The sequence below is a fragment of the Geotrypetes seraphini genome, chromosome 16 (assembly GCF_902459505.1).
Source record: "Geotrypetes seraphini chromosome 16, aGeoSer1.1, whole genome shotgun sequence".
NCBI classification, from domain to species: domain Eukaryota; kingdom Metazoa; phylum Chordata; class Amphibia; order Gymnophiona; family Dermophiidae; genus Geotrypetes; species Geotrypetes seraphini.
Window position 1 is genome coordinate 16,280,454 of NC_047099.1, and position 72,089 is coordinate 16,352,542.

At 40.1% G+C, this 72,089-nt stretch overlaps 1 protein-coding gene across 1 annotated transcript; it reads left to right on the forward strand.

Annotated features, from left to right (window-relative positions):
- Window positions 1-13,982: 13,982 nt before the first annotated feature.
- On the forward strand, window positions 13,983-46,526 carry LOC117349743 (vomeronasal type-2 receptor 26-like). The gene is made up of 6 exons (XM_033923335.1): window positions 13,983-14,014; window positions 14,937-15,228; window positions 21,424-22,230; window positions 25,020-25,247; window positions 40,797-40,923; window positions 45,610-46,526. Exons 1-6 carry the CDS (start codon window positions 13,983-13,985, stop codon window positions 46,524-46,526), a joined length of 2,403 nt encoding a protein of 800 aa, XP_033779226.1.
- Window positions 46,527-72,089: the final 25,563 nt, after the last annotated feature.

Below are 72,089 nucleotides of genomic sequence, written 5' to 3' on the forward strand. Positions count from 1 at the left end.
AACGACAAAAGGTAGAAAGATTTTTTTGTTGCTTTACTTAGAATCAAGTAGTATTGTAACTGTATTGATAAAAGTTTAGAAATAGGAAATGGAAATAAGGCAATTTTTTGGACTAAACCCCTTTCCTCAGGACAGGATACCATAACAGCAATATACTGTACTGTTCTGAAGAAAGATTTGGCCTCTGAAAGCTAATTGAAAAATGGATTAGTCCAATAAAATGGTATTTTCCTATTTCTCATTATTTGTTTTATTTTTATTTGTTAATTTGTAAAGTGGTGATTGTTATGTTTCAGTTTTTTCAAATTTACATCTACTATCTTTATATTTTGCACAGTATTAGGGTACATGTTTTTGTGGTGTTGTAGTGATGCATTGTATGCAGAATCTGGTTTCTTGGCGGTTCAGTTTAACTTTTCTCTACATATTTCTATTTTTAGTTTGTGATTATTCCATATTGGGCGAGGGTGTATCTCTGTTGTGTGTATGAAAAGGACATAGTTTTCAGTTGGCATTGACTACAGGATCAATTGACTGTGCGGGATCTGGCTTGTTTAGTTTTACAATGTATATGTTAGTGTTCTAGTGCTCACTGCAGTGTTTAAGATGCTGCCTTTTCCTAGGTATACTCTTGTTGTGCGATATGTGGATTGTTACTAAAAATCATATTTTTGATATAGATGGGGGGATATCAAAAAATGATGGGCCCCAGGTGTCACATATGCTAGGAACGCCACTGCCACTCCCTCCTGCCTTAGAACCCAGGCTCCCTCTGCCCCATACCTTATATAGTAGAAGACAGCAGGGAGGGGCCTTAGGCCCTCTCAATGCATCCTAGGATGCACCAGGAAGGGATGGCCTGACATTTTGGAGAGGCGGGCCTACTGGCAGGAGGGATTAGGCATTACTTCTGCTATCTTCTTCTACATCTACTGTAGGGGTATTCAATTTTCGAAAGAGCGACTATGATAAAATGAGGAAAATGGTTAAAAAGAAGCTAAAAGGATCAGTTGCAAAGGTTAGGACTGTAAACCAGGCGTGAATGTTATTTAAAAATACCATCGTGGAAGCCCAGACCAGATATATTCCACGTATCAGCAAAGGTGGAAAGAAGAGGAAATGAGAGCTGGCATGGTTAAAAGGTGAAGTGAAAGAGGCTATTATAGCAAAAAAAAAATAAAAACATAATTTAAAGAATGGAAAAAGGATCCGAATGAAGAAAATAAGAAGAAACACAAACACTGGCAAATTAGATGCAAAACATTGATAAAGACAGCTAAGAAAGAATATGAAGAGAAACTTACAAAAGACGCAAAAAACTTATAGCAATTTTTTTAGGTACATCAGAAGCAGGAAACATGTGAGGGAATATGTGGGACCATTGGATGACCAAGGAGCAAAAGGTGTGTGCAGGGAGTATAAGGCCATAGCGGAAATATTGAATGAATTCTTTGCTTCGGTCTTTATGGATAAAGATGTAAGAGATCTGCCTGAACTGGAAATGGTTTCAAGGGTGATGATGCAGAGGAACTTAAAGAAATCTCAGTGAATCTGAGCCAAATCAACAAGTTAAAAAGTGATAAATCATCAGGACCAGATGGTATACATCCCTGGGTACTAAAAGAACTCAAACATGAAATTGCTGACCTGCTGTTAGTGATCTGTAACCTGTCGCTAAAATTGTCTGTAGTACCAAAGATTGGAGGGTGGCCAATGTTACGCTGATTTAAAAAGGGCTTCAAGGGAGATCAGGGAAATTACAGACCGGTAAGTCTCACTTCTGTGCCGGGCAAAATGTTAGAAATGATTATAAAAAATAAAATTGTGGAACACGTAGACAAACATGATTTAATGAGACGGAGTCAGCATGGGTTCAGCCGAGGGAGATCTTGCCTCACAAATTTGCTTGACTTCTTTGAAGTTTCGAATAAACATGTAGATACATGTGAGCCGGTTGATACAGTATATCTAGAGTTTCAGAAAGCTTTTGATAAAGTTCCTCACGAGAGGTTCCTGAGAAAATTAAAGAGTCATGGGATAGGTAGCGAAGTTCAGTTGTGGATTAGGAAATGGTTATCGGATAGAAAACAGAGGGTAGGGTATTTTTCTCAATGGATGAGAGTAAAGAGTGGCGTGCCGCAGGGGTCTGTACTGGGACCGGTGCTATTTAACTTATTTATAAATGATCTGGAAATTGGAATGACGAGTGAGCTGATTAAATTTGCAGATGACACTATATTGTTTAAAGTCATTAAAACGCATGCGGATTGTGAAAAATTGCAGGCGGACCTTAGGAAAATGGAAGACTGGGCGTCCAAGTGGCAGATGAAATTTAATGTGGACAAATGCAAAGTGATGCACATTGGGAAGAATAGCCTGAATCACAGTTACTGGATGCTAGGGGGGAGATATGATTGAAGTCTACAAAATCCTGAGTGGAGTAGAATGGGTACAAAGTGGATCGAGTTTTCACTCCGTCAAAAATTACAAAGACTAGGGGACACTAGATGAAGTTAAAACCAATAGGAGGAAATTTTTTTTTTCACTCAATGAATAGTAAAGCTCTGGAATGCATTACCAGAGGATGTGGTAAGAGTGGATAGTGTAGCTGGTTTTAAGAAAGGTTTGGGCAAGTTCCTGGAGGAAAAGTCCATAGTCTGTTATTGAGAAAGACATGGGGGAAGCCACTGCTGTATTGGTAGCATGAAATATTGCTATACCTTGGGTTTTGGCCAGGTACTGGTGACCTGGATTGGTTACCATGAGAACAAGCTACTGGGCATGATGGACCATTGGTCTGACCTAGTAAGGCTGGGTTAACAATAAAATTATGCATCTTAATCAGTAGCCCATGTAAATGACCTTCCTACCTAAATGACTGTATATGAGAGGGAAGGAGATGTGAAGAATAGAAATATTAATCTATTTAAATTAGCCCTCTAAAATAACTCCATAATACAGCCCTGTATGATGTAGAATGATTTATGGTTCACTTAGCAGTATTATAAACACGTTACGTCTCTGTTAAGTGGTCTAGAGAAAACCATAACCTCTTATTCAAGTCCAAATATCATGGTCTAATTATACGACACAAAACCCAGGCTAATGAGAAATATCTTTATTATGAAAATAGAAAAATATAATTCACAAGCCAGCTGCAGAATCTAAGTATTGTTCAAAATATCTAATTACACAAATGAAACTCAGTACATGATTGTCACAATCTAATGGTTAGACAATTAAGTAAAACTTCTTGTTACACACACACACTATTCCTTATAATAATAATCCCTGATTAACAAATGATTATATTATCACCCAGGTAACTTTTCAACCCTTTACCTTTATTACAATTGATTCCTATCTAATTCCCAAGCTAATAAAAGTAATTTCCGTATGCTCACCCTTAATTAGCCTCTCTGGCACAATTAGGTGGAAGTGAAAATTTCTTGTCAGCTGGAAGACGTCAGGAATACCGTTGTAAAAGTTACACGTGTTGAAAATCCTTGATGAGGCTATAAATCATCAGCAATAAGTTCCGTTTATCTGTGCTAAGTTCAGAACAGTTTTTAAATGTCCGAATTTCTATCTCTTAGGCAGAGAATCACACGAGGTAACTTGCAGGTCTAATTATTGAAAGAAAAAGTTTACAATTAGAACATCTGTGAGCAGATCTGAGCTTCCCCGGACCTTATCACAGACTAACTAATTATTAATTAATTAGCACCTTTCTTTTCTTGTATCTCATCAGATGACTTCCTCGGACCAATCCAGAAACAGAACTTGATGAATAGCCTTTCTGTATCATATATGCTGGAAGACCCAGGGCCGTTAGACAGATAAGAACAGAATAATTTCTTCAAGATTCACACTGTTCCATTATTAAAGCACAGATGAATGCCCTTGAATAGCAACATTCGGGTACATCCCCATAATGCATCAGGCAGAAACAGCAAAGCTGTGTACTTCTTACTTCTTGCAAAATTCATGCTGGAAAGTTGCTTGCAGAGAGATTCTTGAAACAATGGTTCAGGCTTGGTGACATCATAGAGGCCTAACCTTCAGGTGTGAATACGGAAATATCCCTACAGTCCCCCCTTTTGGAGGAGAAATAACTTCAATGGAGTCTATTTCACCTTCAACCTAACTAAGTAGGAAAGGATCGACAAGACCCAAGGTGATATAAAAATGTATAAACATAAGCAATACCATATAAATCAGCGATAAATCAAAGATATCAATAATCAATGGATAATAATCATAAAGGCAAGGGCAAAATATATGAACCCAGCCAAATAGATGAATAAAATCACTGAATAATGGCAATATAATAAAATCAAAAATCATAACTACTTAGCAAGGCACAAAAGGTATGCCAAAGCAAAAGTTAAGACAGATAGATCATAATCAAAAATACGGCTAGCAAAATTACTCTTTCATAGCCGCAATGAAATCATGCATTCTTAAGTCTGTATGTGATGGTTTCTGTCGAATAAGACGTCTAATCCGGATGGTCTCATAGAGTGCAAAAACAGAGAACCCAAACAAGAGAACCCACAGGATGGCAAAAATTGGAATAACAACAGTGATAAAAAGATCAATACTGCGGGTATCAACAACTTCATGTACATTGGAGGAGCCAATATGAAAGTCCTCAATATGAAGCTTATCATTATCAACTTTCAGTTCAATGGTGTGGGAAGGCTTTGTCATCAAATATTGTTCCACTTCAAGGGTAAAGTTGATGGGATGTCCACGGAAAACATCCAGGATTTCCAATTCAGTTTCAGTAGGAGTAGAGTCCAAATGGAAAAGAGAAACATCGAAAGAAGATATGCTGGAGCAGGATCTGGAATGGGAAGAACAAGAAACCAGGAGAATCTTGAAGGACAACACGGGACTGTGGACCAGGATCGATTACTTTGGTACCAACGCCAATCAGCAGGACAACCAGGAACAGCATCGGCAGAACTCGTTTCGCCATCTAAAAAACAGAAAAGAGAGAGAACAGCCTAGGCTGTTGCTAGGTTAATGTCTTCATCACAATGGTTTCATCCTGGGCAAATTTACTGGGATGACATGGTCTCAGTTGATTAATGTGGACCCATTTAAGGACATCTGCACCTGGAGAATTTAATTTGATGCGAATTTGATAGGCCACAGGTGAAGCTTTTTCCACTATAGGGAATGGACCATGCCAACTTGGCAAAAATTTACTTTCTTTGGCCTTGGTTTTGCCAAAATTGTAATAAAATACCTTGTCGCCAATTTGGTATTCCTTTGTGGTAGTCCTATGATCATAATAGGCTTTTCTACCTTTAGCAGCAATTTCCAGATTTTTCTGGGCAAAGGAAAATGCACCCTGTAAATGGTTACGTAAATGGGTGACATATTCATGAGCAGTAGTAGCACTAGAAAGATTTACATCATTAGTTCTATACAACAAATGAATTGGTAATGTCATTTCTCTACCTGTCATCATTTCAAAAGGCGTCACCCCCGTAGAACGGTGAGGCGTGGCACGAATAGCCATCAGTACCAAAGGTAACTTCATGTCCCAATTCTTACCAGAGGTAGACACGTACTTCTTCAGGATCGTGATGATGGTACGATTCGCTCTTTCCACTTGTCCCGATGATTGAGGGTGGTAAGCTATGTGCAATTTACTTTTCACTCCGAGCATCTTCCACATGTGTCGCATCACATCTGCAGTGAAATGTGATCCTTGGTCTGAGTCCACTCTCATGGGCAAACCCCACCTACTGAACACATGATTCAGTAACAAGGTAGCGGTAGTCTCTGCCGTACAATTGGGTGCAGGCAAGCACTCAATCCACTTTGTAAACAAACAAGTGACAGTCAACATATACTTATTACCTCGGGAGGAACGGACCACTGGGCCAATCCAGTCAATCTGGATGTCGGAGCAGGGCATGACCAAACCCTTCTTTCTCAAGGGTGCTCGGTGAAGTGGTGTAGAGGGTTGAAATTGACAACAAGTCAAGCAACCTCTCGTATATAACTGCACATCTTGCCGCATATGAGGCCAATAGGCCACTTGCTTCAGTGTCTCATAGGTAACTTCTTCACCTCTATGTCCAGCACAAGGTTCATCATGTGCATGTTGCAACATGATTCCTCGATATGCACGGGGTACCACCCACTGCACAATACCATGCTTACTCGTCCGAGTGAGCAGGTTCTGATGAATCGAAAATTTCTCTCTGGAGGTGTAGAGTATCCTCAGTTCTTCATCCTTCTGATCGTCTTCAGACAATGGATGATCCTGTGGATTCTGTATGAAGTTATAGAACTTTCCCAGGATAAGATCGGTCTTCTGAGCGGTTACAAGATCAAAGGAAGGGACATCATTACCCCACTGCACTACAGGTGTTTCAGCTACCTGTTTCGCTTGGCGTCGAGTAATAGCATGTACCATCGAGAACAACTCTTCAGGGCATTGCCATAGTTCACCTGACAAAGCACCTTCTTTGGCCAATTGATCCGCAAGGTCATTTCCGATCTTGTCAGAACTATTAACCTTAGCATGACCTTTCACTTTCTTCCAGTAGATGGTCATGTCATTGTCTCGTACCAATTGATCTAAGGCTAGAATCAAGTCGACATGATGGACAGGCTTTCCTTTGGAATTTAACATGTCCTTCTTTTTCCACACGGGTAAGTGAGACACAAAGTTTTGGCGCACATAATCAGAATCTGTACAGATAATCAGTTCTGGGATCCCCTTCTGTACCGCAGACTGTACAGCGACCAGAGCTGCTACAATCTCTGCATATTGGTTGGTTTTAGCACCCAATCTATACTTCAAAGTTTCCATAGGTGTGTCGACATTCCACACTACACCTACTCCTGCGACCAAATTATGGGTCGAGGTCTGGTGGAAGGCACAGCCATCTACGTAGACTTGAGGTATATTGGCACATAGCTGTTCATCGTAAAGATGATGACGATGGGGTTCCTCCTCTTCTGGTGGAACATCAGGTTCCGGTATACCTGTAAGAGAATCTTGTTCTGTACAATCATGTAATTCTGCTATCCCTCGGGCTACTGTATTTCGATGTTTCAGGGCATACTTTACCTGTAAAGGCCATCCTTGGAGAGCCAAAGTCCATGAGACTATTCGGCTATTGGAGACACGACCAGTTTTGATCTTGTCACTGCCCAAGAAACTAATGGGTTGATGACAAGTCTCTACAATGAGTTTTTCTCCTTGGATATAACTCCGAAAATGTTGAAGAGCCCAAACAGTTGACAGTAGAGCTTTCTCACATTCAGAATACTTCTTCTCTACATCGGTGAAGCCTTTGCTTGCATAGGCCACCACACGCTTGTCAGAGTCGTATTTCTGGTACAGGACAGCACTCATAGAGTGTTTGGAGAATCCTAGGTCGATGAAGAATTCACGACCACTCTCAGGGTAGGCCAAGCAAGGAAAGCGACTAAGCTGCTCTTTCATCTCTTGCATAGCATCTTCCTGTTCAGGACCCCACGTCCAAGGTACATCCTTCTTTAGTAAGGCAACCAAGGGTCTAGAGATCTCTGCATACTGATCTATGAACTGTCGAGAATAATTGCATATCCCCAAAAATGAACGAAGTTCCGTCAAATTGGTAGGTTTCCTCAACTGTTGTAGGGCCTGTATCCTTTTCTTCTGTGGTCGAAGACCTTCAGAGGAAATGTCATACCCTAAATAATTCAGAGATGTTCGGCACCATTGACCTTTGGCAAGGGTCAATTTAGCTCCTGTATTTTGCAATTGTTGGAACACATGTTCTACCTCTTCCAGGTGTTTCTGAAAGGTGGGACTCTTGATCAGGATGTCATCCACATAGACTAGAGTTCCTCGAGCTTCCGCATCTGGAAGGGCTTTATGGAGAAATATGTTGAACTCAGCTGGAGAGTTCAGAAAACCAAAAGGTGTTCTATTCCACGTGTACTGTTTCTTCCCAAAGGTAAATGCTAGTTTGTATTGATCCGGTGGATGTACAGGAACTGTCCAAAATCCAGAAGCTAAATCCAAGCTGGTAAAATACTTAGCTCCTTTGATGGTAGTCAAGCTCTGGTCAAGATGGGCCATAGGCCACCTAGACAAGGGTACCCGCTTGTTTAGCTGTCGGTAGTCCAAGGCAATTCTCCAACTGTTATTCTTCTTCAGGATTGGCCACAAGGGTGAGTTGTATGTACTGTTGCAAAGCCTAATGATACCCCTAGTTTCCAGGGTATCAAGTATCTCTTGCACGGACTCATACGAGGCCAAAGGAATCTTATACTGACGTACGAAGACGGGCTTACTGTGGAGATCCGTAGGAATCTTGGTCACATGTAGATTGGTCAAACCAGTGTCATAAGAATCCACAGCAAAAAGGTCTCGATACTTGTACAACAACTGTGTGAACTGAGCCTTTTCTTCATCAGAAGAGCACGCATCAAAGTGTTGGTTAAGAGTGTTTTTTTCCAATCTCAAGGTCAAAGTGTACCTCATCACAGGGGAAGAGCAGTAAGGGCAAAAACATGTACAGAGTTGACATTGTCTCTCATGAATTTGCTGAAACAACATATTATTATGTGAATTAACAGCTTTATTTCCAGTTCACAAGAGACCTGTGAAATGTTTCATAAGTGATATTATTTTAATGTTCTTATCTGTAATTACAGTGCCAAGGAAGAAAGGATGAGACTACTTATAGCAGTTGCTTGAAATACACATCCATTTTGATTAGGAGAAGAATCCCTGGTTTCACAGCAGTCTGTGATTAAGAATTTTTTAAAAACATAAGAACATAAGAATTGCCGCTGCTTGGTCAGACCAGCGGTCCATCGTGCCCAGCAGTCCACTCATGCGGTGGACCCCAGGTCAAAGACCAGTGCCCCAACCGACACCAGCCCTAAAAAGATGTCCTCCATAGTTTTCTGCTCACTGTACCTGTGTATCATTCAAGACTATTAGATGATAAAACTGTGACTGCAGTCTTCTTAAAGTGTAATGGTTCTGTGTGTTGTGTTATTGGTTTTGAGTGAGGTCTTTATGTTGCTTTCTGCAGCAAATCCAGGCACTCAAATCGAGAAACTCAGGACTATTTGTTTTCCTGGATGGCATATACCTGAAATCTATCACAGGAGAGGAGACTTGCTCTTAGGTGGGATAATCCAGATGTCTGATAGGACCACCGTTAGTTCAACACCTTCTTTTACAAAGTTTTCTATATATCATATGTGTATAAAGTAAGTAGTTTTATGACTTGACTTGTTTCACTGGGTAACATTTTATGCTTTTTTTCATTAGGAGAATTTTAGGAAGCTTTTGTCTCAATGTGACCTGAGATAGTGAGTGAGAGGAATCCATAGATTGAAAATGACATTTAAACAAAAATCACTGTTTGCCATATTAAATTTCCCAAGATACTGCTTACGTATTTTGAAGGGGATATTATTTGGATAGGCATACTTAATACTGGTGGGAGATAGTTTCCTAAAATAGTTTCTAATACAGTAATTGCCTCGGTTTCTTCTTCAGGTGGGCTAGATAGATGTGGTTCCTCCTATTGGTTTCTGTAAAGTGTTTAAGTCAGTAAGAATAATAAAAAATTATGATAATAATCATAATAAATACTTTGTATAAATATACACTTTTATGAATACTCGTATAGAGCTGGTGTAAATGTCCAAACCTTAACTTTAGGCTAAATCTCAGTCACTTTTTCTAGATTTTTATGAAGATAGGCTGAACATAGGCTCCTTTTAACATGCTTTAACTTGGCATACTCTTACAATTAGAGCAATTCTATAAAGAAAAATAGGTATGTAATCTCATCTAAGGAATACTTGTATACCAGGAGTATATATGAGGGGCAGCTGAAAAGTTCTCAGCCAAATAACAAAATTGAAGCAGTCTCCATCAAGGACTATACACTTTGTTCAGTGATTTTCCATTTTTTTTGTTCCAAAGTTTTCCAACAGGAACCCATGCCTAAAGGGAAGCTACAGTGGTTCAGTGGTTAAAGGCATTTCTATATTCCATAGGTCATAGGTTCAAACCCCCCCCCCCCCCCCCCCCCAATTTCTTAACTGCTTCTTTTTGGAATCTTAAGAGAGTATGGGTTGTGGACTTCGCTATTTACATTTGCACTCTGGCCTTTCCAGGGTCCAGAGGGAAATTTATTTTTACCCTGAGATGGCTATCATCTCAGATGGTTCAGTGGTTAAAGGCACTGGTCTATCTTCTAAGGTCATGGGTTCAAATCCCTAGTATAGGCAGTTACCCCTTGCATATATTCCTATTTTTTTAGTGATAATTTGTCATCTATGTGCATATTGATGTTGTCACAATGATGTCAAGATTGTGCATCAAATATGTCTACTTGCTCTGAGCCATTGTGAGTAGGGTTTCTCTTCTTATTTTCTTAAACTGTGGGAATGAGATTTAGTATGCAATATATTTTATCATGTGCTTTGCTTGAGTAATGCATTATTAAACTTCATTTTCCATTAATATCAAAGAGGAGTCCTCTTTACACCAAAATATAGAAGGTTTAGTATACAATATAGATAGATAGATATATTTTCTTGTGCTTTGACTGAGGAACAAAGAGGCCAAAAGAGAAACTGAACAAGTGTTGAAGGTACAAGTTTGATATTTATCTTAGAGAAATGATTGCTTATTTATCAAGAGGATATAAGCTTGACTTTTGAATTAGCATGTGGTTTAATATCTGAGTGTGTGTGGTGCAGTGGTTAGTGCTACAGGCTAAGTTGAGGACGAGCAGGGGAGGGCTTCGATGGCTGGGATGGTTAAGATGGACTGACGTGAGCTTTGTTGGAGACTCCAGTAGGTAGAACCTAAGCACACTACCGGGCAGGGCTCTGGGTTTCTGGCCCAGAAATATCTAAGAAAGAGGCCAATTAAATTAATTTATGGAGCTTGTATGGTTGGGCAGACTGGATGGACCATTCAGGTCTTTATCTGCAGTCATGTACTATGTTAGTATGTTTTTACCCTGCAGTTGTGGGTTCAAATCCTTCACTGCTCTTTCTGACCTTAGGCCAGGAATAGGCAATTCCAGTTCTCGAGAGCCGGAGCCAAGTCATGTTTTCAGGATCTCTACCATGAATACACCTGGGCCTCCGTATGTGCGGATCGCCGGACTTGATGGTCCGAAGGTCTGATCCAGAGATGGCAGTTCTTATGTTCTTATAATATGTATGAAATGGATTTGTATGCACTGCTTCCTTGAGATGCAAATCTATTTCATACATATTTATTGTGGATATCCTGAAATCCTGACCTGGCTCTGGCTCTCAAGGACCAGAATTGCCTACCCCTGCCTTAGGCAAATCACTTAATCCCCTTGAGCCCACCAGGACAGAATGGAAATATGATAAAGTAGCAAATGTAAAAACCACTTAGCATATAAGTTGTATATAAATGATTAAAAGATAAATAAATAAAATATAACAGTGGTGCTTCTGTAAAATTGGGCTGCATTTTGCATACAATTTTAATGTAAAAAAACTGCATAAAATTACTGTTCTAATGATGTCATAACACTTAAATGCAATAATGTTATAGATGTGAAGACGTCTATGCGACGCCTAAAAGGCAATTCTATAAAGCACGCCTAACTATACAAACATACCTAAATTTGCTGAGCATGATTCTCTATTGTGCCTTTATGCTTAAGAGAATCACGCTGAGCATTGTTCTCCTGGACATCTAAACGACGCCTAACATTTAGACGTCCTTTACAGAATTTGCCCCTAAGTGAATAACCCTCAATGGAGACTGTCCCAAGTTTCAAGTTTATTCATGTATTTGATTAAACGCTTATCCTAAGATACTAAGCGTTGTACAATAATAATAAAAACTTTTATAGACAGACAAAAAAGTCAGACAATTTTTCTTACTTAACTATTAAGACCACGGTGGTACAGTAGGAGGGGGGGGGAAGAACTACAATATTTATTAAAAAAAGATACATAAAAGGGTACTTACATTAGGGTAAGGAAAAGTTAACAGATTTGCTGGACTAAATCAAATAGTCAATTAAAGGCATCTTGAAAAAGAAAACATTTTAAATTACTTTTAAACTTCTGTATATTTTGTTCGGATCTTATATATATAGGAAGAGAATTCCAAATCATAGGGGCAGTCACCGAGAAAATCATGGTACGGCGAGTACCTATTATCCTTAGGGATGGGACACTAAGAGTGTGTTGAGAAGTGGATCTAAGGGCTCTAGGTGGGTCATATGGAATTAAAAGTCTGTCAATGAATGCTGGGGAGTGTGTTTGTTTTGTTTTAAAAGTTAAAAGGGCAATTTTATATGTTATCCTATATATGACTGGTAACCAATGAGCTTTTCGTAATAATGGAGTGACATGATCATATTTTTTAGAACCAGATATGAGTTTAATAGCTATGTTTTGGATTAATTGTAAACGTTTTATTTCTTTTAAATTTATACCTTTAAGTAGAGAGTTACAATAATCCATTTTGGATATTACAAGGGAATGGATTAGTACTGTAAGGGATTTGGCATCAAGAAGAGGACGGAGTGATCTGATCATCCTTAATTTATATAAGCAATTTTTAACTAGAGTACGTATTTGTGGATGAAATGTAAGTTTATTGTTAATTAGTACCCCTAATATTTTAATAATAGTAGTTGGTTTAAGTGGAATATTATCAATTGAAATTGGAGCAGTTAAATGTAAGCCTTCTTTCCATGAAAATAACATGATATTAGTTTTAGAAATGCTTAATGAAAGCATATTATTATGAATCAATCATTACCAATCATTACCAATCATGAATGGTAGAAAGTTTTTGGTTGATAAGAGCAATATCATCTTGATTTGCAGGGTCTATATTATGCAGAAGTTGGAGGTCATCAGCATAGGCATAAGCCGTAAATCCGATTGATTGACAAAGAGTCAGGAGGGGAGCCAGGTAGATGTTAAATAATAAAGGAGATAGTATAGAACCCTGTGGAACACCGAAGTTAGTGTGATATGGCTTTGAAGTAGTCTTATTAAAGTGAACTTTAGAAGATCTATCAGAAAAGTAGGATCTGAACCATTCTAGGGCTTGATCTGTTATTCCAATGGAAGCGAGTCTTTGAAGTAGTAGAGAGTGGTCGATTGTGTCGAAAGCAGCCTCAAGATCTAAAGAAATTAGTAGTAAAGATTTGTGTTGATCGAGGTTGTAATGAATAGTTGTAGTGAGTTCTAATAGAGAGTGTTCTGTGGAGTGGTTTTTACGAAAACCAACTTAATTAGGATGTAACACCTGAGTTTTTTCGATGAAGTCTGATAGTTGTTGAAAAACAAGTTTTTCTGTTAATTTGGCTAAAAACGGAAGATTGGCTATTGGACGATAATTTGAACTGTCTATAAGAGAGTTTTTTGTGTCTTTAACCCTTGGGTAAATAACTGAATGTTTCCATTCTGATGGAGGACTTGCCGTAGAGAAGCTTTTATGAATAATTTGGAGAATATAAGTTCCAAAAATTGAAAAGTAACGTTTATAAAGAAAAGGAGGAAGAGATTCAGTATTGAAACCTTTAGTATTGATGGAATGTAAAGTATTTTCTATATCTTTTAATGAAAGAAGAGAAAGGTTGGAGCATGTAGCAATTAGTGTGGGAAACCCAATATCTTCAGAACTAACAAGAACTGAGGAAGTGGCGATTTTACTTGTGATATTGTTGGTTGAGCTGAGAACTTTCAGCAGTCCTTTGTAGGTGTATATGTTTGGTCATGAGCACTTATGAAAGCCATAGAGGAGGAGATATATATGTACAGGAGATATACTGTATTCTTAAGTTATGGTATTCTACAAGTTAACATTCCAATAAAAGGCAAGGGAGGCGTCTATTCAACCTATGGGATAATCTTTATTCATGAAAATAGTGCTTGTGCCTATCTATGGTCCCAACTAGGATCCAAATTTCGGCGTAGTGAAAATGTCTTCATCAGAGGACACATGCTGTGGCAGGTAACGCGCAACGCTTAGGGAGAGGTTTGCCAGTAGGAAAAAGGAGGTATTGATGCCTCTGTATAAGACTCTGGTGAGACTTCATTTAGAATATTGTGTACAATTCTGGAGGCTGCACCTTCAAAAAGATATGAAAAGGATGGAGTCGGTCCAGAGGAAGGCTACTAAAATGGTGTGTGGTCTTCGTAATAAGGCGTATGGGGACAGGCTTAAAGATCTCAATCTGTATACTTTGGAGGAAAGGCGGGAGAGGGGAGATATGATACAGTCATTTAAATACCTATGTAATATAAATGTGAATGTTTCAAGTCTCTTTCATTTGAAAGGAAACTTTGCAATGAGAGGTGATAGGCTCTGGAGTAATCTGAGGAAATACTTTTTTACAGAAAGGGTGGTAGATGCATGGAACAATCTCCCAGAAGAGGTGGTAGAAATAGAGACTGTGTCTGAATTCAAGAGGGACTGGGATCTCTCAGAGAGAAAAAGAGATAATGGTTACTGCACATGGGCAGACTAGATGGGCCATTTGGCCTTTATCTGCCGTCATGTTTCTATGTTTCTGTTTCTAGACAGGCAAGGACCTCATACACCCAGACACTAATACGTTTTTATGTCTTGATTCAACAAAATTTGCTTTAATCTTCACTTAAAAAATATTCTGCATATCAATCGAAACTTCAACAAAAAGAAAATACTTAGCTTATTCATTAAATCAACAGGTCAGATAGATCTCTTTGTTGGACTTATTAGTGTCTGAGTGTATGAAGTCCTTGCCTGTCTGTAATGAATATACAAAAAATATATATCATATGAGGTTTTTGCTCTCAATGTCAATTTTTGGTTAATTTGAGTAGAAACAAGTTTCTTCACTTGAATTTGTTGAATATGCAGTATATTAAACATATAATATCTTTGCTCATAGACATCATCTCCGATACTATCGACATCTCTTTGCTTTTTTTTATGCCGTTGAGGAGATCAACCAAAATCTGGAGATATTACCCAACATCACCCTGGGCTTCCATATAACTGACTCGTGCACATTGGGAATTATTTCTCTGTGTGGAGCTGTGATTATCTTATCAGGGAAAGAGGACCCTGTTGCTGGATACAGTTGTCACCAGCACGGTCAGCTGGCTGGTGTCATTGGAAGCTTCTCTTCAGAGACTTCAGATGCAATATCCAAACTTACAAGCATCTATAGATATCCACAGGTACATGAAGTACCCGTCTATGGTTTTTTCACCTTTGGGGTTTGCTGTATCTGTGTCTGCTTTGTGCTGTCTGTGTTTTTCAATCCTGCATTAATGCAGGTAATTTTTGTCCAGATAACTTGCAGAAACTGTGATAGTTGCACAGATTTACCATCATGGCTTAGGATGATTTAAAATCCCCCTAGAGCTCTTACAGGACACATTTTGTGGTGAATACTAAATTGAAGTTTGCTAAGAATGAAACAAAGAACATGACAGTAGAAAAAGACTATCTAGTCTGTTCATCCAAGTAGTATCAAAAGAATATGGAATGGATTTGCTGATCATTTTCCCCGTAAACACAGTATCTGACTCCTTTAATTTCAGGGTAGGCAGAGTTGGTCCTTTTACCCCAGTGTATATATGGAGAAATAGCTGCAGTATTCTCTAGGAAATTAATTGATGCTTAATTGAGTCATCTTTGAAGTCATACTTCTTGTGGCATAGTAAGGAGGATTGGGGATAGAGCTAATGTCAATGCAGGAGGGCCACAACCCTGCGACTGATCCATGTACTTTCCCACTGCCTAGAGGAGGGGGATGCTCTGGCCAGAGGAGGGGGTGCTCTCCTCCAGTGTTCCTGCCCCACCAGGTATGTCACTGAACACTTGTACTAGGAGTGTAGTCAGTCTTTTGAGGGTGCCCAGGGATGGACTGGGGGGGGCAATATATTCCTCCTCTCCCCTAAACTTCCACTTGTACATAGGCGCTAAAGATATTTTTGCTGGTGGGGGTGCTGAAAGCCTTGCCAGCCAATTCTTGAACTGCTCCCCTCCTCCTGAGCTGCTTTTTAATGCAGAAATTGGTGGCATTTCTCTATCTACTGTCAGGATTTCTTGTGCATGCTCAGTGGTACTGTGGTTCTGGAGGAGGTTCAGGTCCAAAATTTTTATATATTCAGTTTTATAGCCCATTCTCCCAAAGGAGCCCAGAATGTGTTACAAGGTAACATACACAGTAAATGATAGCAGAAGGATAATACAAATACACATTTATCACATACAGAATAAGCATCACCAACTAGATAGGATAAATGTTGATATTTCACACCAATCAATCATTAGAGTTAATTTACATGGGAAAAAATATCATTCATAGTCCAGATTGAGTCCAAGGTAATTATATGGCCTATCAGAATGTAAAAAGGTAAGTTTTTACAGCTTTTCTAAAGTGCACGAGTCTGTCCAGTGATCTAATGGAAGATAGGATTTGATTCCAAAATTTGGGTAAGAAGTGTGTAAATACTCGTCTGTGGGAACTCTCTAAAAGAAGGGATTGACCTGGGGATATGTACAACCGTCTCTCTTCTTCTGACCTTAAGGGTCTGGTTGGGGCATAGATTGGTAGTTTATTGAATATGTAGTCCGGAATCATATTTTGGAAGGTTTTAAAGGCCAGTATCAGGCCCTTAAAGCATTTCCATATAGGCAGCCGATAAGCAGCAGTTAATGCTAGGGAAGCAGAGACGCAGTATTCAAGATTTTTCAATAGGTAGTTGAGAAAAGTTGTTTGCAGAGTGGAGGAGTAGCCTAATGGTTAGAGCAGACATGGGCAAACTATCTGGCCCGCTTAGCTTTTTAACCCAGCCCGCGGCATCAGAGGCGGCTGTAGTTTGCCCTTGTCTGCAGCCACTCACCCACTATATTTACTTACAGTCCGGCTGGTGCTGCAATGAAAGGATGAGAAGGGGCAAGCGCGTACCCACAAGCCTTCTCCTGCCGTCAATTCTGATGTTGGAGAGATGGTCCGGGATTGGCTGGCTCCGACCTTCTCTCCTACGTCAAAATTGATATTGGGAGAAGGCTTGTGGGTACGCGCCTGCCCCTTCCCATCCCTTCATTGCGGCACAAGCAGGGTTGTAAGTAAATATGTGAGCGAGTGGCGGTGGTGAGCAGATGGACAGATGGGGGGAGCAAGCGGATGGCAGATGGCCGGGTGCTGGACCAGGAGGGCGGAGGAATCGGCGGCGGTCGGCTTGGGGGTAGGCAGTCTTCAGTGCGGCTTCAGGGGATGGTGGGAAGTAATTAAATGAAGCTGGTGTAGGTCGGCTTGGGGGAAGGGAGGAAGGGGACACTAAGGACATAGGAAGGAGGCACTGGGGCACCATGGACATAGGAAGGGGCACTAAGGACATAGGAATGAGACACTGGGAGCAATAAGGACATAAGAAGGAGGTACTGAGGGCATAGGAAGGAGGCACTGGGGCACTAAGGACATAGGAAGGAGGCACTGGGGGCATAGGAAGGAGACAATTGGGTACTATGGTGTGACCACCACTGTAGCCCAGGTCAGGGCTCTGTAGCAATCCCGGTGGTTACAATAAACAGCACACCAGCGTGTGACCCGACATGGAGTCACCCTGCAGGACTGGACTCTCAGCAGGAACCAAAATTAAAGTAAAACAAAATAAAGTCCCAACAATTGAGGTTGTTTAGAGAAATAGTTCAGTTTACTCATTTCTTCATGCAGGTCAGTAATTCATCAAACATTTGCAACATTAGTCAGAATTCCAAACAGCAAGAAAGCAAAACTGCCCAAAAGAGGCAAGAAAATAAAACAGTCCAAAATAAAGTCCAAACTTTCTTTCAACCCTAATTAAGTCCCAATTGCTCCTGAGACTTCAGCTCTCCACAGAGCTAGCACTGCCTGCTCCTAAGCAGGTAATTCAACAAATCAAAAAAATAAAGTTCAGGATACTTGTTTCCACAATTCTCAGTAATTAAAGAAAATGAGGAAAGCCTCTGGCAATATTATATGACTAAAATCCTTAGGATAGGCTATCATACAAGGCTGTAAATACTATCATATATAATATAGAGACTCTTGAAATTGCTTGAGTCGCTGTATAGAGCAGTCCTTGTTTTATCTCCAGCCAGTGTGGCATCGGCGTTGGTATCAGTGATATTTTTGGCGTTTGCCCTGATGAAGCTCCTGTTCAATTAATAAGAGTGAAACGGAGATCTTCCGTCGAGAACAAATTGAAATAAAGTATTGAGGAGAAAAACTGAAACAGAACACTTTCAGCTAAAGAAAATGAAAGCTAAGTAACCCTGAATAGTATTTGAGAGGGATACGGATATTTAGAATATTAGACTACTTTATTAGTTGTTTTAAAGAAAGAAAAAGAAAAAAGAAAAGAAAAAATATTTAAAACAATTAAATTAATAAATTAATAATTATACTTACAATTATAGAGAACATAACTGGGCCGATGATAGCTCACTAAATAAGTCACCAGCCTTGACAATATTTTTGGGCTTCTGATTGTGAGCATTTGAGATTCCTGGTTTGTCTCTATATTATATATGATAGTATTTACAGCCTTGTATGATAGCCTATCCTAAGGATTTTAGTGAGATCCACAACTTTTGGAAAGTATTATTATATGACTGCCAGAAAAGGAGAGTGACACAGGTTTTGTCAAAAATACAGCCACAGATATGGCCTTCAAAATCCCACCCAGGGTGACAACAAAACCTCTCCCCACACACTCCTAGCTTTCTCAAAAAAACCAACATTCAAGAAAACAAAACACAGCAAGCAAACAGTTCCAAATAATCCACACTCACTGTTTGCAGCTTGAGGCCAAGTCCACCTTCATAGGCTCAGGATAATCAGATTCACAGCCTGCACAAGCTTCTTGACAGTCCATAGGCTCTCCATTCAGGAATGGCAAGTCTTCCGCTTGTCCAGCCTCAGTCAGCTCCATAGGCATAGGTCTGTTGCTCCTGTTTGGCCCAGGTGGATCTTCAGGGAGGCAAGGCCTGAACTTCCTCCCTAACCGGCCTGCTTGTCTGAATGCCACTGCTGGCTTACATACTCTAGGGGCGTGCCCTGTTCTGAGTGAGTCAGCAGTGTTCCAGGGACCTCTTGGGCTCCCTCGGTGGTGACTCGGATAAAGCTCACCTACTTCCTGCTCAGACAAATCCGGCTCCCTCTGGTGGTCAATGGCATTATTACCAGAATCATAACCCTGGGAGATCTTGGAATTTCCCTTCCGTGCTTTTATTTTTACTTTTTCCCCTGGCTTAACTGGGACCTTGGCAGGCCTTGTGTTTGACTGGTCACAATGGACATAGGAAGGAGGCACTGGGGGCATAGGAAGGAGGCACTGGGACACTAAGGACATAGGAAGGGGCACCAAGGACATAGGAAGGGGCACCAAGGACATTGGAAGGGGCACCAAGGACATTGGAAGGGGCACCAAGGACATTGGAAGGAGGCACTGGGGCACCATGGACATAGGAAGGAGGCACTGGGGGCATAGGAAGGAGGCATTGGGGCACTAAGGACATAGGAAGGGGCACCAAGAACATAGGAGGGAGGCACAATGTGCAAAAAGAAAATTTGCGAGGATTCAGCAGCTGGCAGCCGCAGTAGTGCTGTTTCCTCCTGCAGCATCAGACACACCCGTCACACCCCAACTCCCCCCCCCCACGCTGCCCAGCCCCTCAGTCAAATTTGAGAACCCATGTGGCCCATGGGTCAAAAAGTTTGCCCACCCCTGGGTTAGAGCAACTGCTTGAGCACTCTGGGTTGTGAGTTGAATTCCCACTGCAGCTTCTTGTGACTCTGGGCAAGTCACTCAGTATACCATTGTCCCAGGTATAAAGTAAGTAAACCACTTTGATTTCAACCACATAGAAAAAGTGGTATATCACATTCCATCCCCCTTACCCTTCATTAAAGCTACAGCCTCAGCACCCTGAGGTTGTGGGTTCAAATCCACACTGCTCCTTGTGACCCTGGACAAGTCACTTAATCCTCCATTGCCCCAGGTACATTAGATGGATTGTGGGCCAACTGGGATAGACAGGGATAAATGCTTGAGTACCTAAATAAATTCATGTAAGCCATTCTGAGCTCCCTGGCATAAAAAACTGAATAAATAAAAATCCATGTGGGATAGGATGAATGCATAAAGTAGTTGGTCAAAATCTGTCTCAGAAAAATACCTTAGTATTTCCTGTAATTGTTGTCGGTACTACTATTATTAATAATTTCTATAGCACTACCAGGCATACACAATATTGTATAGACAGTTCCTGCTCAAAAGAGCTTACAATCTAAACACACAAGACAAACAAACAGAATGTCATGGATACAGTTAAGGGGAACGGTTAATCTACTGGCTTGGTGGAGGGCAGTGGGGATTGAAGGCTTTATCAAAAAGGTGGGATTTCAGTCTACTTTAAACAAGGTAAAGGGGCTTTGAAGAAAAACATGGGTAATTTATTCTAGGCATAGGGTGCAGCTAGATGAAAGGAACAAAGTCTGGAATTGGTAGTGGAGGAGAAGGGTAACGCTAAAAGTAACAATCTGAGGAACAGAGTTCTCTGGGAGATGTAAAAGGAGAGAGAAGTGAGGAGAGATATTGAGGGCAGCAGAATAAACACACTTGTAGGTCAGCAATAGGAGCTTGAACTGTAAGCAAAGGCAGATAGGGAGCCAGTGAGGTGATTTAAGGAGAGGGGTGAAGAGTGTAGTGAGGTTGCACATGTTGAGTCATGCAGAAGAGTTTTGCACCGATTGGAGGGGGGAGAGGTGGCACTGCAGGAGACCAATTAGAAGTAGATTGCAGTAATCTAAGCGTGAGATTATGAGAGTGTGAACAAGGGTCTGGGTAATGTGCTCAGAGAGAAAGGGGTGAATTTTGGTGATGTAGATATAGAAGCGATAGGCCTTAGCAGTTTATTGGATGTGCATAGGAAATTAGAGGATGGAATCGAACACAACTCCAAGGTTGTGAGCAGAGGAGACTGGAACAATGACAGTATTATTTATCGAGATGCAGAAAGGAGGAGAAGGAGCAGAGGGTTTAGGAGGAAAGAGAAGCAGTTCAGTCTTGAATTTGTTTTGTTTCAGATGACAGCAGGACATCCAGGCAGCAATGAAAGCCAAGTAGATACTACCCGAGAGACTTGATTTGTGAGTGATAGACTTGAATCAAGTAGGATTCCTAGACTATTTACCTGGTCTTTGGAAAAGGAGTAGGCACAGTTTTCTTGATATATCAATGCCCAGAGCCCTGTGACCTCTTCATTAATATTCTTGCTTGCTTCAGCAGAACTGTTGTGTGCAGCACTCAAACTGGTAGAGAGAAGAACTAAAGAAATGAAAGAATGATATCTTTGTTCATGTTTTGTTTAAATCACAGATCAGTTATGGAATGACGGATCAGAGATTTAATAACCGAATTGAGTTTCCATTCTTATATCGTACTGCCCCAAATGTACATTCTCAGTATCAGGGTTTGATTCAGTTGTTGAACTTCTTCAGATGGAACTGGGTGGGGATTCTCACTTCAAATGATGAGGGTGATCAGAAATGTGCTGAAGAACTGAAGAGGGAGATTACCAGGGCTGGCAACTGTGTTGCTTTTATGGAAATGGTACCTGGAATCAGTATGATGTCATCACAAGAATTAAAAAGACTTAAACAGATTATTAACATGGTCAAGAATTCTTTGGCCAATGTGGTAATTCTCTTCAGCACTGACAGTTTCTTGGCAACAGAACTCTGCATATACCCAGACTGGCATAAAATTGTTAATAAAGTTTGGATCATCTCTGCTGCCTCCTCTTCCCTTGCAAACATAAATGCCGAAAATGTAGATTCAGTTTGTATCACACTCAATCGTTCTCTAGCATTCAACATTGCTAAAGGAGAGATCCAAGGATTTAAGGAGTTCCTTTACAGTATCCACCCATCCACATTCCCAGAACCCTTTTTCCTGTGGCATCTCTGGATGCATGCATTCAACTGTGATCCACGGTCTGACTTATTCAAATGCTCAGGGCAGATGCTGTCTAATCTCTCCCATTTGGAGTTTGATGTGGATAATTTTCACTTCACTTATCGTCTCTACACCTCAGTCCAAGTCTTGGCTCATGCTTTGCATAATATGTACACAGCCAAGACTCAAACTGGGAAAGACCAAAATCTGGAATTCCAGCCATGGCAGGTAAATGTTCTTGACTATTTTCAAGTAAATATAAGAACATAAGAATAGACTTAATGGGTCACACCAATGGTCCATCAAGCCCAGTAGCCTGTTCTCACGATGGACAATTCAGGTCCCTGGTACCTGGCCAAAACCCAAATAGTAGCAACATTCCATGCTACCAATCCAGGGCAAGTAGAGGCTTCCCCCATGTCTTTCTCAATAACAGACTATGGACTCTTTCTCCAGGCAATTGTCCAAACTTTTCTTAAAACCAGCTATGCTATCTGCTCTTCCAGAGCTTAACTCTTCTCTGAGTGAAAAAATATTTCCTCCTATTAGTTTTAAAAGTATTTCCCTGAAACTTTGCAATTTTTGATAGAGTGAAAAATCTGTCTACTTCTAACAGTTCTACTCCACTCAGAATTTTGCAGACTTCAATCACATCTCTCCAATAATATTTGAAAGAAGGTGGGTGGGACGGGATATAATTTTTATGTTTGTAGAATTATATGAGAATTACAAGTGTTATTGTTGTTACTAATGATATATTCCTGTACGCTTGCTGTAAGTTTTCAAAATGAATAAAGAATATTAAAAAAAAAAAATCATCTCTCCCCTCAGCTTTCTCTGCTCCCAGCTAAAATGCCCTAACCTTTTTAGTCTTTCCTCATATGAGAGGAGTTCCATCCTCTTTATCATCTTGGCCGCTCTTCTTTGAACCTTTTTAGTGCCATTATATCTTTCTATATATATATTTCCTGTACTGTAATATTGTGTTTGGCCTGATTTAGTAAAATATTTATTCTTGTTTCATGTCTTTGGAAATATAAATTAGTGACCAAAATACATTCTGGGCAATTTTCAGTCTACAGTGGTCAGTAATTTCAAAGCATCTGAAGCCATGTCCTGGATACTCCTTGTGGATTTATTACCAGATACTGGTATTGAACATATGGTTCATTGGTAAATTATACTTCAGTTCTGGTATTCCCATACCTAACCAAGCAAAGAGAAAACTACCTTTTGTGTTATCTTATCTTTGTTTGTAGGTATAGGCATTGACATTTACCAGAGCTCACTTATCTATTGGTTCTGACCTGGGGTACCCTAGCTCTTTTGGACGATGATACTGCAGTCAGTGTGGATATTCAGTGGCACCACCCAGTTAAATGTTTCTGAATGTCTCCTACAAGTCTACAGCTTGGGATTTATGCTGGCAGGATCCCCTCATTTGAATAGCTACTCAATTATTAGTAACATACCAGTCAATATTCAGCTGGCAAATGTCAACTCCCCAAAGGATGCCCTTGTCCTTGCCCTCTCTAATTCCCTCCCCCCTAGGCTGGCCCCCACCCCCTCATTGACTCCTCATGCCTAGGTATACTCTTTGGAGGATCTAAGGGGAACAATAATTTCTCATTTAACGAGAAGTACTACGTTAAACGGAATATTTCTCGTTCCGTGAAATTGGGCTTTCGTACTCTTGCTTCATCAGCAGCCTATTCCTATATTTTATTAGATGTAATTGTCTTTTCCATTTTGAATGCTCTTTTCCATTGCAGAACATAGTGATAGTCATATTAGTCTGTCACCACCTTTACCAGTTTAAGTGATCGTCTTTCCTTTCATGACCTAGCCTTCTACTTGTATTTCTAACAATAAATGAAACAGCATAAGTGCCATTAAGCAACTTACATTGGTGCTAAAATGATGAAGGAATCTCCCTGCCCTGATAAGCTCACCAGCACCTATAATTTGTAAACTATTATGTGGTGGTCATTTCAATGTTATGATTCACTGTTTACTTCATGTTTAATTGTGTTCATTTTAATACTTACATTGGATTTAACTTTGTCCTAGGGACCTGTTTTGTCCATTCGATATGTTCACTGGTAGTGTATTTCGCTGTATACCATTATACTTTGGTAAATGAAACAGTTAACCAGAAATAAATAAATTATTATACATCTACTCAGTCCATACTTTGAATTGCCATGGTTATTTATTTTAACCTCAGAAATACAATGAGAAAATGAACATCATAAACACTTTGAAAAATGTATTCTGTCATGTAGCGATTATCATGCAAATGTAATGAGCAATTAGCTTCAACACATTCTGTGAAGTCATAGAACAAAAATATCCTGCATGAAAAACACAAATAAATGATTACAGGTGGTAAACTTAGAATAATGTAAATAACGGAACTTACTGAATGTTACACACCTCTAGTAGGTGGCCTGGTTGGATTTGCAGAAAAAAACAGGTGGAAACCTCACAGCAAAAAATAAAGACTAGGAGGGGAAAGAGGAGGGATGAATCAGGTTAGCTTGGATCAGAAGAATAGACACTGCGGGCATAGGAAGAAGGCACTAGGGGCAAAAGACCACAATACTGAAAAAACAATATAGACCTACGCCCATTTACCTTATGATATAAGATCCTGTGCGCTATTGTCTTGCACGCTATTATCTTGCGCTATAATGTCCTGTGCGCTATTGTCTTATGCTCAGTTGTCTTGCGCTCTGTTGTTTCACGCTCAGTTGTCTTGCGCTCAATTGTCTTCAAGCAATTGTCTGCGCGCTTTTGTCTTGCGCGCATTTGACTATGAACTCATGGTACTACAGGATGTATATTCTTGCAGATGAGGTGCAGATGATATCTCTGCAGTACCATAAATACTTCCAGGTACAGTAAGTATTTCCTTGAATTAGCAAATGTTTGAATCTAATGAATATTAATTCCAATTGTCAAGTTTCAACCATTATCCTGGATACAATATCCTAATCATTTCTTTCCATTTATAGCTCAACCAATACATTAAGAAGGTTCATTTCAAAATGCCTGATGGACAAGATGTTTTCTTTAATGACAAAGGGAATGTACCAGCTTACTATGACATTGTAAATTTGATCCTGCTCCCGGATGGTTCCTTTCACAGTGTTAAAATTGGAAGCTTCAATCAATCAGCTCCAGAGGGCCAGCAGCTCTTTGTCAACCAAAGTGCCATCTTGTGGAACCCACACTTTAACCAGGTATGGCAATATCTATTAAAATATTTTTTTAGCTCACATTATGCAATATATCCTATATAAACAGCTAGGAGTTGGAGGAGAATGGGAAACGATCCTTCATAAGAACATCATCCCTTCCGCTATTTTGGAACACTATCCACAGGAAACTTCCCGTCGGAGCAAGGTCATATAATGATTACCCCAATTTTAAAAAACGCGAAAGAACCACCTAACTCCCCATCTAACTATAGGCCGATCGCCAGCATCCCCCTATTTACCAAAATAGCGGAAGGGATGATAAAGGCGGAACTTTCTGCATACCTTGAAAAATTCAACATTCTATGTGACAACCAATCAGGATTTCACGTGGACCACAGCACTGAAACCATCATAGCCTCCCTTCTCGACCACCTCCACACGCTCTTCAGTCAGGGCTCAAGTGCCCTGATCATACAACTCGACCTGAGCAGTGCTTTTTGACCTGGTCGACCACACCATTCTCCTTGAATGCCTAGCTCACATTGGCATCTCAGACCAGGTCCTCAACTGGTTTCAGGGGTTCCTACAAAATAGATCATACAAGGTATTCAAGAATAACTCTTTCTCTCACTGCTGGGACAACACCTGTGGGGTCCCGCAGGGCTCCCCCCTATCCCCCATCCTATTCAACATATACCTAGCCTCCCTAGGTAAACTCTTACACAACCTAAATCTCAAATTCTTCATTTATGCAGACGATATCACAATAGCCATCCCACTAACCAACTTTTCACAAGAACTACTCGACCACATCACAAACATTCTCAACCAGATAGAACTCTGGATGCTTTCATTCAGACTGAAATTAAACCCCGACAAATCAAAATTTTTCCTAGCCTCCCCCAAAGATAAAATCAAGGAAACCACAATTCAACTAAAAGGAGTGACCTTCCCCCTCGATCCGACCATAAAAATTCTGGGAGTCACGCTGGACAAAAACCTATCCCTAAATAACCATACCGACCTCATCGTTAGGAAAAGCTTCTCGGTACTTTGGAAACTTCGCACCATAAAAAAATACTTCAATGACACTGCATTCCGCCTACTTGTACAATCCTCCATCCTCAGCATTCTCGACTACTGCAATATCATCTTCCTTAACGCCACAAAGAAAACTACCAGGAGACTAAAAATAATCCAAAATACCGTAGTGTGCCTCATCTTTGGCCTAAAGAAATGGGAACATGTCACCCCTTTCTACCACCAACTACACTGGCTACCATTTGAATCTAGAGTTCTTTTTAAATTCGCATGTTTCTGCTACAAATCGCTTAACAGTTCTCCAAGTTACATAAATACCCACTTTAACCTTTATTGCAACAACAGGACATCACGCAGAATTCAACTGTTCGCCTTCCCTTCGCCAAAACACTGTCCTCTCAAAAGATTCCTCGATAGAACTTTCGCCTTCCAAGCAGCCAAGTCGAACCCATGGCTAGCCCAGATGATACTCGAGGCCCCCATTTACCTTGCCTTCAGAAAACTACTAAAAACTTACCTATTCAGCAAACACGACCCTTAATATTCCCTTCACCCCACATAACACTTGCCCCACCCCTGCCCCCTTCCTCCTTCACCAGACCCTCCCTCTTTCCCACTCTCTACTTCCCTTGTCTAGTTCGATCAAAGCTGCAATCTCTGTTAAATTGTTGTAAATCTTCCCCTCATTGCAGACTGTTGTAAATCGCTGTAATTTCATTGCTGACTGCTGTAAATTGTTGTAATTTATCGTAAATCTGCTTGTAATTTGCTGTAAATTTGCTTGTCAATGCAGGTCATTTGCTAATTGATGTAAACCGCCTAGAACTCGCTGAGTATGGCGGTATATAAGAATAAAGTTAAAGTTAAAGTTAAAAACATAAGAATTGCCACTGCTGGGTCAGACCAGTGGTCCATCGTGCCCAGCAGTCCACACACGCAGCGGCCCTCTAGTCAAAGATCAGCCCTAACTGAGACTAGCCCTACCTGCATACGTTCCGGTTCAGCAGGAACTTGTCTAACTTTGTCTTGAATCCCTGGAGGATGTTTTCCCCTATGACAGACTCCGGAAGAGTGTTCTAGTTTTCTACCATTCTCTGGGTGAAGAAGAACCTCCTTACGTTCATACGAAATCTATCCCCGTTCAATTTTAGAAAGTGCCCTCTCGTTCTCTCTACCTTGGAGAGGGTGAATAACCTGTACTTATCTACTAAAAGTCTATTCCATTCAGTACCTTGAATATTTCAATCATGTCCCCTCTCAATCTCCTCTGTTCGAGGGAGAAAAGGCCCATTTTTTCTAATCTTTCACTGTACAGCAACTCCTCCAGCCCCTTAACCATTTTAGTCGCTCTTCTCTGGACCCTTTCGAGTAGTACCGTGTCCTTCTTCATGTACAGCGACCAGTGCTGGACGCAGTACTCCAGGTGAGGGCGCACTATGGCCCGGTACAGCGGCATGATTACCTTCTCCGATCTGTTCGTGATCCCCCTTCTTTATCATTCCTAGCATTCTGTTCACCCTTTTCGCCGCTGCCATGCATTGTGTGGACGGCTTCATCAACTTGTCGATCAGAACTCCCAAGTCCCTTTCCTGGGAGGTCTCTCCAAGTACTGTCCCGTACATCCTGTATTCGTGCATGAGATTTTTGTTACTGACATGCATCACTTTATACTTATCCACGTTGAACCGCATTTGCCATGTCGATGCCCATTTCTCAAGCTTGATTATGTCATGTTGCAGATCTTCGCAATCCCCCTGTGTCTTCACTGCTATGAATAACTTTGCATCGTCTGCAAATTTAATCACCTCACTCGTCGTACCAATGTCCAGATGGTGGATGGAAAAATTTCTGATAGGTATATGATATTGATGGGTGTGCCACAGGGGTCAACATTGTCTGCCCTATTTTTCATCTTACATATGGCACCATTGGGGTCTGTATTTGAAAAACTACATGTTATTTATTGATTGAAGAAAAATCCAATGAAGACTGCAGTATAGAAACAACAAACGAGAAACAAAAACAAACTGCATACAATATGTGCAAGATGCAGGCTATGTTTATTGTATCAAATATTAAATGCGGTCAGTGATACCACCTTTCAGCAGACCAATGGATCCGACACGGTCCGTGTTTCAGTAAACACGCCTTCTTCAGGGGTCCTGAACAAATCTAAATGAGAATACCTAAGAATGTACATTTTCTGGACTAATAAACAAAAACAGTCAAACAAAAAGTGGGCATTCTTAAAATGATGGGCTAATAAATAATGAAATGGGTTGAAAGATAAATAATAATAAAAAATAATATAATAAAAAGCCTTATGTGATGTTTATAGAATAAGATGAATAATACATGAATACATAAAAGCCAACCCGGGTGCTTGGGAAGAGAACATGATAAAAGTGAATACATGTGAAATGTGAAAGCATAACAACATAAGAATCAATGAAAGTGCTTAAGTGCCAAGTGCTATGTAGGGAACATAAAAGTGCAGAGTGCTGATCATAAAGCAAGACGCAAGAACCAAAACATAAAGCAAAATAGATAAGGTAATGATGAAAAAGACATACCAAGGCTGAGAAGGTTATGAGTCAAACCACAATTTAAACTGATAATGAATTAAAATAAAAATAACATTCAAAAACATATATACATCAGTTAGAGTAAAAACTAAAAAGTTTCTTTATTAAACATATGGACAGTGCTAAGAGACTATGATAATGGTAAAGAAAAGGGAATGAGTAAAAATATCTTAAAAAACCATAGAACTGATAAATATACACGTATATTTATATGAAAAATGGTGAAGGAGCCATTTAAAACCGTAATGAATGCATTCCAGGGAATCTTTAAAGAGCATAATAGAAAAGCACCAAATAAAAAGGGAACTACAAAATTTTTACATAACCAATATTTAAAAATGAGGCTAGGGAGCTCTCATTAACTTGAAGGGTTATAATGTGTGGAATGAAAAACTTGTAAAAAATAAAGGGATAAGGAGTGGCAAATATGGGTGTCCTAAGGACATAACCGCCGACAAGGACTGTAGATGTGAAGGAGTTTTAAGATTAATGGTCAAATTAAGAAGCAAAATTTAAAAAGCAAAATTAAAAAATCCAACGATTTGAAAGGACAATTTAAGATGATAACAACATATACAAATTGGCAAACATGAAGGTAAGACTTACCATAAGCCTATGCAGTTATAAGATAATCGCGAACTGACAGTTCCAGCACAAACTTGCAGCAAAGCAAAACAAGAACACTGTGGAGATTCAGATGAAAAAATAGGCCATTTCAAAAACGTGGAGAGCCATGATTGATCAGGGGGCGTGTCTCAAACTCCATAAAAGAGACAGCACTACCATAAAGACCTATGATAGATAAATGGGCGTATCTTGAATCTAAGAGGAAACCGTGGGAAAAAAATATATATAACAGGATCATAAAGGACAATTCAGGAAAGATGAAAAAGATAAAAACAAAAATATATAAAAACAAAGAGGGAAACTAAAAATAAAATTAAAAGAGTAAAAAGTGAAATATGAAGTGAACCTAAAAATGACAGAGAAGTAACTAGCTTAAATGAACCTCAACGAATACCACTGATGCAACTAGTGTGCTTATGAATAGTATGCTAAGTGAGTGAGTGACATCACTTACAATCTAGAATGACTTATGGAAAGACATAAGATATGGGGCTCCTGTTACAAAGCCGCACTAGTGGTTTTAACGCATGCACCAGATTAGCGCGCGCTGGCCTGAAATCTACCGCCTGCTCAAAAGGAGGCGGTAGTGGCTAGCACATGCGGCAATTTAGCACGCGCTCTTCTGCGCGTTAAGGCCCTAGTGCGGCTTTGAAAAAGGATCCCATGGTCTCTTTTGAGAACATGATTATCTCTATTATAATGTACATAAAAAATAATAAATAATGCAGTTCATAAATGAAGACATATAAGAAAAATATTGTGAAATACAATAATACATCTATAATAATAAAACCCTAGAGCGCGAATGCGCTGTCGAAAATCCGTGAGTCCTGGTGGCTTGAGGTGTGCTTCTGTGCCAGTCCTCACGGCGCCTGCGCTAGCTGGAGGCGCTTGTGCCAGCGACTCCTTCCTCCCACTGCCGGTCCTCTTCAAAGCGGCCTGCTGAGGTTCACCAGCCACTGTAGCGAACCTTGCAGGCCGCTCTCTACCTTCCCGGTGCAATGCAAGAAACGGTGAAGAAAACTACAAAGAAAAAAAAGCAAATCCAGGTAGGCGAAGGCGAGACAGAGGCTACGATCGGCAGCGGCTGCTGCTACTCCTCCAGCCACCTAGCTCCTCTCCGCCGGCCCCGGCCGTCAGCCCCCTCCGCCCCATCCTCTCTGCTCTGGTGGCCCATGCAGAAGAAGGAGCGGATGAAGCAAGAAAACTATAAGAAAAAAAAGCAAATCCAGGTAGGCGAAGGCGGGACGGAGGCTGCGATCGGCAGCGGCTGCTGCTACTCCTCCAGCCGCCTAGCTCCTCTGCACCGGCCCTGGCCGGCAGCTCCCTCCGCCCCGTCCTCTCTGCTCTGGTGGCTTGCGCAGAAGGAGCAGATGAAGCAAGATCACAGCATGAGGGAGACTGTGCAAAGGGAAATGCAAGGGGGTTGAAAGACATGAAGGGGAAAGGGAGGGGGAGGAAGCTTAAAATGGAAAAAAAACAACCAACTTTATACAGGAAGAGGAGTCTCTAGCACCCGTTAATGTAACGGGCTTAAAGACTAGTAATCTTATAAAGTACAAACATACATAATCTTGTGGAAGCAATGTGAGAATAAAAACAAAGATGAACAAAGAACACATTGTAAAGAGAGAATGAATATTGTCACAACCCTAGCCTTAAAGCTAAGCTTGTTCCAGGCAAGTCTTCTCCTAACCCTAGCCTTATCATAAAAAGGGCTAACCAATGTGACAGGGCAAACTCTAGTTCACAGCTAGGAGCAGAGTTTCAATTGAGACACCAAGTTCCTGAGCCCTGGGGAGGGCAGGAAGAATGTGAGAATAGCCCAGAGCAGCAAGAGGGGTGTCGCCTAAAGGAACAGCCCAAGAAACAAACTCCTAGGACAGGTAGTGAGTGCACAGCTGCCAGTACTGATTAAAGCCCCAAGGAAAGCCCAGTATAAGCAGCAAGCTGCCCTACCCCCTTGCAAGCTAGGGCGTGGTCAGCTGCATGCTCTAGAGGCTGCCCTGAGGAAGTCTAAGGCAGTCTATCCTGGCTCTGACCAGGAAGCAGACTCTGAGGACCGGGCTCCTGACTCAGCCCTAGGAGAGGACATTGAAATGTCAGAGGCAGCCCCTGTCCCTGAAGCCAACCCAACAGCCAGCACTGAACCCATGGAATTCCTGGAGTATTCCATGGAGCCACAAGAAATATCAATGGAGGAAAGTTAAGTGCATTAACTTTATTTTTCTTCTTGTGGGTTTAAAACTTTGGTGGTTTTTTTTGTTTTGCTACAAGCACCAAGGTGAAGCCAAGTGAGCTGTGCAAAGCTCACAGCCATGAGGGAGCTGTTTTGGGACTTTAAAGCCAAGTGCATTTTGTTGGCTAGTTTTATGTTCTGCCTTTTTGCAGAGTGTGTGAGACCTATGGTATAAAGGAACTGTAGTGGGGAGAATCCACCAACCATCCTTGAGTTGGGTTTGTGGGGCCAATTTTTTGGCAAGCTGTCTAAAAGCTCATTTCAGGTGGATTCAGCTACTCCCTTCCCCCGCCAGTGTGCTTAGCTGGTTGGGGCAGGCCGGTTATAAACCAGGCCTCTGCAACATTGCTCTCAAGCCTAGGAGCAACCTTTTGAAAGACTGTTGAATCTGGAAAATTATGATAGCAGTATGTTGTTTTCTTTACCTGCTCAGATATTGGGACTACTAGAACTGAGCTATTAAGTACTGTACGGGACACTTACCTGTTTGTACTTGCCAAGAAGGCGAGGGCTATATTTTGAAAGCCCAGGTTTATTTTCTCTTGTTTCTTTGAAGTGCACAATCTAACCACGGAGAAAGTTTCATTGCCAATAAAGTGAGACATCATTTGATGGAAGAACTTTATTAATCTTGACTAATTAATTCTTTTCTTATTTTTAGCCAGCAGGACCTTCAACTTATTTTGAAGGCACGTACAAGTCGGTCGTGGCTGAGCGGTGAACGGGGCCTAAGTCAAAACCCGGCACCGGCAACGCCACAAGATGAGATTTTATTCAATGTTCCCTCTAAGGATTGATGAGGTGTGTGCAAAAAAAAATATGCATGAGCGACAAGTTACATACTCCACAAATTTATGAGCAGGCATGGAGGACGAGTGCCCGTGAGATTGTGGGAGGGTTAAATACTCAAAATTTAGAAGAATAACAATTTACTTAAAGTTTTTGCTTCGCCAGCTTTCTGGTATCTTTACATACAGTGGCGTACCTAGCATATGTAACACCAGGGGCCCATCATTTTTTGGCACCCCCCCCCCATCTGTACGAAAAACATGATTTTTAGTAACAAGCCACACGCCACACATTAGTACCTAGGAAAAGGCAGCATCTTACAAATTGCAATGAGCAGTACATCAATACACCCATTGTAAAACTAAACAAGCCAGACCAGCACAGATCAATCCTACACCGCCAATCCTAACAGAAAACCATGTCTTTCGAACACACAGAACGCAGAAAACACCTTTGCCTAGTATGGAATATGTCATCACAAACTAACCCCTCCCCCTTTTACAAAACTGTAGTGTGGATTTTAGCCACGGTGGTAACAGCTCTGACACTCATAGAATTCTGAGCATCAGAGCTGCTACCACCATGGCTGGTGCTAAAAAACGCTCCACAGTTTTGTAAAAGGGGGGATAAAATAGAAATACACAGCTTCAACGCTCTAGCTCAGGGGTGCCCAAACTTTTTGGACTTGCGAGCTACTTTAAAATGACCAAGTCAAAATGATCTACCAACAATAAAATTAAAAAACACAAAGCACACTATACGCTGAGAAAATAATTATCATTCCTATTCTGGGTTTTTTTCAAAGAGATCAAGGCAGATGACTCTATGCATTGTCACCTCAGTAACAACCATACAAAAATAGACAAATATACCCCCCTTCCTTTTTATTAAACCACAATAGCAATTTTTAGCGCAGGGAACTGCGCTAAATGCCCAGCACTGCTCTCGACGCTCATAGGTTCCCTGCGCTAAAAAACACTATTGCGGTTTAGTAAAAGGGGGGCCATAGTGCAAAATATAGACAGCATATATAAATTCAGACACATTTTGATCACTAAATTTAAAATAAAATAATTTTTCCTACCTTGTCTGGTGATTTCATGAGTCTCTTGTTGCACTTTCATCTTCTGACTATGCATTCAATCTTTCTTCCCTTCATTCAGCCTTCATTCTTCCCTTCATTCACCCTTGCTTCCTCTCCTCCAGACCTCATTCCCTCCCCTAACTTTTTTTCTTCCTCTCTCCCTGCCCTTTCTTTCTTTTTTCTCTCTTGATGCCCCCTTTCTTTTTTTCTGTTTCCCTTCCGTCTCCCTGCCTGCCCCCTTTCTTTCTTTCTCCCTACCCTCCACAAAACCACTGCTGCCACCATCGGGGGAAACAGGCCCCAAAGACACCGCCATGGCTGCCCCAAGCTCTCTCTGCTTCCCACCGTTGGGCTGACCAGCATTCCCCCGACGTCAATTCTGCCGTCGGAGAGGAAGTTCCGCCCAGCCAGGCAGCGATTGGCTGGCCCGAACTTCCTCTCCGACGTCAGCCTTAGGGGGGGTGCACAGCCAGCCAGGTCCGGACCTGGCCAGTTTTGCACCCCCCCCTAAGGCTGCACCCGGGGCAGACCATCCCCCCCCTTGGTACGCCACTGAAGACGTGGCAGCGGCTCCTCTCACGAATCCCCACCTGCGTGGAAGTCCGATGTAGTTGGGGATCTTGAGAGGAGCCGCCGCTGCATCTTTCAACTTGAAATACACTAAATCTGTCACCAATACTCCTCAGCGCAGAGCTATCGTGTGACAAACACGGGGATTCTGGCATGTCCCCTTTAACCAGGGGTATCTTCAGGACTTTTTAGTTGGCACTAGGTGACTGCCTAGGCTGGGGAGAGAAAGGTAAGTATGACCTCATAAAACACCACCACTCAGACAAAATGCTCCAAGGCAAAAATAAGGTGTTTATTCTGACCCCAGTGGTCAAAAAGGTGCAACATAAAACAAAGTCACTGTAACATTTCATTCAAAACAAAGTCCATTGCAAAAATAAAGAAATGCCAAAACAGAAATCTCATACAGATGGTTTTGCCTGAGACTTTGTACTCTTCAGAAATGCACTTTATAATGGTGTTCAAACACAAGTTAAATTCTCTCCCAGCAATATTTGTTAGAGGCATGAAACAGCTGTCTTTCAGCAGTCAGGCAACGTTCAGAACAAACCCTTGTTACAAACAATCTTAGATACCTCATTAGGCAGTAAGCCACAGCACAGCCTTGCTCAGCACCCAGCGTTTCTTCAGCTACCTCATGGAAGGCAAAAACAAACAGCTGAGGGAGATAAGCTAATTAGCTTCCCAGGAACGGGAGCCACAGCAGGATTTTCACAGTACAAAAATAAACTTAAATATTCAACCTTTAGGTTCTTTTGCTCAAACTTGGCTTTAAGTAAATCCAGTAGTCAGTAGTCAGGTAAGTATTGTACTTAAACCAAAAATCATAATAAAGCCCAAACACATAGCAAATTCTTCAGGCTTTTCTTGCACAGAAAGAAAGCACAAGAAGAAAGAAAAAAACAAAACACTAATTGCTTCACAGTTACTCACTTCCTTTCATTCAATGTCTATGCATTCTGTCTGGCTCACTATCATAGGGCCAGTAGCTTGTACCTCCATTCCTTCCACACAGTCAGCGATCTGGAAGTCTGAGGTAGGGAAGATTTCTTCCACCTCCTGCATAGGCCAATCTGAAACTGTTGGCTCTGCTGCTTGGCCCCACGGCTCCTGCCTTGCCTTGGGCTGTGGGAGTGACTCACCCTGGTCACTCGCTCCTCCTCCTCCTGCTGCTTGCATCAGTCTGCTCTTAAGCAGCTCAGAGCCAATCCCCTTCAGCCTATAGAGGGGGATGGGCTTTGGTTCCAAAGCAGCCTTTCTCTGCCTGGGTTTACTGGGTGCAGCTAAATTCCTTATAGCTTTTCTAACTGCCCTATAGCCTGACTCAGGTTGGGCAGACTGGATGGACCATTCGGGTCTTTATCTGCCGTCATCTACTACCCTGTTTCCCCGATGGTAAGACACTGTCTTATTTTTTTTGGAAGGCCAAAATATGCTCTAGGGCTTATTTTCGGGGGGATGCCTTATTTACATTTTTTTCTAAAAAGGGGGGGCTGTCTTATTTGACGGCTGAAGAATCGGTCGGCCGAAAAATCGTACCGTGTATGGCCAGCTTTATCCATCATACCATATATTGTACCATTTAATGTCCCCAATGTTCTCCATCAGGGAAACACAGTAAAGAGATTATTCTGTAGTGCAGCATCAGAGGGGACTTGACAATGTGAAACCATTGTTTATATACCGTATGCATTTTAAACAGGCTTTATATACAGTAAGTGGTATTGCTCACAGCAAAAGAAACCTGTCTGCGTGTCTCACTTTTGGATGTTCTGGCCGTGAACAAACTCCTGCAGTCTCCGTTAGGGAGGGATGAGGGAAGCTGCCTGTGTTTCCTTGCGCGGAGGCACGTGCGCACGCTGCAGTCCTGTCACTTCCTCCTCTTCACTTCATGACGAGGCGCGGCACGCAGCCATGGAGGCCATGGAGCCATGGAGGTAGACGGAGGGACCACACGGAGTCACCCACCGTACCACCCGATTCGGGTAAGCGCAGGTATCGGTGGGTGGCTTATTTGCGGGGGGGTGCCTTATTTTACATTTTTTTCTAAAAAGGGGGGGCTGTCTTATTTGATGGCCCTGCCTTATCATCGGGGAAACAGGGTATGTTACTATGTTACTGTGATTTCAAATATTGCCCTCTGTTCAGCTTGATTAATATGATTAATATTAAGAATATGAAGAATATGATTAATATTTCCCCCTTTCCATCTTAACTTAAAGTCTTGACAAAAAAACGGAGGTCATTGATGGTATGGCCAAGCTTTTTCCAATGCGTCACTAGAAGTGCTGTTAAAACTTCCCTCAATATACAGCTCCTATGTTCAATTATTCTTGTTTTAATTTTTCTCTTGGTTTTGCCAACATAAAGAATTGTCAAGGACAAATTATGATGTAAACCACTTGTTCGGTGTCACAATTACTTCTGAAATTTAAGTCATACCTCTTACCAGTTCTCGGATGTATAAAAGTGGTGGTACTAATACAATGTCGGCAGACAGAACATGAAGAGCATGGTTGATGTCCTGTGTGATTGACTTGGGCAGTAGTAACTTGAGGGAGAGCATAGGGAACTAATCTATCTCTACGGTTCGGATTCCTGGCAAGCACTATCGTAGGTCTTGTATCTCTAAAGCACTGATGTATTTCTAAAATGCACCATTCAGTCATAACGATGCGTTTCACCTCACCTGACAAATGTGAATGTCTGAGGACACAAGTGAAGTCTGGTGGTTTGCGATCCTTGTTAACAGTTTGAAGTAAATCTTCTCTATGTTGTAATCTAGAGCGGTTGTAACCATTGAAAATGTCTTCCCGGGGATATCCTCTCTTAGCGAACCTATGGCCATGAAAGGGGCCTGTCTTTCAAATTCCTCTGGTGTAGTACATAATCTCTTAAGTCTTAAGTTGAGAGGCGACAGGCTCAGGACAAATACCAGGAAGTTCTGTTTCACGCAGCGTGTGGTGGACACTTGGAATGCTCTCCCGGAGGAGGTTGTGACAGAAACAACCATTCTGGGATTCAAGGGCAAGTTGGATGCACACCTTCTTGCAAATCACATTGATGGATACGGATAAACAGGTCTTCATCGGGGAACACCTGGCTTGGCCTCCGCGTGTGCGGGTCACCGGACTGGATGGTCTGATTCGGTGAAGGCGTTTCTTATGTTCTTAAAAATTGGCTAAAAGGGAGATTTCTCTTAAGTGGTTTTTGATGAAAACTTATATAGTGCAAATAATTATTCTTATCTGTGGGCTTCTTGTAGATGATGGTCCGAAAACTATAATGGTCCTTTGAAATCAGAATATCAAGAAATGCAATATGGTGATCATGAAATTCCATTTTAAATCTACGGTTGCTGTCACATGTGTTAAGCCATTCTAAAAAGGAATGTAGCTTAGAAATACTCACTTTTTATAAGATGAATATGTCATCTATGTAACGTTTATATAATCTTACCTCTTCCTGGAATTGATGTGTAATGAGATTTCTTTTCAAATTCTGCCACATATAAATTGGCAATGTCTAAGGCCATAGAAGCTCCCATAGCTATTCCCTTAATTTGCAAGAATAATTTATCTTGAAAGCAAAAATAATTTTTTGTAAGGGCTATTGTGTCTACAGTAATGATAAATCTATTGGATATATGACCATAAAGGTCCCTATCACGTAATGTATTTTCTATAATCTGTATAGCCTCCATTTGTGGGATGTTGGTATAAAGGGATTCAATATCCAAAGTTACTAATATCAAATCTGCTAGGTCTCCATCAAAGTCATCCAGAATATTAATGGGCTGAATCAAGAACATAAGAGGGTATAAATGGTACATATGAGCGTAAAATGAAATCAGTGAAATCATATAAGGGTTCTAAAACTGAACCATTTGCTGAAATAATGGGTCTTCCAGGAGGGTTTACAGATGATTTGTGAATTTTAGGTAAGACATATATTGTAGGAATTACCAGGTGTTCATTTATAAGGAATGGTTTTTCTTTTAAGATGATATAGCCTGCGCTATGCGCGGTATTAACCAGTTCTTTAATGTCTTCCATTAGGTCTAACATGGGATCTTTATCTATGGGCATATAGAAAGTGATGTCATTAATTTGTCTCAGAATCTCTCTGGCATATTTATCTCTATCCATGATGACAATCCCCCCCACCCTTGTACGCTGGTTTATTACAATTTCACTGTTCATCTTTAGTTCATTAATGGCTCTAATTTCTAGCTAAGATTTTGTTTATCTGTAACATATTTGCTTTTTTTCTCCATTTTTTTCTATGCCCTAAGGACACACTCATAGAATGCTATAATGGTGGGATTACATGGACCCGGTAGAATCCATTTCAATTTCCTCTTAAGTATTGATGAGTCAGTGTAATGATTAATAGTTTGATCATTATTGAAGAAATTATGTATATGTAACTTGCGTTTGAATTTGAAAAGATCTATTCTTGTTTGGAATGAATCATATCTAGTGGTGGGAACAAAAGAGAGTCCTTTCTGTAGCACATTCACTTGTATCTCTGATAATTGAGAGGATGAAAGGTTGATGACAGGGATGTCATTCATTAGCTCTTCTGATTGTAATTGGATCGACCTCTGCCCCTGTATGATCTCCTGGGTGGCCCCCTGAAATGGTCCATACCCCTCTGGTATCCCCTGTAATGGCCTCTATAATTGTGCATGCCCCTCTGAGTTGAATATGATTTTATTGCTTGGTTAGTTGAGTTCCAGAGAAGGTCTAAAAAATAGTTATGATCATTCCGAGATGGTCTATCATTGAGTGGGCTAGAAATAATAGGTACATTAGGTATGATCGGACTTGTTAAAGGGCAATTGTGAATGCGTTTATGTCTGTGATCTGCTATATGTGTTTTCTTAGAAAAATGAGCATTTGTCTTATTATTTCTATGTGGGTAGTTTTGTGTTCTATTATTTCTAGACGTAGATCTATATGATGGTCTCTTCTTTAAAAAATCTTTTGATTTGCACCAAGGGTATATACTACCATTCTGGTAATCGACAGTGTCACGTTTAAGTTTATCCATTTTGTTAGTTTTAATATCTTTTCTATATTCAGCCTTCTTAATATGGACATCTTGTATATCACATTAGAAGATGAACATGTGAAGGATCCCCTTATGTTGAATGCTTTTCCCATATGAGTGACTGTGGGATCCTTTGAGATGTGCTCTCACAGTTTGCAGATTGCCACACTGCAATGATCCTTCACATGTTCCTCTTCTAATGCAAAAAGTGCAAAGAGGGCTGTTACATTGGTGAAACAGGCCAGATGCTAAAGACTAAGATCAATTTACATAGATATATTAAAAATTGCAATACCAACCAGGATGTCACCTTTGTTAGACAACACTTTGGAAAAATTGACCACTGCAACAATGATTTTATGGTGAGAATACTAAAAGGAAACTTTAAGACAATCCAAGAATGGAAGACCTTTGAAATTAAAAGGATGAAATATTTTGATACCTACCAGACAGGACTTAAAGATCTGGGCTTTCTTTCCCACTACAAAGACATTTAAAACTTCTTTGTCATTTCTCTATCTCCTGCGTTGCCACCCATCCCTTCCCTCTTCCTGTGAATCTATCCCTGAAATCCTTTCATGTTTTCCTTATAATATACTGATATTTGTCAACATTTGCTTATTCCTGATCTGAAGCTCATCATAAAATACATTGAGTTAGTCCAATAAGAAAGGTATTACCTTATTTCCTTTTGTTTTTTGTTTTATTACCTTGGCAAGTGGACTAACATGGCCACTACACCATTTCACTCAAGGTGTTATTAAAAATTCCTGGTTTTGTACCTATTTTGAATTTCTTCTATGAATTTCCCTGTCAGACCTCTATGAAAGGTGAATTCTAAAATGGAGGAGCTAAATTATTCATATATGTTTATCTGTAACCCGTGTAGCTGGTTTTAAGAAAGGTTTGAACAATTTCCTGGAGGAAAAGTCCATAATCTGTTGAGAAAGACATGGGGGAGAAGCCACTGCTTGCCCTGGATCTGTTGCATGGAATATTGCTATTTCTTGGGTTTTGGCCAGGTACTAGTGACCTGGATTGGCCACCATGAGAATGGGCTACTAGGCTTGATGGACCATTGGCTTGATGGACCAGTAAGGCTATTCTTATGTTCTTAGGTGATATGCTGGCTATAAATGTAGTATAAATGATATTCCTAGATGCATCCAATCTTAATCTGGATACTGTTAGAATAGAAAGGGAATTTACCTGTGATGATTTAAGTTTATGAACTAGATAACACATAATTAAAATAGTGTGTAAATAAGTTAGGGTTCCTGTAAAATAAGCACAATACCAGAATCAGAATCTTAACCTTGATACAGTTGGAAATTGGAAGCTTTATTTTAATTGAATGGGGCTGGTTTGCATTCATACCCTGGAGGTATTTCAACGTCTCTATAGATTCTTCTGGAATGCTGTAGCTAATAGCACATTTTAATCAATCGTTGTAATATATATGTTTTACACAGCAAGTATAAAGTGTGTAGTAGCTTGGGTTTATTCTTACTAGTAAGGAAAATTCTGGAAGCAGAAAGAACAGTTAGTTAATTGCTGATTATAGAGTATAATACTCTTGTTCTCATTCTTCCTTTCCTCAGACTCCTCCTCGCTCTGTGTGCTCTGAGAATTGTGGTCCTGGATACAGGAAAATTCTTCCACCCGAAAAGCCTATATGCTGTTTTGAATGTGTCCCTTGCTCTGAAGGAGAATTCTCCAATGCATCAGGTAGACAAATTACATCACAGCATTTCATATATATGGGACACCTACAATAATCAAATCAGCGTATAGAAATAAAGTTACACATGTTCACATATTCAGGAGTGAGCTCTCAAATGATGGGTCTCATCAGTAATAATACTTTTCATGGGTAGACTCCTTTTCACTGGGTGCAGCCCAGGCAGAGGACATAGCAAGGGGATCTATCTTCAGAGGCTAGAGTCATGATAGGGTTTTTGGAACAAATTCTTATAGAAGTTGCCTTCATGTGTGCTGTGAGACCTTTTACTAGACGAAAAGAAGAAATAACTCAAGATACTACAGAAAATGTTCAAACTATAATAGTTGGAAAATCTTTACTGTATCCAAGTCACACCAAAAGCTAATATTGATTTCAATACGTTCTCACAAATCACTCACAATGACCTCAGCTTTACCACTTACTGCTCAAATACTTTTAATAGCAGCGCGCTTTATGAGCCAAATCGTCATTGGTCAATAATCTTAGATTTCAAAGTTGTTTTAATTTCTATAAACCTTATTTGAGCATTATTAGTACATTTATATTTTAAACATAATTTATACGTTTTTAATTTTTCAACTTTCAAATATCTGTTATAGAACAAGCTTTATACTTATATTAAAAGCTGTTCACTTTTACGGTCTGGGGAGACCAAATCCAACATATTTCACCATTAAAGGTTTATCAAGGATCCTTTCAGAGCCGTTCTATGCCGTCAAGCTCACAAGACTTGTGTAAAGCTCACAAGACTTGTGTAAATCTTGTGAACTTGATCGCATTGGACGGCTCTAGGAGGATCCTTGTTAAAGCTTTAATTTACCATATTCATAATTAAGGAAAACAATTATTATAAAAGTTATTAAAAACTTAAACAATAAAACCCCATCATGTCAAATATACATATGAATTAAATCAACAATGTTAATGTACAAAAACCTTGCAATCACTATTAATAAATACAAAACTGAGTAATACAATTATATATTGTTAATAATGCATAACAGATGAAACCACAAAGCATCAGAAAAAGAAAGCCATTATATAACAAACTATAAAAGGAGAAGAATTGATTTTAAAAATATACACTAAACCAAAAGTGCTAAAAACTTCAAAAGCATATTGAATAATCAAGGAGCATAGTGCACCAAAAAACTGTTGGAGATATCAATATATCAAATATTCAGTCAATAACTTATGAAGTGCATTATATACTCAAATAAAACATTTATGTAGCAAATACTAAAACCTCATTAAATACAATAATAGTGAAATAAATAAAAACAAAAAAAAACCAACAAAACAACAAAGTAGTTAAAAACGGACATACCTTAAGAGCCTTCAACAGTAATATCAAGTAACGTAACATCTGAAAATGCTTCCACTCTAAAAGGTGTTATCAAGCTACAAATAAAAAGCAAAAATTAAGATAACATGCGGTGGCAAAAATCAAATGAAGGAGAGACAAAGAAACATGTCCTATCGAAAAAATATATATACATGTTGAAAACGTAAACCAAAAAGTCAAAAACATAGTTATGGGCTACCGCTGACACCGGGCCCTCAACAAAAAGGAAAAAAGAGGAGCTGAATTGTGTTAAGGTGGTCAACCAACAGATAATTAGCTAATAGGACAATATATTTAAAACGTTATTGAATAAAAAAGACTTAGCAAACTTATTACTCGCTATAATAAGCTGATAAAACGTAAAGTAAAATCAGCATCATGAACTGAACACAGCAAAAGTCGCAATTATGTCGTAAATTGTTTTGTAGCAAATAAACTTGCTGAGAGATTAAAAAACTAAAAAGGCTGTGCAAAAAAGTAAAAAGACACAAAAATTATATATAAACGGGGGAAAAAAGGAAAAAACATCCATAAAAAGCTTCCATCAACTTCTGAGACTATATAACTGTAAAAAATGGAGTCCAGTGAAAACATGATTTAAACCAGAAGAAATCAGAACCAGAAATATATGATATAAAACAATCCACAAAAGGGGATAAACTTAAAAACCTAACCCAAAAAGTGTGTAGATATATCTCAAAAACAACTTACTAAAAGCTTGTAAACCAATACTTGAAGCCAGAACGCTTATCGAGTGTCCTGCTACTGGGAAAAGAAGAAGAAAACCCACTAGAGGGCCTGAATATAAAGCGTGCTTGCACGCATCACGTAACATATTATGTGAAAAACTGGCATTCCGAGGAGCCAATCAAAATGTTCCCATAAGAGACTATCAAGTGTGCTTATCGCTGAAAATGAAAGTAAAAACGGTAAAACATAGCACTAGATAATTAAAATCAACAAATGAATGATGAACAGATATATATGTGTATGTATAAAAACAACAAATGCAACAAAATAAAATATGCCATAGCACTGTACACATGAATATAATAATACATAGAAACATAGAAGATGACGGCAGAAAAGGGCTACAGCCCATCAAGTCTGCCCACTCTGCTTACCCACCCCCTGTCTATGCCCTAATGACCTAATTTCCTTATCTTGACCCTCGTAGGGATCCCACATGGGTATCCCATTTATTCTTAAAGTCTGGCACGCTGTCTACCTCAATCACCTGCACTGGAAGCTTGTTCCAATGATCAACCACTCTCTCTGTGAAGAAATACTTTCTGGTGTCGCCATGAAATTTTCCGCCCCTGAGTTTGAGCGGGTGCCCGCTTGTGGCCGAGGGTCCCTTGAGAAAGAAAATATCATCTTCCACTTCGACATGTCTCCCCTCTCCCTACGTTCCTCGAGAGTGTAGAGCTGCAATTTGTTCAGTCTCTCTTCGTACGAGAGCCCCTTGAGCTCCGAGATCATCCTGGTGGCTGTCCACTGAACCAATTCAATTCTGCGCACATCTTTACTGTAATGTGGCCTCCAGAATTGCACACAGTACTCCAGATGAGGTCTCACCATGGCCCTGTACAACAGCATTATGACTTCAGGCTTTCGGCTGACGAAACTTCTATTGATACAACCCAATATCTGCCTTGTCTTAGATGAAGCCTTCTCCACTTGATTGGCAGTTTTCATGTCTGCACTGATGATTACTCCTAAATCTCGTTCTGCTGAAGTCCTAGTTAAAGTTTCTCCGTTCAAGAAGTACGTCCTGCATGGATTTCCGCTTCCGAGGTGCATGACCTTACATTTCTTAGCATTGAAGCCTAGCTGCCAGGTTGAGGACCAACTTTCCAATGTAAGCAGGTCCTGCGCCATATAATTCTGTAAACTGCATTCACTTACTATATTACATAGTTTGGCGTCATCGGCGAATAGTGTTATTTTACCTTGAAGCCCTTGAGTCAGATCCCCTATGAATATGTTGAAAAGGAGTGGACCCAGGACCAAGCCCTGCGGCACTCCACTGGTCACCTCCGATGTTTTAGAGAGGGTACCATTAACCACCACTCTCTGAAGTCTGCCACTCAGCCAATCATTGACCCATGCAGTTAGTGTCTCTCCTAACCCCATCGATTCCATCTTGCTTAGCAGCCTGCGGTGTGGGACACTCTGACACTGGGACATGAATAATATAATTGTGTCATAACATGAACCCAAGTCATATAATAAACATGTATATGTATAAAATAGTATTAAAGCAGCAACCTAGAAAAAAGTAAAAATAATACATATATAATAATTAATCACATAAACGGTTTCAGGTCAAGTTCCATATTCAAACCACTTGGAATAACTGTATTGTAATTATGAATAAAGTGCTGTTCCTCCTTCATTAACATAGATTCTGGATCTGCTCCCTCCACCTTGTTTTAATGACTCTCAATACAAAAAACCTCAAATCTTCAATACAATGAAGGGAATAGTCTTAGTAGATAAAGACAGGTTGTTCACTCTCTCCAAGGTAGAAAGAACGAGAAGACACTCTCTAAAGTTAAAAGGGGATAGATTCTTTACAAATGTAAGAAGTTCTTTTTCAGCCAGAGAATTGTGGAAAGCTGGAATGCTCTTCTTGAGGCTGTTATAGGGGAAAACATCCTCCAGGGATTCAAGACAAAGTTAAACAAGTTCCTGCTTAACCGGAATGTACGCAGGTAGGGCTGGTCTCAGTTAGGACACTGGTCTTTGATCTAGGGGCTGCCACGTGAACGGACTGCTGGGCATGATGGACCGCTGGTCTGACCCTGCAGCGGCAATTCTTATGCTCTTATGTTCCCCTGAAAAGAGAAGACTGAGAGGGGACATGATTGAAACATTCAAGATATTGGAGGGAATTGACTTAGTACAGACAGAGAGATTGTTCACCCTCTCTAAGGTGAAGCGAACAAGAAGGCACTCGCTAAAGTTAGAAGGGAAAAGATTCTGTACAAACGTAAGGAAGTTTTTCTTCACCCAGAGAGTGGTGGAGATCTGGAAGTAAGGCTAGACTCAAATAGGGCACTGGTCTTTGACCTAAGGGCTGCCGCGTGAGCAGATTGCTGGGCATGATGGACCACTGGTCTGACCCAGCAGCAGCAAATCTTATATTCTTATGTTTTTATATTTTTAAATATACTGTATTGAAATCAATATAACCTTTTGGTGTGACATGGGTAAAGTGAAGATTTTCTACATTGTATGGATTGTTCCCAAGTATAAGTGAATATAACTGAGCCTGTATCAGAGTGAAACTATAATAGTTAACATCTCTTATCTTCCACAGATGTGGAAAACTGTGTGAAGTGCCCTGAAGATCAATGGCCAAGTGGGAAGAAGGATCAGTGTCTCCCCAGAGCCATAGAGTTCCTGTCTTATGATGATCTTTTGGGAGCAGCTATGGCTTCCATTGCTGTTCTCTTCTCCATCATCACAGCTACAATACTTGGAATCTTTATTAAATATCGAGACACTCCTGTGGTGAAGGCCAATAACCGGGATCTCAGCTACATCCTCCTCGCCTCTCTCATTCTATCTTTCCTATGTCCCATGCTATTTATTGGCCGTACTGGAAAAGTAAACTGTCTGCTCCGACAAGTGTCTTTTGGGATTATTTTTGGAACTGCTATTTCTTCAGTGCTGGCAAAGACCATCACAGTTCTCCTTGCCTTCAAAGCTACCAAGCCAAACAGCAAGCTAAGCAAATGGGTTGGGACAAGAGTCTCCAACTATTTAGTCCTTCTCTGCTCCTCAGGTGAAATTGTTATATGCACTGCATGGCTGCTTATCTCTCCTCCATTCCCAGACTATGATACACAGTCTGAAAAAGGGAAGATGATTCTACAGTGTAACGAGGGGTCCACTATTGCATTTTATAGTGTGATTGGGTATGTTGGTTTTTTGGCTCTTCTAAGTTTCATTGTGGCTTTCTTAGCAAGAAAGTTGCCTGACAGTTTTAATGAGGCACAGCTTATCACTTTCAGCATGCTGGTGTTCTGCAGTGTCTGGGTTTCCTTTATCCCAGCCTATCTGAGCACCAAAGGCAAATACACAGTAGCTGTGGAGATATTTGCCATCCTGGCTTCTAGTGCTGGACTTCTGGGTTGTATTTTTTTACCAAAGTGCTACATTATTATGTTAAGGCCTGACCTGAACACAAAGGGTCATTTAACTGGGAAAAAATTTTCTAACAAACCTAAATGATGTTCCATGATGTTGAGGGTGATGAAATAGTTTGTGTTCGCGCCACGTCTACAGAGATGAGAATTTAATGTCAGAGTTGTTGAAAGTAATTGAGTTTACCAATCTGAGTGCCCTTATGATTTCTTCCATGATAGATAAAGCTCTCTGTTAGATGCCTCTGACCTTTTACTTCCTGTTTCCGGGGTGGTCTGTATTGAATGGCAAAAGATGATCACAAAGATATTTTGGTAAGAAGACCGCCCTCTGTCATGGTTACTGTTTGCTGATCGCTGCGTGCACTTTCCCTCCGCCTTCGCACTCTCTTTCAATTTGTATCCGAAGGGCTGCCATGATGAACAGTTGATGTCGGTCTGGATAGATGGAGATGGAGAGCCATTGCGGTTGTGGAGAGGGGGTGTCAAGTCTGATGGGGAAGCGGGAGGTGTGTATGCGATCAGGACATGGAGAGGTGCTAGGATTGCGTGCTGCCTATATGTGAATCTACAGAAGGATGTTGATCTGAAGTGACTGAGTATAAGCATAGCTAAGTAAGTAAATATTAAAATTCAGTTTGATCGCTACAGGATGAAGAGGGTAACTGCATTATTATATTGACATAAGACCTGGCTAATGGATCTGGGTTGTGTCAAGGATCATCCCAGCTTAGGTATGAGTCACTCCTTCACATATTAAAGTATGGATTGATTTGAGCTTTGGTTAGATTACACCAAAGTTCCTGTGAATGTTCATTTCTTGCCAAAGAAGCTAAATGAAGCGGTAGAAGATGCTTACTTATATGAATTGGATGTTAAGCTGACCAAGAGGATTGTTAAATAGGTCAAGTACCTAGGACTAGTCAAAGAGGGTTCCTTCAAGTCAGTACATTATAGATACAGAGTGTGATCTGCTTATTACAAAGCACCTAAATATTGGAAATGTAGTACTAAAGTATAGTTCATTATCCTTTACTCTGTTTTAACTTTTCTGGCTTCTTTATAGGTATGCATTGTACACATTGTGAAAAAAAAAAGTGGAGGCTTTGTTTGGGAGTTGTTTAAGCTGTTAATACCAGTTCTTTAATATGGGGAAACAGAATGGGAAGAAACTAATCCTAATTGGAAAGCATATGTCACGCTTTTTGACACTCATATGGTTTGCAATTTGTTATTTTGTTTAGAATAGTATTTACATGCTTATATTAAAAGCATTGAAAATAAAAAATAAAAAAGGGAAATTTCCTTGATATTGGAGAGTGAATTAAAAATTATGAAGAAGGTTTAATGGAAATGATATATTTATAAGGAAAAATAAAGAAATGATGAATTTGATGGTATGTTGTAGTTTAGAGTTATTAATTGGAATTATTTTAAATGAATATATCAATATATATTGAATGATAAAAGAAATTTATTTGACATGTTTTTTCAAGTAATTTTATATTTTAAGGTCACATTTATACTAATTGTTTAATAATTTTATTGGAAAAACTTCTACAATTAATTTAAAAAAAGGGGGATGTTTAAGGGAGGGATGATAAAAACTTGCCTGTTTTGATGTTTTCAAGTTATTGTGAGTGTGAATGGGTGGGTATAGGGTTGGGATTGGGGGTTTTCTTATTTAAGACAATTAGTTCTAAATTAGGGGAAGAAATAGAAAGGGGAAAAATAGAAAGACAAAGAATATTATTGAAAAGGATAAAAAATAATGGATTATTTATTATGATTTATATAGTTATTTATAACTTTCTGAATGAAGATTAAAGTATATTCACTCAATGTAAATAGCCTCATCCATCCTATTAAAAAGAAAAAGACGCTTTTATTCCTAAAACAACAAAATATTGATATTTGCTTTATCCAAGAAACTCACTTATCTTCTAGTGAATCTAAAAAATTGGAATGTGATTGGATAAAGCATTGTTTTTTGCACCAGCTATAGGAAAAAAAGCAGGTGTAGCAATTCTAATTCATAAAAAATGTAATGTCTTATTTAAATTGAAAAATGCAGACCCATTAGGAAGATGGATCCATGTAGACATGATAATGGGAAATACTACCTTGGCACTGTTCAATGTATATGCACCTAATTCAAACCAAATTGGATTCTTTAAAAAATCTTCAGGAATTATTAATACCACTGGCTGCTTCTAATTTAGTTGTGGCTGGGGATTTTAATGCTGTTATAGATCCATTATTGTTAAAAAAAAAAAACCCCAGTAGATGTATTAAGTCATTAGGGTTAGATAATTTGGTACAAAATTGTGTTTTACATGATATATTGCGAATATTTCATTTTAATGATCGGGAATTTTCTTTTTACTCCCAGCTCCATAAATCTTTTTCTAGAATAGATTATTTATTTGTTTCAGATTCTTTAGTTCAACAAGTAACACAAACAAACATTGATCCAATCATTCTTTGTGATCATGGAGGGGTATGGATCAAAATAAATTTAGTGGATCAAATACATAATAAATCAATATGGAGATTTGATAATACATTGCTTGCAGATACAAATTTTATTGAGAGAATTCAACCAAAAATTAATGAATACTTTCAATTTAACAATACTGAAGATATCTCTATAGAAACAATTTGGGATGCTTTCAAAGCTACCATAAGAGGACAAATCATTTCCTATTCAACATTTACTAAAAAAACAAATTAAAAAACAATTTTCTATTTTGGAACAAGAGATAGAGTTTAGAATCAAAATTAATTAATAATTGGGACAATTCTACTTTACAAGAATTATTAAAAATTAAAGGGAAATACATTGAGATTTCTTCTAAAATGGTAAGAAAAGACTTATTCTCTCAACAAACAATGTATTATGGATTTTCGAATAAGGCGGGAAGATTGGCAAATTATTTAAAAGCAAAACGGAAAACAAAAATATTGTTGGTGAAAGATGAAAAAGGAATTGAATATTCTCAAACTAATTTAATTTTAAAACAATTTTTGAAATTCTATAAATCCTTATATTCTTCTGAGCCTTATTCAAACAAGGAAAAAGAAAGATTAGAATTTTTAAATTTAAAGGACCAAAAATTCCTGATCATATAAAAGAAAGCTTGGAAAAGTCAATATCACTAAAAGAATTACAAACAGCATTGGGGTCTCTTAGAGTTGGATCCGCTCCAGATGGTGATGGTTTCACAGTAGAATTCTACAAATCTTTTCAAAATACCTTATTTATTAAATTTATATCAAACACAATTAGTTAATGTCAGTATAAAAGGAACTATGGCAAAATCAATTACTATTGTTTTACCAAAGCCAAATAAAGATCCCAGCTTGGTTTCAAATTACAGACCTATTTCTTTAATAAATGTAGATGGGAAAATTCTGGCTAAAACCTTAGCTTTACATTTGGCTAAGGCTCTCCCCCACTTCATTGTAATGCATCAGACTGGATTTGTAGCTCAGAGACATTCTTCTAACACCAGATTGGCCTTACATATGTTAAATTTATCCAAAGATATTAGTGATCCAGCCTTTTGTGTTTCGTTAGAAGCAGAAAAAGCTTTTGATCGAGTGGAATGGTCCTTTATGTATCAAGCAATGGAATGGTTTGGAATTGGATCAAGATTCATACAAATGATTCAAACGTTGTATAGCTCCCCTATTGCAAGATTATATATTAATAATAACTTTTTCAGATTGTTTTAAGTTGCAGAGGGGAGTTATACAAGGCTGTCCATTATCTCCTTTGCTTTTTGATATTGTATTAGAATCCTTGTTATTAGCAATTCAGCAATCAAGGGAGATTCAGGGAATTCCATGTAGAGATCAGGAATATAAGGTCTCTGCTTATGCGGATGATATTTTGCTTTATTTGAGGAATCCTGAAAACGACGATTCCAAATTTACTCAATTTGATTAATAAATTTGGAAAATTTTCAGGTTATAAAATAAATTGGAGTAAATCAGAAGTCCTTCCACTCAATATTTATTGTACAAAAGGATTATTTGATACATTTTCTTTTGTCTGGAATAAAATATTTAGGTATTTGGATTAAAAATACATTAGATGAGACAATAAAAATAAATGAAAAACATATATTACAGAAGGTTACTGAATTATGTGAGCATTGGAATCCTTTACATATTTCATGGTGGGGAAGAATTCAAACAGTCAAAATGATGATTTCACCTGTGATTTGTTATCAAATGGTAATGATACCAGTATTTTTTCAGGGGTCTTTTTACAAAAAAATAAATAGTATTCTTACAAAATTTATTTGGCAAGGTAAAATAGCTAGAGTTGCCTTAGTGACTTTACAAAAATCATTTGGAGAGGGAGGGGTAAATTTTCCAATTATTATAGGTATCATCAAGCCTATATTTTGCACCAAGGTATGTATTGGATCTTCCCAGAACTCATGGAAAAATTACCAGATTGGTTAAGGCTGGAATGGCAACTCATGTGTCATATTATTAGTATTAAAATGCCTAGGTTATACAAAGAAAATAAAATATTGACACCTTGAAAACTTTAAAATTGATAGATAATTTAACTTCTAATCCAATTCATAAATCTACAAATCAAACAATATGGCTTAACTCCAAGATTAGAATTGGCGGATTTAAGCTTGTCTGAAACAATGGATAATAGCAGGAATAAGTACTCTTTTTTATTTATTTATGCAAATTTAATAGTTACAATATCAGATGATACAAGGGAAAAAAGGATGTTAACATAATTAACAGTAATTATACATACAAACAAAATTCCTTTCAAAGCCCACAAAAATGAGAAGACATGCCACCATTCAATTACAAAAAAAATGAGAGGAAAACTAAGAATTGGTTCTTGATTCATCCACATGAATCTTAAACCCTTCCATATTATCTATACCTCCTCCAGTTCCTCAGTTATGAAACACGTTAAGAATAAAACTAATTTCTGTTCTCTAGCTAATAAGAATTGTTGCAATTGAATAGGCTGACAAAATTTTGTGGAGATTTGGTTCGGATTTTTCCTGATGTATCAAGAGCTACGCAATTAAGAAGGAAAGAATTTTTAAAACTAAAAATAAGGGTCTTAGCTCTTGATGCATCATACTACTTAAAATTTCCGTATAAATGTCTTGTTAAATTACAAGACATTGAATATGTATTTTAGGAATACGTACTCTTGATGATGTAATGTCTAATGGTAAACTGCTTGAGTTTTCACAGTTGCAACAAAAATTTGGCTTGAATAAATCACAATGTTATAAATGGCTGCAACTGAAGCAGGCCATTCAGGCGGGGTTCCATGAATGGAAAAATCTTAATAATCAATATAGTTTAGAATTCCTATGCTTTCAAGTAGACTTTCTGGGACACCACACCGCACCGTGGTACAAATTAATATCTGGATTATTGGGAAAAAAAAACAAGGAATGGTCTTAGAGACATTTGTAGCTTTGAGATTAAGCACAAAATTACGGCATCTCAATGGCCATGTATTTGGTCTTGGAGGATGAGATGTACAATGTCTGCATCTTATGAGACAACCTGGTTTTTCTTGCTGCACAAAGCTTTCTGGACCCCTGTTCATTTAAAAAAATTAGATAGTTCTAAATCTGATAAATGCCGGCATTGTCATCTTGAAGCAGGGACTTTAGATCATTTGTTATTCTATTGTCCATATATATTAGAGTTTGGAAATCAATCTGGAATCAAATTAATTCCCTATTAGAAAATCATGTGACATTATCATATGAGAAACACACAAAAACCTTTAGCAGGCTAAGATACAAGTCCAGAAAATTCCCAACTGGGACTGTAAGAGAGAAATAAAGGAATCTCAAGCGCTCACAGCTAAAAGCTCAATGTATCTTAAGAGCTGGTAACCATAGGGTGAGCTATCATTGATCCTTATGAATTCTCCCAAATATATAATTATTTATCAAAGCACTCTGTGTATTTTTTTAAATATTTCTCACAAAAATTTTTTTTAAATATATATATATATATACACATTTTCTTCTTATGACATTATCATATGACACAGTTTTATTTGGTATAGAAATGAGGGCAAAGAAACAAATCTCATCTAATAATAATAAGTTATTGCTAATTTTAACAGGGGTTGCCATTCAACAGATTACTCATAATTGGAAGAATTGGAACAGACTTAATTACTGGTTTTGGTGGAACTCTGTATGCCAGATATATAAAATGGAAAGGGCACTAGCTATCCAAAAAGAAAATTATAACAAATTTCAAGATGTGTGGAGGCCATTAATAGATTATTGTAAAGATTAAAAATATTCATCCCTGAAAAAAAAAAAAAAATTAAGACATTAAGGGGGGTGGGGGGAGGGAATTTTTATTGATTATTACTAAAATAAATCATTTTCATAAATGAATAAGGGAGGGGGATTTTATTTTATAATATGAGGATTCATTGTAAGATTTCAAGTGTATTTGAAAGTTCAATTGATAAATGGAATTATTGTACTTGTTTTAAGATTTTAAATGAATAAAGATTTATAACAAAAAAAAAAAAAAAGAAGAAGAAAGAAGAAAATTTGGATAAGAAAGAATATTCAGTAATGCAGACATTGTCTCAGATTCTCTAAATAGTGCCAGTTTTTTAATGCACCTGAGTTCGGTGAAAAACACCTCTGGGCTCTATAATCATTCTTAAGTGCTATATTATTCTGCTGAGACCTGACCTGAACATAAAGTACCATTTAATTGGGAAAATATTTCTGACAAAGATTTGCCCCATCCCCCTAAAGGCCCTGAGGGCACTGCTCTGAATTTAATTAGGTGAGCAGGCAACAGGCAGAAGCTGCTCAGCCAATCACATTCAGATCAGTACTGTTAGGGCCTTCAGGAGGTTTGGAGAATTCTCAGCCTAAGAGCGCTGCTTTTTATTGTTATCGTTGTTTCTTTGAAGCAGTTTGACTGGTTGAGCAGGCTGCCTACTCAGTAAATCAAACTGCATCAAGCAAAAAGTAGACAAAAAACAACAACAACCCAACAGCAGGGCTGTAGAGCTGGGGATTCACTGAATCCCTCTGAAAGCCCTCTCCCTCATGCCACTGCTGCCCATAATGTCCCAACCCACCATTCCATCTCACAGCTATTCTTGAACAGAAAATTAATCCAGATTTCATGTTCCAAATATGTGGGAAGCAGTGACATAGTGAGGAGCGGAGCACCCAGACTCTCCCTATCCTGGCAGTGATACCCAACATCCGCAACCTGCCCTCCCAGGTGGTAGTGCCTGGCATTTGTCCCAGTACCTCTTCATGTGTTAACTGGCAGTGAGCAGTATGTCTCTCCCACAGCTTGCACCAGATGAGCCTGCCTTCTGACATCACTTTCTGGTCCTGTGAACAGGAAGTGATGTGAGAGGGTAGGATCAGCCAGCATGAGCTGTAGATATGAGATGCTGCTCGCTGTTTGTGAAGACATGAAGAGAAGAAGAGCTATGGGAGGGGGAAGGAGAATGTGTTTAAAAGACCATCCCGGGGGGGGGGGGGGCGGGCAGGAGATATGTCAGTGCTTCCACTCCCTTACTACGCCATTGATGAGAAGGATATCCTTACACTGAAAATGTCCATCCTGAACAACCATTTTACATATTGAAACACAGTGGCTTCCACAGTGGATTGTACTGTGGCTTCCACAGTGGATTGTACCCCAAAGAACACAGGTTGAAATCCCACTGTAGCTCTTTTTCTTGTGTAAATGTGATCCCATCAGGACCTGAATAATACCTACTGCATCTGAATGTAAACAGTTTCAATAGCCTTCAGGTTTGCAGGTGTCCTATATCTTTAGACACAGTATTTTTCTTTTCCTGGAGGGAACCCCAGAAAAAAAACCAACTTAAGAGAGTTACAAGTTACTGCACTAGCCATTAAGCACTTCCCCTGACCTGCTTGCTGCTTCTTTTTCAGGTCGGCTTTAATTCCTGTGGGTGACCAAGAATCTGGTTTCCCTTTCCCTTTCACATTCAGGGGAGATGGAGAAGGACAGTAATCAGGGGTGGGGGCGGGGAGGTTCCAAGTTTATTAAAATTTTTGATAAAATGCAAATCAAGATTTCTAAGCGTTTACAAATTGTATTAAAATAAGGGGAAAACACTAAACATAAATACCGACTAAACAATACATCACTGAAGGCTCACTAGGTAAATGCACCGATGCTCATAGAATTCCTATGAGTATCGGAGTATTTACATCACTGGCCAACGGTAGAAACCTCAACCTTGGCTTTATAAAAGAAGCGCTTATTTTTTAAGAGATTTCAATGAATTTCCCTTCTTTTCTCTTTCCTTCTGTTTATCCAAGCTGCTAGTAGGCATTAATAATTTATTGAGCATTCCTTTGGTCAGACATCTTTGATCATACCTCTGATCCTGCCTCCCTAACACTGTTGTGGTGCTAATATCTACTTGAGTATTTGAGTCAACGTGTGATTTTTTTAAAATCAAAAGTGCATTTTTAACCTGCAAAAGAGCTTCTTACTGCTGGCCGGTGAGGTAAATGCTCTGACGCTCATTGGAATGAGTTAGCATTGGAGCATTTACCTCGCCAGGCCAAGGTAAGAAACTCTTCCACGGTTTAGTGAAAGGAGACCTTTATACTGAGCAGAATAATAAGGGAAAAATTAATATCTGGATTAGAAGAAGAAGCAGAATCTAGTTAGAGTAGAAAATTTGATTTCTACCAATAAGTAATGAAAGAACATAAAAATATTCACAATAAAAACATTTTCATTCTATTTCCAAGAGTACCTCACGTTGGAGAACATTAATTCAGTATCTAGTCTATAGTGAAGATAGATTTCATTACTTACTTTGTTGGTCAATGGATCCGCCATCTCTGGTAGAAAGAGTCTGATGAGGATGGAGTGTTTATGTTGGCTTATGGGCCCATTTGAGATCTGATCCCTCGACACACAAGCCTTGTTAGTTATCCTCTGAATCTTTTGGCAATTATATAATCCCTGCAATATGTTTATGTTTATTTGGCATTTATAGATCACATTTTGCTTTAACATCTATGTGGTTTACATAGAAACAATAAAGAAAGAACACCATTTCATTTAAAAGGAAAGATAAAATGAAGAGTTGATCCCAAGATTTTGTCATTCATTGTCTCCATAACACATCCCTAAGCATTATGGTACTTTGCATAATGAACTGCTGTATTCATCCGAGGATGTTTTGGGACCTTCGGTTGGACAGCTAAAGCAGAATCAACATCATTATCTGATGGGATAGATGGCTTCTTAGAATACAAAAATTATTTTGTAAATTACATATGAGATCACCTCATCCAACCAGGCTTTCCTTCTGATGTCACTTCCTGGCCCCATGATTGTAGAAGATGCCTGAACAGGGTGAGTAGCAGGCTAGAGTAGTTGCTTGCACTGGTGCCGGTGCCCCCACCAAGATGTCACCCTGGGTGGACCCCCCTCCTTACTATGCCACTGGGTATGGGCAACCTTACACCTCATTTCATGAGGCAGTATGGACCTGATTCTATAAATGGTGCCATAATTGAGGCAACCTGACTGTCAGCATAGCTATTGCTAGCATTCAGCATTTTCAGTTGGCATAACTAATGTCAGCGAAGGCCTATGGGAAATTATATCAATCTGACTGGCATGTGAATGCAGATAGACCCTGAGTGAAGGCAGACGGTTTCACATAACCCTAAAAGATGGTTTCAAATAGCCCTGATTAAATCAGGATTATCTAAAAGGTGTTAATGTGTTAATGTCTGATTAAGAGGGTGCTTAGGACAATGGGTCCAGGTGCACAGATAACTAAAGTTAATCAGAAACTATTGTCAGAGGCATACTGGAAATTACATTTGACCATAGCCTATTCTTCGGCTGTCTAGCACAAGTTTACTAAGGAGGGGGAGATTTAACTTCTATTGAAGCTCAATAGTTTTCTATATTCAGAATAAGATTCCAAGCTATAAAAGCCTCCTCTCTGCAACACACATGTAGCTCTCTCTTTCTCTATCTCTGTCTATCCTTCTCTTTATCTATGGAACACGAAGCTTCACCCCATTGAAGGGACACGTATCAAGTCCTTAGGCCATGTTTTCAAGCTGTAAGAAAACCAGGCCCTGTTTGTCTTTCCTTCTTTGAAGAGAGTACAAGGACATTTATGTTTGAACAGAGATGTTGTGAAGTGAATTCAATTGTTTTTATAAGCCGTATTTGCAAACAGATTTAGTTAAGAGGTTTTGCTGGTCAAGGCTTTTTCTGACCTTTTGGACTCCAGCCAGAGATAGAGAAAAAATGCTGATGTCTTTAAAGTTTCATGTGACCTATGTACATATATGGTTTGTATTTACGTCACATGCCGACACATGCTGACAACACTGATTCATGAATGATATAAAAGGAATGTGAAGCTGATAATAAAGCGGACATGTTTGGAGATCATTTCTTGCCTCTACAATATGTCCCCTGATGCATCTGACTTCCAAATGGCAGAGAAAGAATGGGGCAGGAATTGGGACCTAATCCTTTTCACCCATCCCCCTTTTCTCTCTCTGCCTTTCCCTGGAACTTCATGCTTCCTTCTGGACTCTGTAAGGCAGGGAAACTGCTTTGCTCTCTCATTAATTGTAATGCTTATAAATATTGCTTTTCTGTAAGACTATTTCTATAATATATTCTTTATGCAATCACCTTTGGCTGTGTTTCTTATTTGATTCTACTCCTGGTGAATCTTCAGTGAGGGAACTGAACCTGGGACCTGGCGTGTGTAAGGGCGCCTCTCAAGTGACCCTACCAACCATATATTGTGGGGGCCACTAACAATCCTTACACTGACATCTAACTAAAATCCGTGCCAAACCCAAATTAAATCAATTAGCTTAAATAGCATGATAATTGACCATGCAAATGAAGTTAATTGAACAATTAATTACAAAAAAAAATTTTAAATTTAGGTGCCTAAGTCAAGGCTCCTTATGATGCCAATGACGTCTATCTGAAAAGTAGACGTGGTTAGGGGGCAGAGAATAATTAGATTGTAAGTTCTTTTGAGCAGGGACTGTCTCTTGCTTGTTGATTTACAGCACTGCGTATGCTTTTCAGTGCAATCGAAATGATAAATAGTAGTAGTACAATAGGCATGGTTGACTTAGGCATTGCTAGAGTTAGGTGCCAATAAATTAGGCCTGGTAAAACCTGCCTATTATAGCAGTGCCACCTCCAGAATGCCTAGGTACCACTAGATGGGATTCTATAAATGGCGCCTAGCAGTTGATTGACAACCATGCCGAGCATCATTTATAGCTCTAATTGCATCTGAATTGGAGATAACATACAGTCACTTACCATTGGTATTCATTAAACTTGAAACTATGGACCCAGTAAAGCTGTTTATATTCTCTTAATTTTTCCAGGTCCCTGCCTTAGAACAACTGGCAGGACAAATACATGTCATGGAGGGTACCTTTTCTCATACATGCCTCATCCAGATGGTCATGGAGGTGGTGTTGGACTCTTACTCTCATCATCTTGTAAATATCAACCCCTTCTTCTGCCTCAATCTCACTATTCTCCTTCCTTTGAAGTTCACTCCATCTATCTATTCGCCCCCCTGTCTCTCAGAGTAGCGGTTATTTACCGACCCCCTGACAAATCCTTCTCCTCCTTCCTCACTGAGTTTGACTCCTGGCTTGCCTTCTTTCTTAAACCCTCATCTCCCTTCCTTATCCTCAGCAACTTCAACATCCATGCCGATGACCCTTCTGACTCCTATACATCCAGGTTTCTCGCTCTAATAATAATAATAATAACAGCTTATATACCGCAATACCGTGAAGTTCTATGCGGTATACAAAGATTAAGCAAAGGTACAAATTGATTGACTTTAAGAGGGGAGGAAGAAAGAGGGTTAATAGGACAGGAAATCCATTTTTGAGGAGAGAGTGATCAATAGAACAAGTTAATCGCTATAGAGGGGAGAGAGAAGAGAGGATCAGTTGTCTAGATACTTTAGGAACAGGTTCCTAAATTCCTCATAAGTAGTGGGCGAAAGCAATTGTTCTAGGTCTTTACCCCATGATGCTGCTTGGTGCGAGAGAAGATGTTCATGGTGTTTTTTCAGTTTACAACCTCTCACTGGGGGGGAAACGAAGTTGGAATGTGAGCTTCTCTTGTGTCTGTTGGCTGAGAAGACAAAAAGGTCAGTTATGTGTAGTGTTTTGAAGCAGAAGCAGGCAAATTTAAACTTTACGCGCGCCTCCATTGGCAGCCAATGCAGTTGCCGGTAGTAGGGTGTCACGTGGTCAAACTTCCTCAGCCCAAAGATCAGTTTGACCGCTGCATTTTGCATCAATTGTAAACGCTGCATGTTTTTTTGGGAAATTGCTAAATAGGCGATGTTACAGTAGTCAAGTAGACTCAGTACGAGGGATTGGACTAGGGTTCTGAATGCCACTGTATTGAAATAAGCTTTAATGGATCTGAGTTTCCAGAGAGTGAAAAATCCCTTTCTGATCAAGGAGTCCACCTGGTCTCTCATGGTTAGGCACTGATCCAAAGTTACACCTAGTATCTTTATGGTAGGTTGGATAGGGTAATTAAGATTATTGATACATAGTGGTGATTTGGTGTCAAGCGGATGTGGCGAAGCAACGAAGAAAGTTGTCTTTTCTGAATTAAGTTTGAGCCTAAAGGTTGTCATCCAGTGCTCCATCACGTTTATGGCTTCTGAAGCTTTAGGAATAGTTTCAGAGATAGAATTAACGAATGGGATGATGATCGTAAAATCATCTGCATAACTAAATAGTTTTATCCCTAACTGGGTTAGCTGCATGCCTAGTGAGGACATGTAGACGTTGAAGAGCAATGGAGATAGCGGAGACCCTTGTGGCACACCGGATGGATTGCTCCAGGTATCTGAAAGTTCATAATTAAAACGTACTTGATAAGTGCGGGACATAAGGAAGCCACGGAACCAATTCAGCACCTCGTCCCTGATACCAATGGCGTCTAGGTATTGCAGCAGTTTTCTGTGGTCTAGATCAAAGGCAGAACTCATACTGAATTGCATAACCAGGGCATTAAGGCCCTTACTAAACAGTAGGCGCAGATTGTCTAAAATAGCCGCAATTACTGTCTCAGTACTGAATAACGGTCTAAAACCGGATTGAGTTTCATGTAGTTAATGTCCTCATATGACCTCCAACTGTGCTCCACGGCCCCTACCTCCAGCTGTGTTCCACTGCCACTACTCACCTGGACCTCATCATCTCCTCCAACTGCTCTATCACCGAATTCTGCATCTCATATCTTACCATCTCCGACCATCAGCTGTTAACCTTCACATCTAATCACCCACCTCCTCAACCCTGACCGATCACTACTTGACTGGTTGGGTTCTATAGTAGAGAAGAGCTGCCATCTCTGTTTTGATGGAAGAGTAGGACATATGGAAACCCAGGTTTTAAGGTTTTATGAAGCGAGGCAAGAGTTCATGCAGTACAAATAACCCTGCTTAGTGTATTTATTACAACCTGCCACTGTGCTAAAGTCCTGGCCTCTTTCTTACAATCACTATATAACAACCTGGCCTGTGTGCCTAAGGCCCTGCCCACAGGTGGAGCCTAAGGCTCCTGGGCCTATTCTGGTTGGCTCAGGTGCCTCAGGCCCCATCTGTGGGTGGGGTTTGAGCCACCTGGACCAATCTGGCCCCATTCCTGGGATGGCTGGCTTGCCGGACGGGCGGGCTTGGCACCTGTCCATCCGGCCAACGATTTCAAGGTATGGGGGGTGGTATTGGGGGATGAGGGTGATGGGGTCAGCGGGGGGTCACAAGTAAGCGGGGAGACGATCGGGGGTTCAGGGAGGGCGGTCGTGGTGGGGCTTGCATCGAGGGCAGGAGGGTCTGGGATCCCTCCTGCCCGTATTTTAGTGGGGGGTGGGGGTTAGAGGGTGTCCCCGGGCCAGGAGGGCTTGGGTTCCCTCAAGGCTGGATCATGTGGGGGGAGGGGGGTTGGGGATCACGGGGCAAGAGGGCTTGGGCTCCCTCTTGCCCCGATGTCGTTGGGGGGGTTGGGGATCGCGGGGCAGGAGAGCTTCGGCTCCCTCCTGCCCTGATCGTTGGGGGGGGGGAAGGGTGGATCACGGCAGGGGAGATGAGCCATCTCTCCTGCCGCAATCATTGCTGTAGGGGGTAGACAGGTTGCTGGGGCCGCTGAGCTGATAGCAGCAGCCACGATTAGCTCAGCGGCCCCTTTTCGGCACTTATATCTGTTTTGACTTGGTCTAAGTCAAAACATATAAGTGACGACTAAAGTTTTGATTATACCTGCTGCACGCCTAGATCTAGGTCAGCCCACCTTCCGCACACTGCCCGCCCTTTCCCCTCCTCTAAAAATGCCTCTTTTCTCTCTGTGCGTTTAGAGGCAGGGGAAAAGCTTAAGCTGATTTTAGATACATCTAAAACCAGCTTTGATTATGGGTACTTGGACGATCAGGTTTTTTGATCGTCCAAGTAACCATTTAGGCCACTTTTTAGACATTTTTTTTTTTTTTAAATTATGAGCCCCTTGGGTCTCTTGCCTCATGACCAGAAAGAGCTTTCTTTTTTCCTGCATCTCCTTATTGACATCAGGGTATATCCAAACCCGTTGCCCCCCCAAATGGGTCTCAGCATTTTGAAAGTAAAATTTCATCACAGCATTTAATTTCTGTTGAAAAACAAATGTAATAAGCAAAGTAGCTCTCTCCTCAATAAAAGATACTGTTTCCTCAAGTACAGCTGATATATTCTCCAAGTCCATAGAAACTTATTTCTGAGATTCTTGATTTGCTACTCTTGATTCACCCTCTGATTTTTAACAGCAGTAGATAAATAATAGATTTTATTTATTGTAGGAATAACTTCAGGGGCAAATTTCAGGACTTGTATAAAATATTTCTGAAATAATTTCACAGAAGGAATATCCGATTATCTTGGAAAGTTCAAAATGTGTAGGTTAAGTCTTCTATTAAAATTTTCCAACAGTTCTATTTTTCTATGATTTTCAATTACTGATTTTCAATTTCTTGATTAACCGTTGCAAGCTTTACTTCATTATCTGACTTAATTTCTTCAGTAGTTTTTGCCAGAGAGTCTACTTTTCCTACCAGAGTGGAGGTTTCTTCAACAGATTTCTGTACGGTTTCATTCAGTCTTTGGAGCATTCTCCAGACATCTGTCAGGATTACCTCTGGGAGGGTTGAAGCCACTGCTTCAACCTCATACGATTTTATCTTCACAGCAGCACCTTATTCTGACTGGCGTCCCTCCACTGAGTTAAGACCTGCAACCCATTTGGTGTCAGGGCCTTTCTTGCACTCAGTCATTACCGCTGCCGGTCACGGAGGAATAACTGGTTCCAAGAGCAAAAGAGAGATTTCACACGCAGGTGTAGCGGCCAGTTCTCGAGCCGCGGACACCAACAAGTCCTGCACCCGGATTGTAAAGGAGTTCTGGCGGCGAACTCAAATAGTTTGGTGCAAAGGTATTGATGAGTCCAATGGTGAGGGTCCGATTCAGACTGTGCCTTTACATTTAGAATGTGGCATCTTAGAGGAAAAAATAAAATCAAGCAGCATTCTCGGTTCCAGCACAGTCAGTCACGCCGCCATGGAAAAATGGAAAAATGTTGTTGATAGAAAAGGTGTCTGACTTTCCTCAGCATACATAGATTGAAAAAAACATTTCTTAATCACAGAGCTAATCTGATCCTTAAAAGAAAGCTAGGAATCAAAAAGGACTCCCAACTTCTAAACTGACAGTAAAGTTGTTCTGGGCTGCATCCATAATCAAACCAGGAGATTTTATGTGTATGTCAGCAATAGAGCTGAACAAATAAGAAATTCAATGTAAACGGAGCAGTGACATTAAATGCCAACGATTCAAAATCCAGCAGATTGGGCAACCAGAGCCATGCAAGCATCCTAGCTAATAGAAACTACCTGAATTTCTCCTGAAACCTGGTCATCCAATGTCAACTGAAGAGAACTCTTTTGAGCTCATAGACCTGAGTCTGATGCAGAGATTCATTAAAACAGGACTGTTATTGCCACAAGGATTGCAACTGAAAGAACCTTAGGAGCTCACCAGTTTTCTCATTTTTCAAGCTGGTCATCACTTAGAAGGTCAACAGGAAATGCAATCGGTTTAAAAGTGAAGATTCAGGAAGTTGTTGAACTTAATGTTCCATCCAGCATGGGGGTTCTCTGAAGAAGCCTGTCGGTGAAACGCGTTAGAACCCACCTGTACCTGCTGTAGCAAGTTAGCTTCCTAAACTCTCACAGCTAAGTTTTGCCTATTTTGAGGATCATAGTTTTCACTTAAGTATTGGACACTTCAAATGGACATTTAATAGAAAAAAGAAAAATAGTATAAAAAGACACTCACCAAAATTTAAATACCTTTCTACCGCTTGAGGATGGTGCTATGATAGACTCTTTGAAAGTCCTTACAAGGATTGTTGCCCTGGTTTGGTCACTTTCTTACCATGCAATGGTTCTGAGCACCTTCGTGGTTTAAAGGCATTTTCATTTTGTTTTTTGTTCCCTTTTTTGTTTTTGTTAGTTCATAGTCTTTTGGGAACTTTTCCTGTTTGAATTTCACCCAGTTGTTATATTGGGCATCACTTAGAAGGGCCATAGCATACTTGATCCACATTGCAATTTCAATGTATCAACCAGCTGATGCAAGACACACTCAACAGCCAAGTGTCACCAGAGGACAGATCTGCAGCTAACCAACTTAGCACCTCCTGGGAATCAAAGAACAGCAAAGACTTTCATCTGACCAGTAACAGAAGTGATCTTCCTGTATCATGAAGGATCCTAAGATGAGGATGTCATGGACCATTGGCCATCCCAGAGACTCATGGCTGCATGAAAACTTGGGTCCAGCTTTGTCATTTTACTAAGGGCTCCTTTTACAATGGTACGCTTTTAGCTCACGCTTTAACCGAAAAACTGCCGCCTGTTCAAGAGGAGGCTGTAGCGGCTAGCATGCGCGGCATTTTAGCAGGTGATATTCCGCGTGTTAAGGCTCTAACACACCTTTGTAAAAGGAGACCTAAGTTTTCACCCTTTATTTTCACTAGCCTAATACAGCCTGGATCATAGTGTTATTTCCCACAAGGTGTGCAGACACACTCCTAGCTTTCCTTTGGATAGGTTGTGCTGGTTAAGTTGGACTGCCTTGAAATCTTCAAATTGTGTTTATTCTTTACTTCAAGGAATTAAAGAAAGTTGTTTAAAGAACCTCAGAGTCTGGCTGATAACACTAAGGTTACAGAAGTAAGGGTTAGCTGAAAGGGATTCTCAGAGAAGTGCCAATCTAATGCAGTGAGTTCTGTAGTGCATGTCCATGAGGATTCTCTGTTTCTCAGAACAAAATCTGAGGAAGTTCCAGTAAAAATCTAGGGTAAAACTGTTCATTAAAGTTGTAAGACTGTTAAATGAAGCCTGGACCCAGCATAGCTCCAGTGTCACATACCCTAGGTACATCTAGTGCTAAAATAGAACTTGTGGTAAATAACCCTTCTTAACAGTAGCACACATTGATGAATTTGCCTCTAAATGTTATTAAATTCAAAGTAAATTCATCTGAAAAAATTTTTTAAAAAACATTTTCTAACTGCTTTCTAATTGATACTGTGTGAAATTTATTGACTAATGAGACAATATCAGTACCTGAGATGCTTTTAAAACAGAGATCAATTTTCAAATATGACTAATTTTATTGGTAATCTTTAAATGAAATTTCAGCTGAAGAAAGCTAGTGAAGTTTTGTCTAAGGGCTCCTTTTACTAAGGTGTGCTAGTGTTTTCAGCGCATGCAGGATATTACCGCATGCTACACGGCTAGAACTAACGCCAGCTCAATGCTGGTGTTAAGGTCTAGCGCACGCGGAAATTCAGCACGGGCTATTCCGCGCATTAATGCCCTAACACAACTTAGTAAAAGGAGCCCTAAATCTTGCCTGCCAAAATGCAGTTAGTTCTCTAAACTTCTAGACTAATGAATAGAAGTATGAAATCACTTTGCAAATATGTACTTTGCAAAAAAAATTAAATTAAAAATAAAAAGTTAAAGAAAGAAAGAAAAATAACATGACCCTAACATGCAATAAAATATCACAAACAATTATATTTTGCATTTCTCTTTTAAACACTAGGTTAATCCTTTTATTATTATTATTTATTTTATTTGAATTAGCCATTCAAAAGCTGATGCAGTGCAGTGAATCCCCTGTAGCAAAATGCATTGTGCATTTCCAGCATTAATAAAGTGCAATAATAGGCCTACTATGATTTTAAGTGGCTGGTGTTGGGGGTAATATCCCTTATTAACATCCCATTAGTTGCTTCAATTTCCCAGACCTAAGAAGCTTTTATGAATGTTTAGATCAATGTATATAGGATTAGCCAGAATACATCGAACAAACTTTCCCTGTATCTCTATGATTTGCAATACTGAGAGAAACCTGAAGAACAGAGGTCCCACTTACAAAAGCAATGGTATTGTTTCTCCCATTGCAAATGCACTGAAGCCTGATATTCAAAGTGATTTAAACAGGCAGGAAGGTAAAATAACAGGGCTTCAAGGTAAAATAACACTATCCGCCAATGATGCCAAACTATGTAATATAGTAAGTGAATGCAGTTTACAGAATTATATGGCGCAGGACCTGCTTACATTGGAAAGTTGGTCCTCAACCTGGCAGCTAGGCTTCAATGCTAAGAAATGTAAGGTCATGCACCTTGGTAGCGGAAATCCATACTTCTTGAACGGAGAAACTTTAACTAGGACTTCAGCAGAACGAGATTTAGGAGTAATCATCAGTGCAGACATGAAAACTGCCAATCAAGTGGAGAAGGCTTCATGTAAGGCAAGGCAGATATTGGGTTGTATCAATAGAAGTTTCATCAGCCGAAAGCCTGAAGTCATAATGCCGTTGTACAGGACCATGGTGAGACCTCATCTGGAGTACTGTGTGCAATTCTGGAGGCCACATTACAGTAAAGATGTGCGCAGAATTGAATCAGTTCAGCGGACGGCCACCAGGATGATCTCGGGGCTCAAGGGTCTCTCGTAAGAAGAGAGACTGAACAAATTGCAGCTCTACACTCTCGAGGAACGTAGGGAGAGGGGAGACATGATCAAAACATTTAAGTACCTCAAGGGACGTGTCGAAGTGGAAGATGATATTTTCTTTCTCAAGGGACCCTCGGCCACAAGAGGGCACCCGCTCAAACTCAGGGGCGGAAAATTTCATGGCGACACCAGAAAGTATTTCTTCACAGAGAGAGTGGTTGATCATTGGAACAAGCTTCCAGTGCAGGTGATCGAGGCAGACAGCGTGCCAGACTTTAAGAATAAATGGGATACCCATGTGGGATTCCTACGAGGGTCAAGATAAGGAAATTGGGTCATTAGGGCATAGACAGGGGGTGGGTAAGCAGAGTGGGCAGACTTGATGGGCTGTAGCCCTTTTCTGCCGTCATCTTCTATGTTTCTATGAAGTGTTCCTGTCTGCTCCAGTCATGCTCAATGGGCTGGCTAATATTCGGTGGCAATTAACCAGGAAGTGCTACTGAATATTGACTCTATCCAGCCTTCTTTGAACATGTTAAGAGAAGGTTGTTTCTAGGTGGTGTTGGGAAGCAGCTGACAGTTATGTGGTAATTAGCGCCTGCATAGCTAAGCAGGCAGATAGGACCACACAAAATTCAGTCCTACCTATGCCTGCTGAGCTCTGCAGGAGCTAGCGCTAGATATCAGCCAGTAGTCACATAACTTGAATTGTTGAGCTCATCTCCAATTGTTGAGCCCATCTCCAATTGATCTGCACTTCTCATCAAACATCTTCCTTTTCTGATTGCCCTTCTTCATTTCAATCACCCCTAACTTCTGATTGCCTCACCTTTCTAATCCTTCCGAGAGTTGAACTAATGGTCACTGGAGATTATACTTCTATAATAAGGAACATTTCTCCTTATATGGAAAGTTGACTCCTTTTTGTAGTACTGTGAGATATCTATTAGAGGTCATCTTCTCACTTTCTATTTTGGTGAAATCATGAGATGGGATCATAAAGCTATCATACCTGCCTAGAGTCAATGAATCATCACTATGGATAGGGTAAAGGGCTTAGGGAGGGTTGGGTTGAAATTAAAGGAATTAAAGGTAACCAGGATGAGGTTACCTTTGGGGAATAGCAGGAGGATAAAATGACCGCTGCATGGCATAGGCTTAAGAACATGGAAGGACTACTTAGGTCATGGCCTCCCCAAAAATAGGCAGTTGAAAAAGTTCCTGCCTTCCCTGCCCCCCCTCCCAAGCCTGTGTAGCATATGTTCTTTTCCTGCTGTAGAGCATATGTTCTTCACTCCATTCCCAAACCCATCCTCAGCCCAGCCCCCCCCCCCCCTCTGTGGGATCCTTTAGCATTACCTCTCAAACTCCTTACTCCCCTACCTACCTCCTCCCCACCACTGTAATTTTAAATCTTTAGGCAGCTGGCAGTGACAACAAAGTAAGCCTGCTGTAATCTGCTTGCACCAGAAGTTGTCATTCTGCAATGACTTCCTCTTCCCACACAGGTGGGATGCTGTGGAAGAACAACTTCCGGGGCAGGCTGACAGCAGCAGGTTCACTTTGTTGCTACTACCAGCAGAGGAGGTAGGTGGGGGAGTCAGGAGTGGGAAGGATCATGTTGCAGGATCCCACTGAGTATGGGTTGGAGCTAAAGTTGTGGGAACAGAGGGAAGAACATATGCTGCATGGGCTGGGATGATGTTTGGGAATGCAAGGAAAGATAGATGCTGTTGGGGTGTAAAGGCAAGGAAAGACAGATGCTGTACAGGCTGGGAGGGAATTGGTAAGGCAAGGAAGGACAGATGCTCATGGGCTGGGAGGGATTTGGGAAAACAGGGAAGGATTGATGCTGTATGATAGTGGTAGAGAGGAGGGAGGGAGAAATGTTACTCTGAAAGAGAGGAGAGATGACTCAAAAAAGGAAAGGTATCAAATTCCAGAGAAGGGTGATGGAAGAAGGGAGATGTCTGATCACTGGAAGGGGAATGAGAAAGAGATGCCAGACCATGGGAGAGGAGAGAGATGCCAGGCTGTGGTAAGGAGAGGAGAAAGATGCTAGACCATAGGAGGGAGAAGTGGAAGACAGGAATGTCAGACCATGGAAGAGGGAAAGAGAGGGAGGAGATGGTGCACAGAGACGGAAGAGAAGGAGCTAGGGAGGAAATGGTGCATATGAATGGATGTGGCAGGGAAGAGAGATAGAAGGGTATGGGGGAGAAGAAAGAGGGAGGAGATGGATAGATGGGAAGGGAAGGGAAGGCATGGGAAAGTAGATAGATTTGGAATGAAAGCAGAAAAATGAAAGAAGTTTGAATGTTAAAAGTTAAGCCAAAGATGGATGTAGGGGAGAAAGTGAAGAAGGGGAGATAAGCAGCAAATGAATAAGACGGCCCTGGAAACACAGTTAAGAGCACAGACAGAAAGAAGTGTAACGAGAGACTGGGAAAACATGATTAGAAAAATAAAATCACCAGTCAACAAAGATATGTGATTTAGTGATTGAAATGTGTCAGTTTTGAGAATTTATATCCACTGTCTAAATTTTGCACTATTCAGAAAGAAATTAATTTCTTTCTATTTTTCTGGTGTTATACTGCACGTAGAGTCTGAGGATTTTGTTTGTATTTGTACTTTTATATATTTATTTTTTAAAATTTATAAACTTCTTAAATCTAAGCATGTACATAACAATTATTAAAACAAACAGCAAAATAACAAGTAGTTACAAAAATACAGGAGTATTTATTTATTTTTTTAAATTTATAAACCACTTAAATCTAAGCGGTGTACTTATCAAATATACATAATTACTAAAACAAACAACAAAATAACAAGAATTTATTTAGTTTGTGGTCCTATATTTGCATAAGGACCCCCCACCCACCCAAACAAAAAAGCTTCCATTGCTTATGCTGCAAAGACTTTATGTTCTGTGGGAGGAAGGGGCAGCTACACTACTGGACCTTCAGTGAGCAGTTGCACTTAACATAACCTATCTGCAGTAATGACAAGTAACACACAGTACTGACTCATGTGATCACCATCAGAGCCATCCAATCCTCCATTCCACTCCTGCTAGACTGATTTTAAACAGCTAATCTGAGGGTTTTACCACACTGACTCTATTTAACTCATGCTAATCATCAGAGTACGATTCTGCTAATGTCTACAACACAATGAAATTCATGTTTGCTGCTTAACACACCTACATTAAAAAAAAAAAAAAAAAAAAATCCCTGGCTGTCTATTATACTGTAAAGCAGGTGTTCTGAACCCAGTCCTCAGTCAGTCAGATAGCAATGAATATGTATGAGATAGATTTGCATTCAATGGAGGCAGTGGATGAAAATTTATTTAATGCTTATTCATTGTGGATATCCTGAACACCTGGCTGGCAAGCCAATTTTCTAAAGGCATACAAATATAATGAGGAATTATGAACCATCAAAATGAAGAACCTGAATATCTCCATATACAGTAAGGAGAAAAAGTTTGTGAATACCCAGTAAGAAGTTATAGATCTGTTGTCTCAAACTCGTGGCCTGGGGGGGGGGGGGGTCACATGCGGCCTGCCAGGTACTATTTTGAGACCCTCAGTATGTTTATCATAATTGCAAAAGTAAAATAAAACAGTTAAGCTCTGGAATGCATTGCCAGAGGATGTGGTAAGAGCGGATAGCATAGCTGGTTTTAAGAAAGGTTTGGATAAGTTCCTGGAGGAAAAGTCATTAGTCTGTTATTGAGAAAGACAACGAGGAAGCCACTGCTTGCCCTTTATTGGTAGCATGGAATATTGCTACACCTTGGATTTTGTCCAGGTACTAGTGATCTGGATTGGCCTCCGTGAGAACGGGCTACTGGGCTTGATGGACCATTGGTCTTATATTCATATGTCTTTTTAGCTATAAATTACAATATTGTTATTAAGACTTAGCCAAAAGGAAAGATTTATAAACTACTAGCTGATGCCCCGGCGTTGCACGAGTATTTAATTATAGGAATAACACTGTAAATGGATTCAAATAAAGATACTTTATAGTGGTGAATGAAATTATATTTTTACAGCTTTATAAAAAGTACAATATTCAAATAATAATGTGAAATATTTGACAAAATGAATACAATACAACTAACACAAAACTTGATTATAAACAACATTTTTTAGTTTCACCTCCAGGAGCAAGAACATATAAATTCTTGGGTGAACCCACCCTTGAGCAAGCAACATAGAGTTGACCATGGGAAAAACAGGGGGATCTTAAATCCACTCCACAGTATGTAATAGTCTGTCCCTGTGATTTGTTGATTGTGATAGAGAATGCAAGTATCACTGGAATTTGCAATCTCTTAAACTGAAAAGGAAGATGTGTTGCAAGTTTCGTTCAAATCGGGTAAGCCGTTTTTGCGTTGGCAGCTTTTTATAATTTTTCCATTGACATGAATGGGTGAAATCAGATTTTCTGTTTGTAGCTCCACCCACGTGTGCAGGTGGGCCTCGAGACCCCCAGAACATATCACCCCAGGTAGTGAGGGATCTGCATACCAAGTTTCGGTCAAAGCGGTCAAGCCGTTTTTGAATTACTGTGAGAATGGCAGCTCTTTACATTTTTTCAATTTACATGAATGGGTGAAATCTGATTTTCTGTTTGTAGCTCCACCCACGTGTGTAGGTGGGCCGCGAGACCCCCAGAACATATCACTCCAGGTAGTGAGGGATCTGCATATCAAGTTTCGTTCAAAGCGGTCCCACAGCTTTTTACATTTTTCCCATTGACTTGAATGGGTGAAATCAGATTTTCTGTTTGTAGCTCCGCCCATGTGTGCAGGTGGGCTGTGAGACCCCCAGAACATATCACCCCAGGTAGTGAGGGATCTGCATACCAAGTTTCGTTCAAATCGGTCCCACAGCTTTTTACATTTTTTCCATTGACTTGAATGGGTGAAATCTGATTTTCTGTTTGTAGCTCCGCCCACATGTACAGGTGGGCAGCGAGACCCCCAGAACATATCACCCCAGGTAGTGAGGGATCTGCATACCAAGTTTCGTTCAAATCGGTCCCACAGCTTTTTACATTTTTTCCATTGACGTGAATGGGTGAAATCTGATTTTCTGTTTGTTGCTCCGCCCATGTGTGCAGGTGGGCCGCGAGACCCCCAGAACATATCACCCCAGGTAGTGAGGGATCTGCATACCAATTTGCGTTCAAATCGGTCCCACAGCTTTTTACATTTTTTCCATTGACTTGAATGGTGAAATATGATTTTTTGTTTGTAGCTCCGCCCACGTGTGCAGGTGGGCCGCGAGACCCCCAGAACATATCACCCCAGGTAGTGAGGGATCTGCATACCAAGTTTCGTTCAAATCGGTCCCACAGCTTTTTACATTTTTTTCATTGACTTGAATGGGTGAAATCAGATTTTCCATTTGTAGCTCCGCCCACGTGTGCAGGTGGGCCGCGAGACCCACAGAACATATCACCCCAGGTAGTGAGGGATCAGCATAGCAAGTTTCGTTCAAATCGGGCAAGCCGTTTTTGCGTTGGCAGCTTTTTACATTTTTTTCCATTGACATGAATGGGTGAAATCTGATTTTCTGTTTGTAGCTCCGCCCACGTGTGCAGGTGGGCCGTGAGACCCCCAGAACATATCACCCCAGGTAGTGAGGGATCAGCATAGCAAGTTTCGTTCAAATCGGGCAAGCCGTTTTTGCGTTGGCAGCTTTTTACATTTTTTCCATTGACATGAATGGGTGAAATCTGATTTTCTGTTTGTAGCTCCGCCCACGTGTGCAGGTGGGCCGCGAGACCCCCAGAACATATCATCCCAGGTAGTGAGGGATCTGCATACCAAGTTTCGTTCAAATCGGTCAAGCCGTTTTTGCGTGATCGCGGCAAATACACACATACACACACACATACACACATACATACCTCCGATTTTATATATATAGATAAAGGGCTAGATTCACTAAACAAACCGATCATGTACAGATGCTCAAGGCCCAGCAGAGATCACTGGCAGCCAGCAGGTTCTTTCGGCACTGGCACGTCCTGTGGGTTGGTACTGTGTGCCAGTGCCCAATCATGGTAAAGGTTTGGGCAGAAGGGCGATGCCAGTTTTTAGGGAGTGATGTCGGTTCTTGGGAATGGGGACTCGCATATCGAGTCAACTCTCGGTTTGCGAAGCAAGATTTGCGAGTGTTTTGCTCATCTTGCAAAACACTCGCAAACCGCGTTACTCGAAAACCGAAGTTTGACTATATCTATATATATAAAATCGGAGGTATGTATGTGTGTATGTATGTGTGTGTGTGTGTATGTGCCGCGATCACGCAAAAACGGCTTGACCGATTTGAACGAAACTTGGTATGCAGATCCCTCACTACCTGGGGTGATATGTTCTGGGGGTCTCGCAGCCCACCTGCACACGTGGGCGGAGCTACAAACAGAACATCAGATTTCACCCATTCATGTCAATGTAAAAA

Excerpts from the sequence above, each read along its gene's own strand:
- LOC117349743 (XM_033923335.1), top strand. The coding sequence starts at position 13,983 with ATGTCTTCATCAGAGGACACATGCTGTGGCAG. Across the intron at positions 15,229-21,423 it reads GCATCTATAGATATCCACAG|ATCAGTTATGGAATGACGGA; the intron begins GTACATGAAGTA and ends TTTAAATCACAG. Across the intron at positions 40,924-45,609 it reads AGAATTCTCCAATGCATCAG|ATGTGGAAAACTGTGTGAAG; the intron begins GTAGACAAATTA and ends TATCTTCCACAG.